Below are 72,089 nucleotides of genomic sequence, written 5' to 3'. Positions count from 1 at the left end.
ATTGTGGTGTCACAATTGTAACCCAACCCCATTTCTAAGAATCAGAGTCTAACTTCAAGGAAGACCAGGGCTAGTAGTTAGCTTTAATACTAATTTGATAATCATTTTCACATCTGTACTGACAGTAGTCTTTATTTGGAGTAGTTATTTCTCTGGTAACATTAATTGTTCTACTAGAGGAATAAAGGTAGAAAAAGTATTGGCAGACAAAGGGAAGTCTCAACAAAGGGAAAATGGGAAAGATAAGAAGCAGAGAGGAAAAGAAGGGGAAAAGGGAAAAAAAAAGAAAGAATATAATTGTAAACTGCTTGGCACATAGTAGATCCTCAATAAAGATGGGTTCTTTTTCCTCTTCTAATCTCTTTATTTTTTTTATTTTTTATTATAAATTTTATTTTTATATTCCCATACAATTGCGACCCCCTTATTTTGACCCCAGTCCCTCCCCTCCCCGCAACCCACCCCCCATAGAGTGTCTCTGGTTCATAGTTGTTTGTTGATTTTGATTTTTACTTTCTTATAGTTATTCTTTTTCCTGGTCCCTTATTTAAGTTTTCTAGATTCCTGCTATGAGTGAGACCACCCGGTATTTTTCTTTTTCTTTCTGGCTTATTTCACTGAGCATGATCCCTTGTTCTGTTCATAACAGGAAGAGGCCAATTATTTAAAACTAATAGAAAAACTTAAATGCAACTTAAGTAAGTGCACTAAAATTGAGCACAACTTTCCTGATCGTTTTATTAAAACTAAGAACTTGAGGTTTCATGTCCTGATGCATCCTAATTCTGACAGCTCTTCCATGTGCAACGTGTATGTTATTATTATTTTATTCTGGAGTTTCCTGCTATTTTCTGACATTAATTCATCATGTCTGCTGTGCTTACTGCTTTTATTTCAAAGCTGGTTAGCCAGCAAAGCTGTAGGAACACAATATATTATTATTTTACTGCATGTTCATTTCACAGCAGATGGGGTAGGAAATATGTTGCATGACAGATGGTTGTTAAGGAAGTTTGGTGGTCAATCACAACCTGTGTGGGCTTTTTGTTTACAAGTCAGATCATGCTCTGGAAGGTTACATTTAGGAAATTGCTAGAATGGCTTACCTCATTTTCAACTACTAAAACTTCCAGGTAAGTGACTTTTCAGTTTCACAATTATAATGAATAATTTATGTTTCTGGTGCCTTGGAAATTATGTATCAAGAATAAAATGCTTCATTAATTGATCTATTCATTCAAAGAGGTTTTCACTGAGTATAAAATGTTGTTCTTAATGCTCAAGGATAATTTATCCTAGTGGAACCAAATGAAGGTAGAAGCAGGTCTCCCCAATCTGTGTCATCTGTAGATCAGGATCTGTAGATCATGTTTCCTGACACTCAGTCTCAGAGGGCTTCACCTTTCTCCTGTCACATACCAGTGTACTCATGACAGTCCCATAATACACTCCCCCCATGGGACTGAAATGCTGATTCACTTCTTTGCCTGCCTTCCTCTTAGTTTGCAAGCTTTCTAAAAGGAAGATCATCTAAGTCACTTCTCAATACACACTGTTACCCACAAGTCACCAAAGTTAGTAGGATGAATAAAGAAAACATCATGACAAAATCTTACAATTTGCATTTTAATTCAACACAAATGAAAATATGCACTAAAAGATGTCTGAAGAAACTATTATGATGTTAAGGAAGCTATGGAAAGCTTCAAGGAAAAAACAGAGAATCTTATGCACATAAAGGTCTTAGTTCTCTAATTAGCTTCAATGCATCTGCTAACATGCAATGTCAAAAGAGGAGGTGACTTTGAGATCATTAATTACATCTTCAGTCACTGAAATTATACTATATTGCAACTCCTAAGAGAGGAATCTTGAAAAGTTATCATTTGCTAAAGCAATACCTATGTAAAAGATCTCTGCTTGAGTAGGCTAATGCTTTCTCTTTACTCTTTAGGATGCACTGTTCTGGAATGGATGGATTCACACTAGCTGACAGGCTGGTAGCTCTGCCTGCAAATGTCACTGTGAGATAGACTTGATCAGGTGAGGCTTCACAGTGACTGACAGATGAATTAGGAATGATGAAATGGTAGGTTACTTTGTTTTATAACAAAAAAAATTTAACCTGGTAAAATACTCATGCAAATTTAGCATTTTGCAGACATTAAATTTTGATATTGGAAACGTATTTAAAATGATATCAAAATCCAGTGTTTTTCTTGTTCTTTAAAATAGTATATATTTTATTCTATATTTCTAATGCAATATTACAAAAAAAACAGATTTTGGGAAACTGTATTGTGCAATATGATTGCACAAATAGATTTCTGACAGCTTGATAAGCAAGCAATAAAGCACTAAGGCAAACTAAAATGAACTTTTGCCTCCCTTTCTTCTCTCCATCATGTTGTTACTTTACTTAAAATCAACTCTAAGATGAACTTTGTATTTTTACCTGAAAAACATGAAGTAACCCTTCTGAAGAAGGTTCTTATGGCTTTATACTCTAAGATGGTCTCCACCCAAAGCAGACCTACTATTTCATTCACTTATTTACTTTTTCCTCTTTATTTCCTGTCTCTCATCCTTTAATTCAATGGGCACTTTTGACATTCTGTGCACAGCACCATGCTTTGTTGTGGAAAAGACAAAATAAAGATGGACCTTTATGGGTCAATTTCACCTGATAAGTCAATTGGTATATATCCTGTTGCTCTAGAATCGGTTATTAGAAACAAAGGATTAAGACAAAAAGGTATGAATTGTTTGTTATGGTAAAGAGAAAACCAAACAATTGATGGCAAATGCTATTTAAAGACATTTTGAAAAGTTTTTAGATAAGCTCAGCTACTTCATCTCAGCCACTGCCCATCTTGTATCCTATTCATTATTTGAAGATTAGGAGAGCTGGAGAGAGGATATGAGCATTTAGTTTTGAGCTATTGGATGCCTGAAGCTACTAGAGTGTTCCCCTGTCTTTCCAGCAAGGAAAGAAAAGGTATTTTCTTGCAGCAAGATGAGGGACAAGCTCCAGGACATTCATTTATAAAGGCTGACTCTGACTTCATGAAGAGTGACTGTCATCTTATTCCCTGATGTGATATCTGTTTATGCAGCAGACTTGCTGATTTGCCTTCTAAACCTATGTGAACCACAGAAGAGGAAACTGGAAAACAGTTGGCAGGACAGAGATGAGGTATGATCCTTTGTTTTAGCAAAGAGCTTCCAATATGAGAAGCGGCACTGAGTGGGATCGCACAGCTTGAGGCATGCAGCTAGTGTCCCACCCAGGAGGAAGGGCAGAGGAACCTCATCACCGAGAGGTTGTGAAGTATTCTGCAAGAGTACAGGGGGTTGTAAGTGTCAAGCCAGTCTACGGCCATACCACCCTGACTGTACCTGACCTCAGAAGCTAAGCAGGGATGGTCCTGGTTAGTACTTGGATGGGAGAAGTGTCAAGACAGAACCTTCCAGGTCAGAGAACGGTGAAGAGGAAAAGGCTTCTCTCATGTTTCACTAATGAGCTCAAATATATGCCCCATCAGACAGCTAACATTTGGACAACTGCCACAAAGAGGGTCTCTCTGGTTGAGTGGGTTTATCCAGAAACACACATTAACCTCTAAGAGATAATTTAAATGAGCAATTATCTAACTTAGGCCCTGCTGTTCCAATTCCAGATCCCCAGCTCCAGAAAAGAGAGAACCAGAAGTGAAAATGAAGGGGAAGTAAAAACATACCCTAACTCTCTCCATTCCAAAGTGTAAGGCAGGAAGGATACTGAATGAACAGATCATGCCCCTTGCCAGAGACCTCTCAGTCTCCAACATGTCCTGAGGTCCACTACAGAAAGGAGGAAGAAGAGATTGGGATCTATATTACAATAGAATAGATCTTTTTTATAATACCAAGCCACTCAAAAAAAAATTCTTTTTTTTTTTTTTACTTTCAACCAATAATCCAGTCAGATGTATTCCAAAAAATACAACAATGGCATAAGGTACTTGCTAATCCCTATAGGTGACAACATTTTAAATTCTTGTGAATTTCTTTCTTATACAAAAGCAAAGTTTTATTGCATCTTACATAAAATCCAATGCCTATTCTTTCTTAAACAAAAGTTGTATTTGATATGACACCCCTTACACTGAATCTTCCTTTTTCCTAGCAAGTTATTATGCAGATCTTTTTATATCAGAGAACAAAGTTAACCAGCCTATTAACACCTCACTTAAGAATTCTCCAGGGAGATCCAGATGGAGACCTGGGGCTCTGCTTTGCTTGCTGGGTCAGCACCACTCTACCTTGTTTGTTTGTTTTTTTTAATTTGTTTATTTTTTTTTACACTTTTTCATATTTTTTATTTTTTTAAATAATAAATTTTATTTTTATATTCCCCATACAATTGCAGCCCCCCCATTCTGACCCCAATCCCTCCCCTCCCGCCCCCCTAAAAGTGTCTCTGGTTCATAGTTTTTTGTTGATTTTGATTTTCACTTTCTTATAGTTATTCATTTTCCTGGTCCCTTATTTTAATTTGTTTATTTTTTTTTAAATTTTTTTTTTGTGGGACCCTCACCAGCGGCCGGGGAACAAACTGGTGCTGCAGAGGCTGCGGGCAGCCTCGCAGCCCAGCGCTCAACTGCTGCGCCACCAGGGGAGGCCCTCTACCTTGTTTTAAAAGGGAATTGTAGAAAAAAAATACACATGTTACTGTTAAATGGTTAACTAGTTCATTTTTAAATTTGCTCAACTGACCATGATTATGAGACAGAGGAGTTTTGTATATATGAAGCTTAGCAGAAAGTTTGACAATGAGCATAGAGATTTCAGTGAAAAGACACTGTAAATAATAGTATGATAGAAATTTTATTTTTTTCCTTCAACTTATCAACTGTAATCATGCATTGGCAAGTCAAAAATAATGGCTGAGAGATACCAGGGTTTTTAGTAACTTACAGGTATTAAAAATTTCAGGCATGGTTAAGAGATCGTATATCATGCCATGTAATATTATACAAACATAAGTAGATTGGTGACAGAAGTTATTGGGTCAAATACATAAAGCACAAATGAACCAATCCATTAGGAGAGGTTAATAAATCCACACTTGTCCCAGAAATCGGGAGCTCAAACCTACCCTTCTCACCACACACACAAAATGAAAATATCAAAGACAAAAGCAACACAATGCCCCCCATTTCTTTGCATACTACTATTTCCTATTTGACTGGGTTTTATGCTTGAAATAGCTTCAAGGCATTTTTTTGGTCCTACCAACTTATAGTATTGTATCACTTTTTCATTGTCAGATCAAGGTACACTTTTATTCAGTTCTGCTTTCTAATTTTCACATTGCTGTTGTCTATCTTTTGGTATAAGATGAAGCAATAAGGGTTTATGTAGAAGCTGCAGTAAGTTATCCAGATCTAACCAAGGTCACTGATTAAGGTGGCTGCACTAAACAGATTTTAAGCGTAAATCAAAGAGTATTATATTGGGTAAAGATGCCATCGAGGACTTTCACAGCTATAGAGGAAAAATCAATGCCTAGCTTCAGAGGACTGGCTGACTCTCTTAGGGGCTAATGTAGCTGGTGACTTGAAATGAAATCAATGTTCATTTACTTTTTCAAAGACCCTAGCTCTCATAAGAGTTATGCTAAAGATACTGTGATGGTGCTCTATAATTGGAACAACAAAGCCTGAATGATAAAAAAAAGTTACATTAAAAATAAAGACTTCTCTCAAAATATCACTGTTCATTGACAATGCATCTGGTCATCCAAGAGCCCTGCGGGATATATGCTAGGAGATTAATGATGTTTTCATGCCTGGTAACACATCATCCACTCTGCAGCCCATGGACAAGGAGTCATTTCACTGCTAATGTCTTTAAAAAAAATACATATTATAATGCTACAGCTGTTATATGATTCCTCTGACTGATCTGGGCAAAGTCAATTGAAAAATCTTCTGGAATGCTATTAATAACATTTGTGATTCATGGGAGGAAGTCAGAATACCAACATTCAGAGGAATTTGGAAGATGTTGATTCTTATGCCTCTAAATGATTTTGAAGTGTTCAAGAGTCAATGGAGGAAATAACTGCAGATGTGGTCAAAAGAGCAAGACAAGTAGAATTAAAAGTAGAAGCTTGATGATGTGACTGAATGTTGCAAACTCACTATTAAACATTAATTCATAAGTAAACATTCCTTTACTTATGAATTAGTAAAGGAAGAAGTTTCTTCAGATGGAATCTACTCTGGGTAAAGAGGCTCTGAACATTGTTGAAATGACAACAATGTTTAGAAAATTACATAAACTTAGTTGATATAGCAGCAATAGGATTTAAGAGGATCAATATCAATTTTGAAAGAAGTTCTATTGTGGGTAAAATGCTATCAAATAGCATCATATACTATACAGGACTCTTGTAAAAGAGTTAGTAAATATAGCAATCTTCATTGTTGTCTTATTAAGAAATTGGCACAGTTACCCCAACTTCAGCAACCACTGTTGTGATCAATCAACAGCAAAAAGATTATGAAGGTTTAAATGATGGTTTGCATTGTTTAGCTATACAATATTCTTAAAGTGTACAGACTGAATAAAAAAAGAAAGTACATACTTTTTTTTTTACTATATGCTATGTGTGGTATAAATATAACTTTTCTATGCACTGGAAAAACAAAATATTTGTGTAACTCATTTATTGCAATAGTCACTTTATTGTAATGGTGTAGACCCAAACCCCCATTCCTCCAAGGTGTACCTGTCCCTGTTTGTGCACAATTTCTGAGATCCTGAGGATCCATTGATGAAAGAAATAGGGAGCTTTGATGGTATCCGAGTAATGACTTCCAGTTGGTTAACATCAAAAAATGCTTTTCACCAAATTGGAGAATCTCATAAACTGATTATATCTCTGCAGAGGCATTTAACATTGATATTCCATCAGGCCATTTCCTTGCTTTTCCTTGGCATAATGGCCTAACCAAACTGAAACTAATACCCAGAATTTCTCTCTAAGAACTCAGGAGGTCAGAGATTTTTGCCAATCAGTGACTATTCACAAAGTGGATCAATTTTATGATCAGATTTGTCACCAAAATCAAAACTGTTCTTCCCCCCAAAGAACAAAGACATTGGACCTCTCCCTGCCTATGATTTTTATCCCAGAATTTTTTAACCATGTACCTTTAAATAAGTAACCACAGATGAAACAAAAGCAAAGCCACATAACTTTTTCATTCTTTGTAGAATTCACAATAAAGACTTGTTTAATTAAGCACATACCATTTCAGTAATTCCAATAACCTAATTGAATTTACCAGCATTTTTAATTGATTGACAAGTCAAAAATGATGAATTTCAGCTTCAGTAAATCTTGTTCATGTAACTCCTGAAAGAGCCATACAAAGAGAAGATTGAAAAGCATGTAACACAAAATTTCCCTTCTTTTCCTTCCTTCTTCCCATTACCGCTCATACTGCAAAATCCTTTTAGAAAAAAAAAAATAAGAACTTACAGTTGTGGAGGTGCAAAGCCAACTGCACTGTGTTTAAAGAGAGAGAGTGTGCGTGTTGTCCCCCACATACTATGGTGCCAGAGAAGGATAGTGCTCATAAATCTCACGCTGGTCTGAGGAAGCAAGACTCTGATTCCTGATAGATGTGTAATGAAGCTCTCATGAGCCACTTTCGGGAGGCAGGTGGTTGCTTATATAGAATTATGTTACACAGCACTTGGTCACACTTTCAACAAGCTTATTGAGCACCATCTGTATGCCAGTCACTTTGTCCTGGATGATTCAGAACATAGATTTCCTAAGAGCTGCCTCCTGAAATGATCTTATGTGTAGACAAGGCAATGGGTATTAACATAGCATGCTTTAGAAGATGCTACCGTGACACCACGGCCCCAAATTGTCACTTTTTGTGGCCCAGTGTGGCTTGATTCATGCCTCCTTTTTGTCTCATATTCATGTATTAGAAGCCTCCCTTTATATTTTTCCCCCACCACCACCTCATATACTCCTTTGGCTCTATCTACCTTCTCCCTCCTTCTTCGCCTCAGAAGCCTTACTTAATTTATGAAATCCCACTTATTTGTAATTGTTTCATCACTTCATCCACTATGGTTTCTTGTTTTATGTATGTGAAAATGCCCCTTTGTCCATTTAAAATTGCACATTTATCTTTATGACTTGCTTTAATTCATAGAAGTCCCTTGAGCTCCTTCATTTTGCTGTAATAATATTTCATCTTTCCTTATTGCTGAATAGTATCCCATTGTGTGAATGCATCACATCTTCTTTATCCAATCCTCTATAAGTGGGAACTTAAGTTGCTTCCAAGCCATTGCAAATAATCCTGCAACAAGCATTGTGAAGCATATAATTTTTTGAGTAGATGTTTCATGTTCTTCAGAGAAATCCTCTTCTTTGCTAAGCATCCCCAAACAGGAAATTTACAATTAACCCCTCAACAACAATTCCACTACTAACACTAAGAACCTCAGCCATAGCTGTGTATCTGCATTATTAACCCAATAGTCTTTCAGCATTTTTCTTTTTGAAAAAAACTTAACAAAAGAAACTCCAACAGATACAAGTAGGAAAGAATTTAGCAGATTAGATAATTTTTCACCAAGACCCTTTGATTCATACCTATCTTTTAGCAGTATCAGAAACAAGGAAGTTCATTTTAGGACATAGCTACCATAAGAAAATTTGGCTGGTTCAGAGTGAGTTTAAGAAGAAGCAACTATAAGAAGTGATACTTAAGTGCCAGCAATAGGTGACAGAGAGGAGCAGGAATTCACAAAATTCAAGGATTCCCTCAGCCAACAAATATCTATTTAGCACAAATCTATGCCAAGGTTAATAATGAAGGCTAGGGATACATAAATGAGATGCCAGATATAGTCCCTAATCTCATGAGTGAGAGACCTAATGAGAGAGACTAAGAAATGTATAAATAACAAAATGAATATTGTGATTATTCTGTGTAAGAAACAAAATACATGCAATTATACAAAAATACATTAGCAGTTATACAACCAAACTGATACTGAACGTAGGAGTTCTTTACCAGTTCCCATAAGTGAGTGGATTAATACAATAAGAAGTTAACACCTTGGAACAAAGAGGAGATAAAGGAAATGAAGATAAAAGGAAATGAGAAGGGAAGGAAGGAAAACTATCCAACCATACTGGGTGCCATTTAAAAGTATCCTTTGATTCAAGGGGATAGTATGGGTTAGAGCTCCCAAGGAAATTGAAATATTCAGATATCTGAGGATCCACTAGGATGCATCTGTGAAAGTTGGTCTAACATCTGAATGAAGGTTGACAATGAAAATTTAAAGAATTTCATGATAGGGCAAATCAAGAAGTAATAAACTCTTGAATTGATTTTAGTGTACAGTGAGTTCAATTAGACTCTTCTGAATATCTGTGCAGTTTGATGACTCAAGTACTGAAAAATGAATAAAGTTGTGCCAGTCATTACATTCAAAGCTCTTCCCATATCTGCTTATATGGCAGTTTATGCAATACAAAATAATCCCAAATTAATGGTTAGTTGTCCAGAGTGGAAAGAAACTGTTGCAATTAAATATATACTAGGTTATATACATGGAAAATAGTAAGACAATGTTGAAAGAAACAAATAAGTTACAAAGAAATGGAAAGAAATTCCATGTTCAGGGATCAAAATAATCAATATGCTGAAAATGGCCATCCTACCTAAAGTAATACACAGATTCAACACAGTTCCTACTAAGATCCCAATGACATCCTTCACAAAAATAGAAAAAATGATCTTAAAATTTGTATGGAACCACAAAAGATCTCAAATAGTTGAAACAATACTAAGAAAAAAGAAAAAAGAAAAGGGTGCAACATACTCCCTGACTTCAAGGTATACAACAAAGCTACAATAATCAAAATAGTATGGTATTAGAATAAAAACAGGCACAGAGATCAGAGGGATAGAATAGAATCCAGAAATAAAACCACACGTGTATGGACAACTTGTTTATGACAAAGGAGCCAAGAGTATATAATGGAGAAAGGGAAGCCTCTTCAGTAAAGGGTGCTGGGAAAACTAGACAGCCACATACAAAAGAATGAAACTTATCTTATGCCACATACTAAAATTATCTTATGCCACATACTAAAATCAGTTCATGATTAAAGACTTGAATGTAAGATCTGAAACCATAAAATATACAGAAGAAAATATAGATAGAAAATATTTAACATCAACTTTAGTGATATCGTTGTGATTTGTCTCCAACAGAGAAACATGAAATTATAAAAAATTGGGGCTACATCAAACTAAAAAGTTCCTGCAATGTAAAAGAAACCACTGTTAAACTGAAAAGCAGCCTATTGAATGTTAGAAATTTGCAAGTCATATGTCAGACAAGCGGTTAATATCTAAAATATATAAAAAATTCATAGAACTCAAACAAACAAAAAATGCAACCCAATTGAAAAACAGGCAAAGATTCTAAACAGGCATTTCAGCAAAGAAGATATACAGATGGTAAAAAAAATATATATAGAACAAAAAGTTCTGCATAGCTAATAATTAGGGAAATACAAATCAAAACTACACTGTTCACTTCATAATGACTATTATCAAAAAGTTAAGAAATAATAAATGTTGGCAAAGTTGTACAGGAAAAGGCAACTCTGCATTTTTAGTGGGAATATAATATGGCAGCCACTATATAAAACAGTATGGTGTTTTCTCAAAAAGGTAAAAATAGAACTACCAGTAATTCTATTTCTGGGTATTTACCCAAAGAGTATGAAAATATTAAAGATACATTCACACATATGTTCATTAAAACACTATTTCTTATAGCCATGATTTAGAAACCCAACTACAACAACAGATGGATTAAAAGGAGTGATGTATATGCACAAAGGAATACTACTCAGCCATAAAAGATAAAATCTTGCTATTTGCAAACAACATGGATGAACTTTAAGAAGATTATGTTAAATGCATTAAGTCAGAAGGAGAAAGGCAAATACTATAGGGTTCCACTCATTTGTGGACTATAAAGAAAAAAAAGAAAAAATCCAACAAAACAAAAACAAACCCTTAGACACTGACAACAGAATAGTCATTACCGGATCTCCCCGGTGGCGCAGCAGTTGAGCGCTGGGTTGCGAAGCTGCCCGCAGCCTCTGCAGCGCTGGTTCGATTCCCAGCTGCTCCCGGGCCACCGGAGGAGGGTCCCACATGGAGCGCAGACCTCTCCTGCCGCCCGCTGCTCCCCTCAGCAGTGAACTTGGGTCCTTCTGCCTGCTCTGCTCCCCGCTCTGGCTCTGGTGAATTCTCTCACCCTCCCGCGCTTCTGACTGTACTCAGTGCTTGTATAAATAAATAAACAAATAAATCTTAAAAAAAAAAAAAAAAAGAATGGTCATTACCACAGGGGAAGCAGGTTAGAGGGACTAGGTAGAGGGAACAAACTGGTTGGTGCTACATGGTGAATGAACATCTGATGGTGGGCACAGTATGACATATATAGTTGCCGAGGTGAGAAACTATGCCCATGAAAATTAATGAGCATTGTGAATTAAGTTACCTTAATAAAAAGAAAAAAAAAACCCTAAGTTTAAAAGGTAGCATTTTCACATTTTGATGTTGCAAACTATAGGGAATAGGGGATATTATCTATTCCTTTGTCCCCTCTCCATCCCTCCACTTTCTGTCAAAGAGAGGATTATGTTAGAACAGAGTCAGGCCTGCTGTCCTGCAGAATGAAAGAGCCCAATAGTGTAACAACAAACTCCTTCAGAAGTAACCAAGTCACATTAATTATCAGAAAGTCCAACATTATGACCTCAAATATGGATGTAGGGTCTGAAGGAAAGGAAATGATTTCTAATGTACCTCAAACTTAAAAAAATAAAATACAGGAAACCCTGATTCTGATATTTTCAACCAAATTCCTAATTGTACATAAAACTGAGGCCCCTGACCTTTAGCAGCACCTCCATGAGAAACCTGAGGGATATTAACAGACTGCAATTACATGATTGCATATGTATTTTCTTGCACTTACTTTTTGTAGATTAAATAAGCAAGCAAATGAAAATAATTTACTCAAGACTGAGTTGTCCTTCTGCCAGGCATCCAAACAAGGTTAGTATTTTAGACTAACCTCACTCACCCTATATAGGGACTACAAAAAGCCTACTTTAGAAAAAAGGACTACTTTAAAGCCTACTCCCCTGGATTTTTTCCAGGAAGCCATGCATTATAATTTCCCAGGGTATCTTTAAATGGTATGTTGTCCCCAAAGCAGAACCACTGTGGAAAAGTCCAAATACTACTAAAAGAAAGATGATGTTGTCACTAAAAAAAGAACAGTGAGATCCACTAAGGATGGAAGAAGCCAGCCAAGATATTTAATATTTGATTTTATTGAAATTAAAGGAAGAAATTAACTGTAATCTAAAACTTCAGGCAGATCTAGCTCCATGGTTTTATTGCCTAAGATATCAATTCTTGAGGCTTAAATAATCTCATTTTTGCATAATACCATGGTAGAAGGAACATGAGCTGTGTGATTTGGAAGGTCCCTATTCAACTTTTAATAATTGTGACTTATTCACTTATTTTCTCATTCATTCACAGATATTTATTAAAGTCTACATAGATCTGCTAGAGAAACAGATCCAACCAAGACAAACATAGCTTCTTCCTTAATAGAACTTACTGTGTAGCTGGGAAAAAAGAGGTTTTTAAATAATACACAAATGTTGATGGAAGCATCTGATTTAACCTGAGGGTCAAAAAAATCTTCCTTTCAAGAAACTTCATCTGATATTAGAATTATGAGGAATTAATTAGGCACTTCTTAGGAGTATGTGAGAGTTTCAGAGAGAGAGAAAACTGCAGAAGAGCCTGGGCATTTTTCTTTTTTTAACATAAAATTTGTTTGTAGTGAAGGGCAGGTAACAATATGTTTATCTTATTTTACCGTTTGCTGTATTTTTTTAATTTTATTTTTATATATTTTTCATCACTCTTCATTTTTGCACAATGCATGCTTTCTCCTCTAAGGTGTAGTCCCCATAAAATTCCCACCACCAATTCACCTGTACACCATCACGACAGAGCCTGGACAGTTGCTCTGACTGGCATATATCACAAAATTCAGTAATACTCTTTTAGGAGTACATGGAAAAAAATTCTTTTGCACATTAATGGTATAAATTGTCAAAACACCTCTAAAGAGCTATTTGGAAAAGTCAAAGAAAATTACCAAACTAAACACATAACTTTTGATCCATTAATTCGGCAGGTATGTCTGTATCCTGTTCACATACCTAAATGAGAAGTATCACAAATGTTTTCATAATACTTTGAAATAATAACCTAAGAAGATTTGAAATCATTTAATATTGATCAATAAAGGGCTGCATCAGCAAAATTAAATAGATGCATATGAAGGAATGCCATAATATAAGCATCATGTAGTTGCAAAAAGTAATTATGGTATGAGATGATACACAGATACATAGATACACACATAGATTACACACACACACACACACACACACTTAGCTATAGATGTTTCTCTTTAGGAGACAGAGCTGGACTTCTGCCCAGAACTCCTGAGCTGGTGAGCATATTGTACAGCTTCAGTGAGTGCTGGCTGCTAACCAACTACAGCTGCACCCTCCCGGAAGATTTACCTCCAGCCAAAGAGAATTTCTATCTCAACTGGATCGCCTGGAGGACTACACACCTTCCAGAGGTCAAAGGGTCGGTGGTTTGTAACCAACATCTGACTTATTCCAGGGGTAAATAGCCAGCCCCTGTTCGTCAGAGTGGGATAATCTGTACTGTGATCACTATCAGAGCTTCTTGTGGGAACAGACTACAGCTTTACTTCAAGGGAACCCACACTGGTGTCCATCTTCTCTTGTCCTACCCCTTCCCACCTCAGAGTATTCATTAACTCACTAGGAAAAAAAAATCCACCTCAGGATTTTCTTTCAAGAAATCTGACCTAAGAAGCCCATTTTTGCTTTCATGATCTCCCAAGCTACAAAATATATGAAACTATATTTCATGGGAAAATCAGAAGACAGTGAGAAAGAGGGAAAAATGACTTTACCTTTGGACAGCTGTATGGAAAAGATCCATCTGCTTTATCAAAATGTTTCAGAAACAATTCAACTTATTCTGCAAGCTGAGGAATCTATCTTAAAACTTACATGCCCAAATTAACTAGTCCCTAGTGACTCAAAACTATGACCAATTTTTCTGTGGCAGCCTGATACCTACCCTGGGGGAAAGGTATTCCCAGAGCTTCTCAGAGCCCAGAACTGTTGTTCTACTGGCTGCCTAACAGAGCACACAACTGGGATAGATGGGAAAACAATTCCTAACAACAGCAGACAGGATGTCTGAGGAGACATCCATTGACTATATTCCAAAACAAATGGTTACAGATACAATGTACACTTCTTTCCATCAATTCTCTTCTGATTCCATTCCATTAAGATAAGAAGTCACTTTCCACTCATACTCATAGGCCTGCAAGTTGCATTTCTGGAAGGTTACATTTTAAACTTTACATGAACATTCATCATATATTCTTATAGATTATATATCGCTACCCATTGGGAACCTATAACTGAAGAGATCATTTCAACAGCGCAAAGAGACCTTTAATTTGCATTCATCCAATGGAATTGAGCAATACATACATATTTCATATTTCAGGTGCAAATTTGAAAATTACAATACACATCTGAGGGTACTTGATGACCTGTTCATTTATCTGTCTTTGAAAAACCTATTTTGTGAAAGTCCAGAAATATCCTCTCATAACCAGTTAATGTTGTGGGTCTTTAAACAATGGTGATTGATTCTGTTTGGTCTGGCAAACACAAATTATTTCATAATCATTTTAGTCTGCCAACCATGCTTACATTGACTTGTTTGTGTTCTAGAGAAGAAAATGCAGTGACTGTCATAAAAAATGGAAAGGGTTAGAAGCAAATGAAAGATTTCTCTGTGCTGAGGAAAAATGCAGCTACTTTAATTTTCTACATGAAATGGGTTTCATTTGATATCAAAGTAAAGTGAATTTGAAAATAGAAAAGGGCACTTCAGTTTTTGAGTAAACCAGTCCTTCAGACATCCATTAAGAGTTTTTGATTCACAGTCTTGGTTCATAAAAAAAAAAAAGGCACACATTAAATGAGATGACAGCTGCTACCTTTTCCATTCAAAAAACTCTGCTACTTATAATAACATCACAAAATTCAGAAATAAATTTCACACACACACCCCAAACTCTCTCGCACACAAGCACTGTATTCTCATACACTCCTTAAACCTAATAAATGATACAGATATAATTATTAGAAGAAGGTTGAAAAAAGAAAAAAGCTAGAATAGAAGGAAGAAAGGAAAAAAAGAATGTAAAAAAATTAATGTCTGTGTTCGTGTACTGACCCAATGTCATCCTGTATCACATAAGGGAATTTGATATAGTGAAAAATTAGGTCCCCTAATTGTGCCACTAATCACCGCTAAGATACTTTGAAAGTTAGTAGCTTTCCTAAGTATCCATTTCCTTAAGTGAAAATGAGCAGGCAAGGCAACTTTTTCTCCCAAGTCCTCCTAAGCATTGACCTCCTACGATTCTGGAGCAGTTTCTGCAACAACAGTCATCTGATAAATGTCCCCATAATACCAATAGGGAAGCTTGATAAAAGTCAACAGGGACAAAGTTTCCAGGGAACTATTCAGAGTTGAAAAGTAAGAGTCATTGACACATTCCTACAAAGAAGAGAAAGGTGTCAAGTCAGCAATTTGGAAATACCCTTTTGGGTAAAATAAGAAACAATTACACTCCATCAGACATTTCTAAGCAGTTCACCTTGACAGTCTTTGCCAGTTCAGCTCTGCCTCTCAAGCATACACTTCCCACGTTAGATCTAATTGCTCTTCCCTTTGGATATTCTAAGTTCCTCTGACATGGCTGTAAAGTTTAATTGCAAAGTATCACCTATGTTCACAAAGTTTGTTTTCTTTGAATGACTCATCCTTCACTTAGAAAGAAGGATAACATGGTCAACTGTACAATATTCTTATTAATAATGATTTTACACTAAAACAAAACAAGACAAAAATAATAACACATTCCAACCAAATCTGAATGGGTTCTTATTTCCAGTATTTCTCTCTTTAGCCCTGGAAATTTCTGTATTACTTTCAGCATCATTACTGCTAATAAGATGAAGACAGTAAACAACATTCAGATTTCATTAAAGCCTGTGTATACTTTCAAATTAATTCAATATTTGTGGAACACTTCATATGTGTATGGAAACCACCAAAATTCTGAAATAGATATGGAAGAAAAAGAAATTAATGCATATGGTTTAAAATTTAAAAAAAATATGATTGTATTTTACGTCTCAAAAGTGAGACATATTCATGATCTCATTTGATCCTTCTGGCAACCCTCTCTGGTAAGCAGTACAAGGGTTCCCTTCTTTTATAGGCACAGAAAAACCTGGATGATTAAGAATTTTTCAAGTTATTACTAGTTTGTGAAAGAATCAGCATTAAAACACAAAGCTTCTTCCTAAAAACAAAAGTTCTACACATCAGATTAAATCCTTACACTACCAACCTTGAGTTCAAGGAGACAAGAATTTTTTAAAAAGATACTATTAATGAGAAGAGAATGCCATCTGTGGCAGATAAAACACCTGATTCAATGACTCAACAAATATTCATTGAGAATATATGTGTCATACCCAATGCTAATCAGTTGCAATTAAAGTAATAAGATTTAGTCTCTATCTCGAGTCTCACATGCAGTTTGCATTATGAGAGTCAGAATAAACCACACATCAGAAAACAGTACAGGAATTTCATAGTAGTATTTCAAAAATGAAGTTTTACATTCATAGTCTTTAAGGAAATAACATACTACAGGTGTCCTCTGATTACTACAAAAGTGGGTGTAAGGTATGAAACATCGTTTCAGGCAAATAGCAGATAACAGGAAATGATGTGATCCCTGAGACAAGAAAAACAAATGAGGTGAACCAGGAGGTACATTCACAATGAAGGATGCAGAAAGGAGGCAGACACTAGCGGTTCTACTGAGTTATGAAAACAAATGTCAGCGTTCATGAAGGGGGATCCCGTTGATAATTGTGAAACAGAACACTGATAAATAGACACATGCATAGGATAAGAATGCCAAAAAATATAGGGATCTCCACCAGGTTTATTTAGAACCAAGCTGGACAAACCTGATATAAAATTTCACAGGTCGGAGGATAGACCAATATCTAGATAGTCGTACACTAAATAATTCTCAGAGACCTACAGATACAATACAATTTATATCAAAATTCCAATGGGCAATTTTGCAAAAATTGAAAAGCCAAACTTCAAATTCACATGGAATTATAAGATGACCCCGAATAGCCAAAACAAAGAACACAGTTATAGGACTCACAGCTCAATTTCAAACTTATCTCAAAGCAATAGTAATCAAAATAGTATTGGTAGTGTCTCAAAGGTAGACATGTAGCCCAATGGAATAGAAATTATAGTTCAGACTGATTTTTGATTAGGGTGTCTTGTTCACTCAATGGGAAAAGAACAGACTCTATAACAAATGTTTCTGAGACAAGAGGATTTTCATATTCAACAGAATGTGAATATGAACTCCCTCACATCATAAAAATGAACTTAAAATAGTGAACCAATAAGAGCTAAAACCATAAAATTCTTCAAAGAAAGCATAGGAGTAAATCTTCATGACCTTGGATTTGGTAATTGATGCTTAAATATGACACTAAATGAACGAACAACAACAGAAAAATATATATACATTTGATTTCATCAAATTTAAAAACTTTTGCATATCAAAGTATACCATCAAGAAAGTAAAAAGACAAATCATATAACAGGAGAAAATATTATGTTCCAATTTTCCTCTAAAATTCTTGGGCATATTTATAATGCGTGATTTATATAGTCTTTGCTAATTTCATCATCTCTGTCACTTCAGGGTTTGTTTCCATTGATCAATTTTTTTTTCCTGATTCTGAGTCACATTTTTCAATGTGCATATTCAATTTATTGAATTTTGTTGAATTTTGATTGAATTTTGAATGTTGTGAATACTATAAACCTCATTTTGTTGTATTCGTTCATACAATGAATGCCAAATTTCATTTTGGAAAACAATTAAGTTACTTGTTAATCAGTTCAATTATTTCATATATTGCTTTTAAGTTTTCTTACCTATGACATAGACATCACTCTGTGGTTTGTTTAACCCCACTAATAAGATGTGACACTTTAGGGGACCTACTGAATATCTTGGGTCTTTGTTGAGATCTCTGTACTCTGGTTAGTAATAATTGCTTTGTTTGTTTTTTAGAGTAAAGAATTTAATAGGAACATTCTGATATTTGAGAAGAATGAACTTTTAATCTTACTGATTACAGTTTTCTAATCTGTATTTTACTTATCTCCATTCTAATGTTTTATTATGTTCTTTCTTTTGCTATAGCTAAGTCTACTTTGCTCTTCTTTCACTAGTTCCTGAAGGCAGAAAGTAGGTTATTGATTTGAGAGTATACTCATTTAGATTCAGAGAAGAATTCTGATTTATGTCATTTTTACTTTCATTCATTAATTTAGCTTTCATTCAATTATAATTCCTAAATATAGCTAGATTTGATACATTAAATGTTGTGGGTTGTTTTTTTTTTTTCCATAAACCCTCAAATACACCAAGGAGGTATAGATAAGATGGCTCTACTGTCATTTTATGTCGTATCTATCCTAATTTTCATAACCTAATATAAGAAAAAATTTTAAAGAATAGAATCAGAAATTCAAAAACTAAGGACAAAAATTGATACAAAAAATAGGAACATATCGGGCCTCCCCGGTGGCACAGCAGTTGAGTGCTGGACTGCGAAGCTGCCCACAGCCTCTGCAAAGCCAGTTCAATCCCCGGCCACTGAGCGAGGGTCCCACATGGCATGCAGACCTCTCCTGTAGAGCCTGCTGCTCCCCTCAGCAGTGTACTTCATCAGTCTGCCTGTTCTGCTCCCCGCTCTGGCTGTGGTGAATTCTCTCACCCTCCCACACTTCTGACTGTACCCAGTGCTTGTATAAATAAATAAATAAATCTTTTAAAAAAAGGAACATATTTAATGAGATTTCTTAAACTTTAAAGAGGAAATTAGAAAAAGATGAGCTACAGTCATGAATTGGTGAGTGCATTCTTCTCTGTCTCAATCAGAAAAGATCATCATAAACAGCTTATATCGCCATAGGATGCATAATAACCTACATTTAGTTTTCCCTTATAGCTAAGTTAGCTATCCTGCCTATAACATAGCCCAAAGAGATCTGAACATCACACATCACATTAATCTGTTACATCATTAACACTGATCAGCACTTTCTAAGACACATGAACTCCCAAGGGTGGGAGATAAACTATACAAAGATTCAGAGGTCTACTGATGGAACTCTTGGAGTTCTGGAGGCAATAGAGTCCATGTGTAATACTCATGCACTCCATATATCAGATGATGCAAAATCTTCTAGCATTGATTGGGGTCCACAGAAGAAAAGGCCTCTGGAGATGGTCCAAATTAACAGGTAAGCAGCCTGTGGCATGGGTCGAACAGTATAGGTCATATTGTGTTGGGATATACCAATAGAGGAAAAGAAGTTGAAGTGTGTGTAAAGTCCCAGTGGGACAATCACTTCATGTTGGTGTTCTGAAATAAACCATAGTATCTCTAGAAAAGAGTTACTTAATATTGTTTGGAAAATAATTCTTGGCATATTATTAGACCCTCAGAGGCACAGAACTCCACACCATGGCTTAGATAGTACTATTTCTTGAGGATGTCAACTATCCACTCAATGGTTTAAGTAGCACTGAATCCTCTTCACTCTGGACAGACAGCAGCAATTTTATTCTCATGGATGTAGATACCCATTCTGGGTACAGTTTTTATCTTTCCAACCACACAGTATCAGCACCACCAGTTGTGGAGTGTTACACCTACCAGCATAGAACCACACAATAATATCACAACAGCTCAGGGAACCCCTTGAAGTACAGGAACATAACTATGGAGTCCCCTGGTCATATTACATATACATTCCTAAAAGGTCAGCCAACTTGCTAAGGCATAGGTGAAAGACTGTATGTTTGGGGATAATACAAACATGGTCCTCCTCCAGGATGTACTGGTTTGAATATCTCGATATAGTACTGTGTCCTCAAGAGGAAGAGTGCTTGAGGACCAAAAACTAAAAAACAAACAAACAACAAAAAAAACAAAACCAGGAATAGGACTCACACTGCCCACCTTCAATCTCAATAATCTGCTGAGAAGGGGCATACTCACAGTAGGGGCAAAGCAAGGATATCACTGAATTATAAGCTGGGCACCAGGGCACGCATTAGAATCCCTTGTATCTAGGGACAACTAGAAGAAGAAGAATTCACATAGCAAAAATAAGTGACCTTGGATTATTAGGAAGGAGAGTTGCTGATATACTATAAAGGCAGGGAGGAAATTAAATAAAACCCAAGTGATTTATTCAGACATCCCTCAGGACTGTTTTGGTCATTTTTTACTGTAAATGAACAAGTATAACATCCTTGGACTGATATAGGGGCTCCTAAGCCCTTGTCTATTGAATATGGGGGTTCCACACCCCTCTTATAAGGCTTTAAGTACCAATATCAGACAAAAGTTAGTAGAGGTGATCACCAAGGATGAAAACAATCTAGAATAAATCTTGGAGAAAGGAGACAGTGAATATTTATTGCAGCCCTGAAACCCTCTTACATGTTTTGTTTCCCAAAAGGGATATAAGTTCACTTGTCTAAAGAAGCTGTTTCCTGAATATATATGAAGAAGTACATCTGAGTTGTGCAAGGACTGGAATGAGGCAAACAAAAAGATGTGCCTCCCAGATCCTCCTTCAAGAAAAGATGGGTTGCCAGTGGCAGGAAGTGCAGTCTGGAGCCTCCAGATCTTAGTTCCTTTAGTGTCTGCAAATGCAGGGATCTATGTCACCGCAGGCAAGGCCACATCTGAGGCAAGGCACATACTGAGCAAGGTGGGAGAATAAGGGGGCATTTTTGCTTTTCACAGGAAATCTCTGATAGGCAAAATAAACTCTAACTCATCTCTTCTAAGAATTAAACCTGTGATGTTGGCTATTTCCAAAGGCCAGAAACAACCTGTTAGCAATGCCTTCCATCTAGCACCTATGCTCATGGAACAAACCTGAAGATGATCTCATTGGTTGGTCAGAACCTATTGGAATTTTACAGAGTGTGGCCTTTTATGTGAGGGAAAATATTATGAATTCAATTAATGGCATTATGTGGCACATGTAAGTTTAATAAGTTGATTATAATAGAGTAATTTTTATTTTTATAATTAAGGGTGGAAATTTTATAATTGATACAGCCTCATATAATATCCTCTCCTAGTTACTCAATTCTATATTAATTGTTTTCTTCTTAGTTCCCTTGTCATATATGTCTTGTGTAGAAATGAGAAACAGTGTCCTTCCCATACATAAGGAGACTTTAAGCAGAACATTCTGCTGTCAATGGATTAAAGGCCCTTCCCCTGGAAAGTGTGTGTGGAGACAATAATTCATGCCAATGATTTCAGACACAGCACTGAACTGGATCTAAGGAGTTCTAAGTCTTGTTTTGACTCTACATGATCTCAAATTAATTTAATCTCTCTGACCCTCAGTAGCATATATATAAAGAAAATATTATCTGCCCTGTGTCACCATATTATTATTATAAAATTAAAAAAGTTCTCATGAGGAAGTACATTAAAATATTAATGATGATACATTATAGAGTATTGTATTACCTCAGACACAGCCTTGAAAAATGTCTGAAATATTAAATCCATTCTTTATATTTAACTAAAATATATTTTGAGTTCATTTCATCCTAAGCAATAAAAGTGTTGACATAACTAGAAATTGAAAAAAATTAAAGACAAATGATAATACAAGACAAAATAGTGTAGAAAATGTTATGGAAATTAGCTCATGTTCATACTAAAATGCTTAGGATTATTTAATTAAGGAAAAGTAGAAGAATAATTAAATAATCAAAAAATTGTTGAAAATAAGACAGTATCTAAGAAATCACTACTTAATTAACCCAAAGGTAGCTTGAATTATTCTCTCACATCATAATGGAAAAGGAAATAAATAAATCAACAAACCCTGAAAAGACAGATGAATCATTAGCTATAAATTGCATAGTATTACTCCAAACAAATTATATTCAACAAACTTTATGGCTCTGCAGCTATCATTTCCAAAATAATGAAGAAAATGCATCATAAACTGTACATTGAGATCTTAGCTAAATTATTTGATTGCCATGGCTCATAAAATTTTACTGGAAAAAAATTAGTAAAATTAGTTTTATATGAGCAGAAGAATGTGACTTGAAACTTGGAAGAAAACAAGGACACAGAGGAGGCTGATTGGCTGTGTCCTGTAGCACATCTCAGTTGCTGATCTAGAAAGTGGCGGTGTAAACTCTCTTGGGCCTTTGTAATAGATGAGATTTATGTGCACACATACGCCCAGCACCTGTCTCAGGTCTACTAATGGAGAAACTCAGTAGTGATACTGAGAACTTTATTTTTAAAAGCTGCCTCAGGTCATAAGAATATGCAGTCATGTTTATGGATCACTGACATGGCTATTTTTATTGTAAAGGACATAGCCTAAACCAAACCAAAAGCCAAAATACAGAGTTGCATTTAAAATGTTTATACAAATGTTTTATCTGGAAGAAAGAGGTAGTTGAGTTGTCTGAGCACAAAAGCCATACTGTATTGCCAAACCAAATCCATGAACACTGGGCCCAGCTCCACTCTCCATTCCCTAAGAAATACACTCCTGGGGGCCTTCCAGAAGTGCCCCTCCCTAGTGGCACAAGGGGTTAAGATGCAACTTATAAAGCTGTCTGCAGCCACTGCAGCACGAGTTTGACCCCTGGCCAGGGAGCTGCCCACATGGTGCAGCAGACCTCTCCTGTCTCGCCCACTGCTCCCCTCAGCAGTGTATCTCAGTCAATCTGCCTGTTATGCTCCCCACTCTGTCTCTGGTGAATCCTCTCACACACCCCAACACCTCTGGCCTGTACCCCAGTTCTTGTATGCATAAATAAATAAATCTTAAAAAAAATTAAAGAAATACACTCCTGGCATTCACACCAGCTTGTGAGACCCTGGTTGTGTCAGTTCTGTTATGAGACTGCATCCTCCTTACTCATTAAATCATAACTACCATTCCAGTACAATAATTCTCAAAAATTGTCCTAGGAGAAAGAATAAGTGTTACACGAATAAAATTGTTTGATGAGGGCCCCCTCTGGTGGCGCAGAGGTTGAGCGCTGGGCTGCAAAGCTGCCCACAGCCTCTGAAGAGCCTCTTCGATCCCCGGCCACCTGCAAGGGTCCCACATGGTGTGCAGACCTGCCGCCCGCTGCTCCCCTCAGCAGTGAATTTCGTGGGTCTGCCTGTTCTGTTCCCCTCTCTGGCTCTGATGAATCCTCTCACCCTCCCACGCTTCTGACTGTATCTAGTGCTTGTATAAATAAAAAGAAAAGAAAAGAAAGCACAAACATGCTATTTAAAAAAAAAACCTGTTTGATGATTAAATAAATATGAGAAACTTGGTTAACTGAGTTAAATTGTTTTCTTTACACATAACTTTTCAGACCCTGTCACATATAAATGTGAGCTATATAGTTCCAAATATAAACTATAGGATGCTGTGTTTCCATTTATGGGCACGGTATACTTCTCAATTTCACAAAATATCTCTTGGATCTACTGTTCTGTAGAACACATCTTTGTTATCACTGTGATATAAGCACTTAAACTCCTGTTCTAGTAGTGAAGAACTCAGACAGGAAATCAAAAGACCTGACACATGTACTAGTCGTATTTCATTTTTTTCTGACTCCCTATCATCCAAACCTTCTTTTTTTTTTTTTTTTTTGTGGGACCCTTGCCGGTGGCTGGGGATCGAACGGGAGCTGCAGAGGCTGCGGGCAGCCTCTCAATTAACAAAAGTCCTACAATTGCTTATTTACTCTCTAGGTAATCCTTTCTTCCATTCCTGGCAGTTCTATACTCAGCCGTACAAATACTTCAACCAAGGGCTTTTGAATCATAAGTCACATATTCACAATCACTAAGGTAAGAATAAGGTAAGAATTGATTCAGGACAATGAGCCCCATTATCTAACAGCAGCAGTGTTTGCAGCAGGGGGTGCAAGTAGATTCCTGCATTAAGCATTCTGTACATCGTCTCATAGTGACCCTCCACTGTGTAGTCTTTGCTATGATGCAACTATTTGGTCTTCATTTGTACCAGGATACATATAAGAATCTGTTATTATTTGAAGAAAACAGACATTTTTGTCCCAATTCTACCCATAACTTATAATCTCATCACTTGTAAATTAGTTCTTTATGTATTTTTTTCTACCAGTATATTTAAATTACTTTATCTGTTACTCAGAGATGTTAAAAGGCAAAATAGTATTAGAAGATAAATGCTGAAAGACTTTGGAAAAATGTAACAAACAATGTTATCTATTATTTGAGATTATTTGAGTGTTCTGTTCTTACTAATTATCCTGTATTGAGGCAAAAACCTTATACTTTTGCTGCCATTTCAGGAGGATTATGTATGTTGTACAGATAAGCATCCAGGAAACTGCTGAGTAGAAAAATGCCTTAAGTCAAAGAAGACAATCTCAGAACTGGAAGGGGTAATGGAAGTCATATTCAGGGCTTAAGAAATATTTACTAATAACCCAATCTCTACCACAGACCTATGGATGTGTGGTTAAACATGACTGCATATGTCTCAAGATAAGAAACTTGATACTGTCTAAGGAAACCAATTCTGAGTGCTGAAAAGTTATTCCTTATTAAGGCATATTCAACCTATGAAAGATTTTCCCTAAAGAGAATCATGGAATGATTAAAAAAAAAGAATCACTTATCAATTACTCACTGTATGTCCACCCTGGAATTAGGCATTTTATAGAGTTAAATTCTAATCATCACAAAATTCTGCAAGATAAGTACAAAGTGCCCTCCTTTGTCATGTAAGGTAACTGATATTCAGATTTAAGTGACTTCTCTAAGGCTATGCACTTAGTCCTTAGCAAAATCTAGCTTTTGCTTCTAGTTTGCCAAGAATACTAAAAAACCTAAAAGAAATCATAGAAGAAAAAGAGGTTTGTTCAGTGAAAAATGTTTTAAAATATAGACTATTCTTATAGTCATTGGAAATGCCTATGTGGTGGACCAATGTCCAATTTCATAAAGGCCCGCACAGTTCTTGGCATGACAGAGATAGTCAGTAACAGTTCATTTGAGCCTTTCAAATACAGAAGAGTGTACTATTAAATATATTCAGTAATGCTGAGCCATCATACCTTCACTCCAGCAAAGAAATTCATAAACCTATAAAGCAGTATTTCCATAGGAACTAAACGTGTTAACTACCTCTGAAAATGAGGAAGAAATGTGCTTTCTGGGTCATTCTGATGCTAGTGATTTCAGTTGTCGGTATTTACAAGGATATGTATTATTTTTTGTATCTTTTTGAAATGATTTAAGAGTCACTCTAGGAAAATTCCCAATTGACCCAGAAGGACATTCAATTATAAAAGATCATCATGCTTTCTAAGGTTTTGTTAGCAGACAGAATGAGGGGCACCCCAGGAGCTCCAAACCTTGCACATTGTAAATGTATTCAGCTATCTGTCACTCAATAGAAAATGACTTTAATAGAATCAGTATGCAAGAGAGAAAAGAATACTTTCCAACTAGACATCCAAAGTAACCCACCCCCTCATGGGTAAATGCCCAGTCAAGTAGGGTTGGCCCAAAATAGGGCCACTGAGGCCCAAACTTTGCCACAAGTCAAAGCACCTTCTGGTGGGGAACCACAGGAAAATAAAATGCCTCAGGCAAATCTGGGACAAAAGGAGCAAAATCAAAGTATAAATCACATTAACAGCTGACATTGTCAGTTTCCGGACCTCTCTTAGCCACGTATCTCTTCCAGTGTCTCTACAAGTCTCAACTCCATGTGTCTCCTCATGTCCCCTAACTCCCTGGAGCAAATTCAAAGTTGAGAAGCAAGCATGCTATCCTTCACATGTCTCTCTGCCCCATTAGTCTCTCCCTGTGCCTCCTCTCCAAATCTTCTCTAGCTTTTCCTCACTGCTGAGTTACACCCTTTGTTAGGTGGGGCAGGGAACATGGAACCTCCTCTTTTTATGGAGATTACTGTCTGTAAAACAATATGCCTAGTCAAGGTTAAGAAAAGTTATTTTGAGGGCCCCCTTGGTGGTGCAAGACCTTAAGCCCAGCACTATGAAGCTGTCCACAGCCTCTGCTGCACCAGTTCTATCACCGGCCAGCCAGGGAACAACCCACATGGTCCAGTAAACCTCTCCTGTCTCGCCCACTGCTCCCCTCAGCAGAACAGTCAGTCTGCCTATTCTGCTCCTCACTCTGTCTTTGGTGAATCCTCTCACCCCTCCCCCCACACCTCTGGCCTGTACCCCATGTAGGGTAAGGTAAAAAGTATCAGGCTTTTCTGCCCTCCCACATTAAGATAGATGAGGGAAACCTGTGGTCCTGAATGCATGCCTGATGGCGGGCACCTGGAGTGGGTACAACTGTGCTGAGAAACTGAGTTTATAAGGGCGGCTTCATGGGGATGCCAGCAGAAGCTGAGAGAAGAAGAGAGAACACGAGAGAAGGCCGGAGAGCCCAGATAGAATGAAGACTTTCTGGGGCTGGGAGGCCTGCCAGCCTCTGCCTGTCAGCCTCTGCCTGCCATGTGCCTGGTAAATCTAAATAAAAAACCTACAAAAGCCACTGAAGACTGACTCCTCCTTTACCCAGTCTGCTGGATCAGAAAACCTGCACTGTGCCCAGTCCTGCCTCTACACCCCAGTTCTTGTATGCATAAATAAATAAATCTTAAAAAAAAATAGTTATCCTGAGACATGAAAATGTGTTAAGACAGAAGTAAAGCTAAGACTTAAGTGAAAACAAAGTCTAAATGTATAATAGCTAAAAAAAATCATACGTTTGTTCATAAATTCTCATTTTTACTTTTTATGTATTAACTTCCTATTGCTGCTGTAACAAGTTGTGTACCTTGGTGGCTAATGAAAATACAAATTTGTTCTCTTCCAATTCTGGAAGTCAGAAACTTATCACAAGAGCTCCCAATGCCTCCAGAAAAAGGCTATTTTCCCTTTCTTTAAGAGTAGGAAGAAATCCATCCTGACAGCACATAATTATCATGGGTCCCTTTAAAACGGAATTCATATGTGCATCAGCCAGTTACCATACATTAAGCCAGAATGACTGGAGATGGACTTAGGTAGCTAGACTTTGTAAATTCCCCAGGTGATTGCAATATGCAGTCACTTTAAGAAACTACTGAATTAGATTCCAGGTAATGAAGTCACTAAAGAGACAAAAGGAATAGGAAGCAGGGGTTCTTCAGACTGGTGAAAAGGTAAAGAAATTAAAGTCAATCATCTGAAATGAGAAAGATCCAGGATTCAAAGGCAAGCTATGGAAATTGCCCACCTTTTTCACTGTGCACAACACTTTCTAGAACAGAGATATTTACATGATCACTTAATAGTCTTATTTCCTAGTGGGTAATTGTGCTGGGCTGACTATGGCCCCCAGAGATTCCTATGGCTTAGTACCCAGATCCAATAAATATATTCCCTCACACAACAAAAGGAATTTTGCATACATGTTTTCAATCAACTGCCTTGCTATGTGGAGATTAACCTCATTATAGCCACAGGCGAGGTAATTCTCATGTCAGTTTCATCTTCACATGACTCCTGCCCCATTACTCCTGTTACAAGGGACACTGGGAACCCAGAAGACAAAGCAAGCATCAAGGACTGAAAATTTGCTATGACTTGAATTATAAATGACAATTATCAGGTAGGAAAGGACCAGAAGTGATTAAGGAAAACTTAAAGGAGAAGAGAGATTAGACTAGGTAGGTGATGCAAGAGGTAAAAAAGAGAAATAAGAACAGCACCCTTAGACAGTGAAAAGACTGGGTAAAGCAGAAGGGCAGGGTAAATATACCTGGAACAAAGGATGCATCAGTTGAAGGGAAATTTGGAATAAGATTTAGCATGTAATTTTTAAAATCTTGATTATAAGGCTTAATAAGCTTTTCTTTTAATAGAGATGTTTCAGATAATAAAGAAGGAAAAATTATATATCCCCACAAACTCAATTCCAAATGGTTCCCTGCCTAACCCAACTGTCCCATGGAGAAACAAATGAATTTATTCTTTCTCAAGAAGAGAAGTCTGGATTCATGTCCAGGTATGCATCCCCATGGGTAACAGTGAGCAACTTCAAACCACGTTCTCCATGTAATATCCAGACTTCTGCCACTTCAGTCTGAACCAGGTCCATGTATGTCTTATAATGATTTAGCCATCATCTGGAGCCTGTAACTTATGAAGAAGAAAGAATACCTTAAGTACCTAAGTCTTGGCTTCAATGGGTCTGTGAGGAAACAGTGTATAGACAATTTCAATGCAGTCTAGAAATTTCTGGGATGGATTTCCATACCTACGTGTCAAATGTTAGTTCTCTCCTCTACATTTATATTGAAGACATATCTTACTTTTTTCTAGCACCTACATTCAGACTGACAATCATATGTTCAATATTCACTGAATGCACAGACCAAAAATAAAGTTTTAATGAGACTGTTAAATCTAGTGCAGCCTATTCTTGTAGCCAGACACCCTCCATTTTGTAACAAAATCTAAAAATTAGGACAGAACAAAATTAAACTTTAACCACTGTTTATTCTCTCTTCCTCCTAGCCTCTCCTTGTGATTACTCTTAAACTCACAAATAAGGCATTCCCAGAAACATGGGAAATTGAATGTGTTACAGCTTTAACAAAAATTCTCTGTGTTTCTTTGAGATTGATGGTAACATCAAAAAACAAACATCTGCTGATTACTGCCAGAAGATGGCCCCTGAAGGTGCTAAACACCTGGAAACAAGGCACCTTAGCTGTCTCACACCTCCTCAGACTTGGAAATTTGAAACCCCCACTTCCTCACATCCACAAGCCTCACTTTCCTTCCCTCCTCTTAGATAGCACTCCAGCCATTCCAGGAGCTGGCTTTTAGGACATGAATTCTGCCAACTGATGACATTCTCCTGGTTCAGAGCTTGACTTTCTGGGCAGCAAGCAACAGACCTGGTTTGGTAGTTTACCTCCTACAGAGAACTACTCCATTACTAAATGGCCTCATTGATGAGTGAGATTTTTTTATTCTATGTTGTAATAATGATTGGATTCTAATTACTAATGCAGAAAAGCAAATTTAAATATATAAAAATGTTTCTTATTAGGGTCTCCCTGGTGGCACAGGTGCTGCGCTGTGAAGCTGTCCTCAGCTTCTGCAGTATGGGTTCGATCCCGGCCAGCCGTGAGATACCCACATGGTGTGGCAGACCTCTCCTGTCTCTCCCACTGCTCCCCTCAGCAATGTATTTCAGTCAGTCTCCCTGTTCTGTTCCCCGCTTTGTCTCTGGTGAATCCTCTCACCCTCCCGCATATCTGGCCTGTACTCTGGTTCTTGCATAAATAAATAAATCTTTAGCAAAAAGTTTCGTATTAAAAGGTGATATAAAAAAAAACTGATTCTCTTTGTGCCTTTTATCCATAAATCCAATGTGTTATCTCCTTATTCTCTTAAAACAAGCTCTGGGGACTTTCTTCAATCTAATCTCCTGAGATACTTGTAGAAATGCAGATTTCTGGATCCCATAGTTGAATTGCTAAATCAGATTCCCTGGGGAGTTAGGTTTTATATTTTATAAACACAAGTGATTATATTGTGATAGTGTAAATATCACTATAAAACTGTGTAATATCACTATAAAATAGTGTAAATATCACTATAAAACTTATCTTGAATTCATTCTAAATTGAGAGATGGCATCTCTTCTGTAAAGAACTAGAGATTATATAGTAAATAGAAGTGAGGGTCCTGTATATTTTGTCTGTTGTTGTGTTTTTATTTGAAGTCTTAGAAATGACTAATTGGCCAGGTAATGAAGCTAAATTTATTAAATTGTAAATAAGTGGTAGGACTATGCAAGAAATTTACCATTCATATTTTCTCACAAGAACCCTATAGTATTACCTCTCTTTTACATATGAGAAAACTGGAATTCATATAGTTTGAGTGCCTGCCACTCATACCATACATTTAATAACTGGAATACTTATTCAAACTAGTTCCAATCTTATACATTCTATTGAATTAGATTGTCTTCTGAGATCTATGTTGAATAATAAAAAAAGAAAGGAAGGGAGGGAGAGAAGAAAAAAAGAAAGGAAAATCTAACAATTTTATGTAACCATTGTTAAGAATTTGAGTTTAGGGTGATTTTAACTTTATAGCAACTAAACATTCTTCCCTGTACTTACACCTCATCTCTAGAGCACGATTTTACAAGACTAGACAAATGTCTAGTCTATATTTGGAAATTCTTGTCAATTAGGATGAAGCCTTCCTGGAACAGTAGGTTAAGAAAGACATAAAGAGCCTCTCTAACTGTGGACTAAATGGTCTACGAATTTTCTAAACAATTACCTTAACAATCAGTGTATTGGACTCACACACTGAATTTCAATGTGACAGGTTAAATTTTTCCTTTCAGTTTGTTTTTCAGGAAGAATAAGAATAAAGAAGAGTTACCCAAGATGCAGGATGTGTGAAAAATCTGTTTCTGTGACAAAGCAGATTAAATGTAAAAGCATATACTCTTTTCTGCAAAGTTTTACATAAATCAAGAGAGAAGAAATGTATCCAGGGGAGAAAATTACACTTAAAAACAGATCACGTTCCATGGACTTGAGAAGGATAATCATAGTGACATTTCTCAATGCCATTGTTTATAGACTTGTTTTCCTTGTTGGTTGATGGCACTCATCATAGTTTTATCCGTCCTAAAGAGACAAATGTTTGTCCTTCATTTACATGGTAACTCCACATGGAACATTCACCCAGAAATCACAGCACTTATCAGCCATTTCTGCAACTCCATTCACCAACCTCTTATATTCAGGTCTGAAACAGCCAAAATTTGCTGCTATCAATCAATGCTTTCTGTGTAAGAGACCACACACCATAGCTCCATGATGTGGAGTTTCTTTTCCAATCATTCTTTTATTAAGGATAAGAAAAGTGCATACAGTAATTGAATGAAAAAATGATTGATTTTTCTTCAATCCCAAAAAATTTCTGGAATTTATACATCCACATTAAGAATTCACAATAGGGAAACAAGCAATATTTTCAAATTCACAAACATTATGAAAAGTCTTTTGGAATTGGATTCCCAGCTACTTCCAAACCCCTCAAGAAAATTATTTATTTTATGGCCATATTATTTGGACCCAAATTTATTTATCTACCTAGCACCACTTCTGAAAGTATAAAAAGGATGAAAATGTGCTATCACTGTAGCTATTCAGAAGAAACTCAAGATGATTCCAAAATCAAGGGTCCCCAAAGATGCTGTGAACAACTTGTCATAAGCACAGAACTGGAAAACTTCACTTTAGAAAATAACAGCGCTCTGTTGGAAACTATATTTCTCTTAATCCCTGCTTACAAAAAATGAAAGCCCACTTTGGCTTATAACAGTAGAAAGATCTAGACTAGCTAGAGTAGTGGTCAAATGAAATACAGAAGAAGGCATTTGAGACAATGGAAATGGCAACAGGAATTGAAACTGATGACACTGGCAATGATAATGGCATCATCGTTAACTGGAAATGGTACTGAAATGAATTAAGTTCACTAACATGGTGAGAACCAAATAAATTAGGTCAGTTTTGTTTTATACAATCAAAAAATAGCAAGAATAAAAATAGTTATACAAATCCAGATAGATGACTGACTTGAGGCTGGGGGTCTCAAAGTGCACTTTGTGTGGACTGCAGGATATCTGTTCAGCAGGACATACATGGGTTTTGTTTTCCAGTCAAACTGGGTCTTGCCTGGGCCACTCATGGACTCTGAGTCACTGAACTTCTATGAAATTTAACATACTCACTACATGAATAAAATAAAGCCTCTCAAGTAAGATTGTTGAGAAGACTGAAAGAGATAATGCAGTAGGTTAATAAGATAAGGGATTGTGGCTGAAACTGCTCACTTACTAAATGCCCAAATGGGTTATTTCACCCAGTAGGCAGGAGAGTATGGCCTCAGACCAAATGTAACAGGAAACTGCACTGATTTCCAATCTTGGTCTATCAATGCTGAATGTGGGAGGAAATGTTTGAAATTATGGGGAAATTGTCTAAGATTATAAATAGAGAAAGCACAGATGTGCTTCATCATAGGCCAGTATGCCAAATCTATAACTCTCCAGCCCAACCTGCCCCTGCAGATAACAAAATCCCATGCGTGCTTAAGTCCCTCATTAATGAACTATATGTTTTGGGGCAAATTCCTTCTGAGCCTAATTTTTTTTTTAAAAAATGAAGAGATTGGACTAGATAATCCCTTAGATGCCTTTTATATTCTTTTGGGAGGACTTCATAACAGGAAGGTGAAAGAAGGTGTAAAGCTTGCATAGGACCCAGAGAGATTAAGAACGATTACTAAGAAGAGAAGCAAATTCACAATCCCAGCTAAATTTTCCTGAATGGCTGAGCTTTTGAGTATTGACTCACTGAGAGATGGTCTCTGGGTGTCAAAATCCCCAAAGTCTGGTTACAGTTGGAAATATTGACAGTGGTCACATATCTCCCTAATGCATATTTTACTATGTCACAGTACTTTGCTGCAAGTCAGTCTCTTCCAAATATAAGCCAACTGGCTATCTTCAGAGACCCTGTTGTACCTTCTTGTCTCAACTAGCAACCAGCAAATGGATGTTAAATGTACAATCCACCCAATCTCAGTTTCCTCCAGTGTCTCATGGACTTTATGATCAGCATATTCCTTAATCACTCTCAAGCAACTTCATTAACTCTCTCACACCTTCCAGAAACCTCTCATCACCTTTCCTTACCAAATTAATTTTCCTGTCTGTGCCCTGGACTCCATGATTGTCCCGAAATGTGTTTCATTTGTTTCTAACTGGAAGGCACACATTTTCCTGTAACTTTTGCCACCTCTTAATATCAGCTTATTTCTCTCCTTCATCGCCTTCCTCTTTCTCTATGCACCTTCCTCCACTTTAATTTCTCTCCTGCGAAAACTCACTGATTAACTGATGAGGCTTCAGGTTTCATTGGCTGTGTATAACTTGTTCGTTCCACAGCTGCCTGGCATAGAATTACTCTCGATCAGAGCAGTTGTGCACCCAACGAGCCACAGACAGTAGAAGACTTCAGCAGGCAGCCAACAGCTCGTGCACGCTGTCAAGTTAATACTGTGCAAACAGTGCCCCGAGAGCCAAGTACTTCCTAGTGGTGTCCTGGTTTGGACATTGCATGCCACATCTTTGCCTTTTCATTGATCCTGCAGGGCACTAGAAGAGCCTGTAGTAGAATTACCTAGCCCTGCATAAAGTTGCTCTATTAACCTTCCTATCATTTCTAAACGGTGTCCTCGAAAAACTCAGTGGTCTTTTAAGACATTCACAAACCAGTGCCTAGAGTCAGAAGACAGAGCATAGAGGAGTCTGATGGGACCTGGGAAATCTTCTAGTCCTGACATCTGGTTTGTCAGAAGGCCCAAAGAGGGTGCTTACTGAGCTAAGAGCATTTTCTGAGCCAATACTCAGTGGACACATGGAGAATTAAACCAAACAGAAGTTTACTACTTGATCTGAGACAAGTCAGCCAGCTGTTGATTTTATACGGGTTCAGGCTTACATGAAGTTGTGAGCCCACAACAAGAAAAGCAGGTCAGCATGTACACATGGAAATAGAAGGAACAGATCCAAGGACATAAGGAGGAGAGATTCCACAGGATGTGGGTTAGTATTTCAACTGGAAAGGCTGCTCTAGGTTTCCATCATTCGAATTCAGCAGATGTAACTTATTAACCATGTTTCTAGATTTACTTATTTTTCAGTACCTTTAAATCTATAGATTTACTTATTTTTTAGTACCTTTGACCTACCTTGTAATTAAATTGGTTTCTGAAAAATCTATTATTAGTGTACTTCTGTCAGCTTCTACTTATGTAGCTCCTGTAGTTTTTGCGTTGTGAAGGCAAATGTAGTATTTTATGGTGCATAGTATTCATAACTGTCATACAGAAATTTGGTCTTCAGCACTATCAACGTGTTCCTTATCTCATAATGCTTTTTGGCCTGAATTTTACATTGCCTGATATCAAAATTGAAACTTCTATTTTCTTATTGTTTCCATTACCTGATACACATTTGCCCATGCCTGTATTTTTCTCACCTGCCTGACTGATTTTGCTTATAGCATAGAGCTCAGTTTTTCTTTGCAAGTCAATGTGAAAACTTTTTTCATTAATAGGTACATCACACAATCTATATGCATTAATATCACTCAAATGATTTCCAACCCAGATGTTATTAAATTATATTTACCATATCAGGCTATATTAATTATGTTTATTTATATGCTATTTTTTTAATTTCTCCTGGTGCGTAGGAAGATTTTGTGTGTGTTGTAGCTCTAATGCTTACTTTAACATATTACCTTTTATGATACTATTAATCCATTGACATAGAATTTTACTATTTGACTTGTCAGCTTTAAGTGATTTCCTTTGATTATCACTTATAATTGATACTAAAAGATGATTCCATTTTCTCTCCCCTCTCTCCTGATTTCTTAGTTGAATTATTTCCTCCTCTTCTGAAGATACATTTATATTCTCTTCTATTTATGTAGCCACTTTTGAATTAATTTTATGTTTATAATTAAGTACATTTAGTGCTTACCAACATTCCTTTCACTCAAGTTTCCGTAGTTATCTGCTGGTGTGATGACATTTGCCCTATGGTATGTTCTCAGCTATAACTCTGGAATATAGTTCTTACTGTGTTCCTGAGGGTTTATTTTTTTTTTTTTATTTTTTATTTTTTTTTTTTTTGTTCCTGAGGGTTTAGTACTGATTTTTCTATAGCCTTGATACTAGAAGGACAACTGAATCCCTCAGGAATGGAGCATTGAGTGTGGATCATTAGAACCTGACTGGAACAAAATAGGTAACTGGCAGATAGAAATAGAATTAAAAACAAATTATGTCATAGGTAAGTTTTATTAAAGGTAAGTTCTGAGAACCAGATCCTGGAAAATACAAGTTTGAACACTGGACATTTTCAGTTTTGTATCTTACTATGATCACAATGTATGCTGTCAGGCATCCAGGCACTTAAATATACCCTTGTCATTTGGAACCATAGTGCAACACTCATGCTTTGTCCCTGCAAAGGTTGTAAATACATAGGTGTTCTTAGTCAATTTATAGTTTATCTTCCAGATTAAAGAAGATTGATTTTTCTGTTTAGCAAATTTTCTCCCTTAAGGAAAAGAGATAAAAGAGAATGGAACGTAGCTATGACAAGGAGGGTCTCACCCCACATTGCTTAGATCTTCATTTCTCAAGAAAGACTAAGATGGTACTCAGCTTCCAGCAACCATACTTCACAGGCTATTTCAAGGAAACTTGTATTGCTCAAAAGGAACAAGAAATTTGAGAGCAAGTATTGAGGAATAAAGAAGGAAATCAAGAAAAAGAGCAGAGCACACAAGTATCTGACTTTTCTATCAATTCCAAATTGAAGAGAAATCTAAGGAAAAATAACTATAAAGGAAACGTCTGCCTTACTCAGAAGACTTAAAGTAAAGCCACAAAAACTAGAGGAAGATAGCTTAGTAGAGGTCATTCAGTCAATTACAGACTCCAAAATGACTAATGCAGGACTAAAGCCCTTGGCACTATTTGGCGTACAATCCCCCTCCGTGAAAGGCAAAGGAGAGCACAGCATATTTTTCATCGCTGAGGCACCCGTGCCATGTTGGGACTTCATGTGAATTTTATTTCTTACTACTTGGGACAACCTTATAAACGGGATACTATCATTGCACTTTGTTATAGATGAAGAAACTGGGGTATCCAAAGCTTAATTAACTTTCCAAAGTCGCATAGCTAGCAAACGTTGGCAAAGCTGCAACATAAATTCAGATCTGGAGAACATGAAAAGCCCTTACTTTACATCTGAGTTTCTTTTTCACGTTTATCTTTCTTTTTCACTGCCTCTTGTTTCCAATGAGACCAACATTGGACCTTAAGAAATGAGAATGAGGGCCTCCCCTGGTGGTGCAGTGGTTGAGCGTTGGGCTGCAAAGCTGCCCGCAGCCTCTGCAGCGCCAATTCGATCCCCGGCCGCAGGCGAGGGTCCCACATGGCGCGCAGACCTCACCTGCTGCCCGCTGCTCCCCTCAGTAGTGTATTTCGTCAGTCTGCCTGTTCTGTTCCCCGCTCTTATTCTGGTGAATTCTCTCACCCTCTCCTGCTTCTGACTGTACCCAGTGCTTGTATAAATAAATAAATAAATCTTAAAAAAAAAAAAAAAGAAATGAAAATGAGAACACATTTTTCCTGTGTCTAAATTGGATTTCTTTATTCTAACAGATGGAATTAACAATGTAACCATTATACATAGGCATTCTGTGTACAGTTTATATACATCTAAAGTACATATATTCATATATATATATACACACACACACACACACACACATAACACACATATATGCAGAGCCTGCACATAGATATGCACGGTCAAGAAAGGTCCTGCTCTAGAGGAAAGAGAGGAGACTGCCTCCTGGTAAGGCTGAGAGTGCCCATCATGACAAAGCCAGAGTATGACTGGCCAAGATCGCAAGATGATAATGAACCAGCACAACTCAACTTATTGAATCTTACAGATTTTAGTGTTTCCATAAGTTTCCACATTAAGTAGGAGACCATTTTTCCAGGATAAATATTACAGAGAAAATAGCAGTCTGGCATAGGACTTGAGATTGGAGGCTCTGGAACCAGGTGCACCATTTAAAACTGATGTGACTTTGAACAAGTTATTTTGCCTCTCTCTTCCTTACTTTCCACATCTGCAAATTGGGGAAAGCCCTAATACCTAATTGAAGAGTTTTTGAAGATTAAGTCAGATGATGAGTTAATACCAGTAGTCAAAGCAGCACCTGGCACATAGTAAACATCGATTGATTGAAGAGAGGTAAGCATGCCTAGAATCCTCATGGTGACAATTCCTGGGTAGACTTTGCAGAACCCCTTAAGAGTTCACAAAGCACAATCATAAAGTACTGTTTTCAACACTCTCACTTATAGAAGTAACTGAGGTTAAGGGGATAAAAGTTACTTAGCTAGAGGTCACATTGCTTATTACTGCAATATGAATGCAGCTCTCCTTCACATTAAGAATTCTCCTTCAGCAGCCCTCCTGCCTACCTGTGGCTATGCAGGTGTCTCTCTTTTGTTTTCACTTTTTCCTAATACACCTGTCCTTTTAAAATGTAAAAATAAAAACAAAACAACAAAAAAGGAATTCTCCTTCACATTTCATTTCTTTATCTCTATTTGATTATTATTTCTTTCAGATTACATTTTCTAAGGAAACGTGGCATATACATGTATATACTTTATATATATATATATATACATAAACCATATGCAGAATGCCTAGAATGGTTAAATTGTTAATTCCATCTGTTAGGATAAAGAAATCCAATTTAACAAAGGAAAAGCATTTATATAATGCAGCTCTCGCTTATGGTAAATTCACTAAGCAAACTAAGAATAGAGAAGAAATTCTCTCACCTAACAGGTTAAAGGATCAAAACCTTTTAATAGATACTATACATAATAGTGAAACTTCAAAATATTCTGATTAAAATAAATAATCAAATATAGCCTTTATTCCCCTAGTGATGCAGTATTATATCACCATTCCTGGTGAATACCATTAGTCAGAGAGGGAAAGGAAAGTATAATTTAAAAAATAACAAAACTACTGTGAAAGGGCTACCCCAAAGGGAAACAGGGTGGCCTGGATGTGAGTCCCCACCCATGTGCCTAAAAACTCAGTACAAGACTCCAGGGCAAGCACACAGGGAAAGACTGATAAAAGGTTTATTTACCCAGGAAATGAGAAGAGAGGGGGACCAAAAAAAAAAAAAAAAAAAGAGAGAGAGAGAGAGAGAGAGAGAGAGAAAGAGAGACTAATCGGTCAATATGTCTTATCGGTAATGCTGTCTGAGCTAGAACCCCGGGGGGCTCCATGAAGGCAGGCAAAACTAGCCCCGTGGGCCCACTTGTGTTCAGTTTTATACCAAGCACGGCTGCTTCATTCCACCCTTAATTCCCAGCAATCCCCCTTCAAGAGGTCAAGAACCACGGCAGTATGGGAGTGTGGTTCTCCCATACTGTGCCTGAAAGCTTTTTGTCGTGGAGGTGGGGATGTAATGCATAAAACATCAATGGGTGTGATGGAAAATAAAACAGAACATTTAGGAAGGAAGCATCACAAGACCAGAAACTGACTCACACAAGGCCAGAAGGAGGAGTTAGGGGTAGAAATGATTAACATAGCCATTAAATAAGCTGTAGACAAAAGGAAGGTATCCGGAGGCGGAGGCGCAGGCTGAGGTGCAGACCAGGTGGGGATATGGAGCTGAGGGCCTTTGTAAAAGAATCACCAGTCTTTGTTTAATAGGATGGTCCCCAGGAAAAAGGGACATTTCAAGTTTCCTGCCCCACCCAAAGGAGAGTGGAGCTGAGCAGGGAGAAGAAGCTGCAGGAGACTGAGAAGGAAGGAAGGAGGATGGAGCCAGGAGACCTGGAGGAGGCACATGGAGCAGAGAGACATGTGAAGAAACTGCGCTTGCCTTTTGGTCGTGGACTGGGTGACACAGATGTGGGTGAGACCCATGGGGAGGTGACAGTGGCAGCTATTATCTTGATTTTGATTTTGCTCTTTTCCTTCCAGACTTGTCTGTGTTTCTGATCCTTTTCTGCGGGTCCCCATTGAAAGGTGCTTTGGACCTGTGGCAGCTTTCGGGCCTTGCTCTGGGCCAATATCCCTTTTGGGTGGACTATTGCCCACGAGGGGACGGTTAACTTTGGGTGCTTGATTTAGAATCTATATTCTTTGTCTTTCCTGTTGTAGGGTAAGTAAAAGTATCAGGCTTTTCTGCCCTCCCGCCATTAGGATTGATGATGGATCCCTGTGATCCTGAATGCATGCCTGATGGCGGACACCTGGAGTAGGGTGTGGGCATGCGTAGACGGGATACACCTGGGGCCAAGAGACTGGGCATATAAGGCCAGGGTGGCAGAGGATGGTGTGGTGTGGAGCGTTGTGGTGTGGAGTAAAGAGCAGTATGGTGGTGTGCGGCTGAGTGCAGCAACGTGCAGAGGAGTGTGGCAGCAAACAGCAGAGAACATGAAAACACCAGTTCTGCTTGAACCGGTGATGAACTTATCCAGTATGAGATGGTTGCATTACACTGACTGATTCCAGTAGCATGATAAAAAGGATTATATACTATGACTACTGGAATTCATTGCAGAAACACAAAGTTCGGTTAACATACTAATTTTGATCAATAGTCTACAACTTGTCAGTAAAATAAAGGACTTCTCCTTTTTGCCCATCTGCTGGGTTCATAGAACCTGCCCTGTGTCTTCCTGCTGCTACCTTGGTGTCAGTCAGCAAGATAATCTGATGCAGACTTAATGGATGGTCTAAACCATGAGCTAAGCATGTATCATTTTGTAGCCAATCTGGCAAATGCTTTTTTCCCAATAGATAGAGCTCCAGAGAGTCAGGACCAATTTGCTTTTACCTGGGAAGGCTGGCAATGGACTTTTGCTGTGCTCCCACAGGGATACCTGCATAGTCCTACTCTGTACCAAGGGCTGGTGGCAGCAGATCTGGCCCGGTGGGAGAGGTCATCTTCAGTGCATTTGTGTCATTACATAGATGACATTTTATTGACTAGTGGCTCTCACAGCTTTGGAAAAGGCAGTACCTCTCCTATTGACACACCTGAAAACATATGGCTGGGCAATCAACGAGAGCAAACCGCAGGGGCCTGGACTGTCTGTTAACTTCTTAGGGGTTGTTTGGTTGGGTAAGAAAGGTTATCCCTGATGCTGTAATAGATAAAGTACAAGCTTACCCCATTCCAACCACAGTGAAGCAGTTGCAAGCCTTTCTGGGCCTGCTGGGTTACTGGAGGCCATTTATACCTCACATGCCCCAGCTCTGACAACCCTTGTATGTGTTGATAGGTAAGGGGGTATAAAGGCAGGACAGGACACAGTGCAGGTTTTCTGATCCCATGCAGACTGGGTAAAGGAGGAGTCAGAGTCCTCAGTGGTTTTGCAGGTTTTTTATTGGGGTTCACCAGGCATATGGCAGGCAAGGGTGCTGGGGGCCGGGAGGCTGGCAGTCCTCCCAGCCCCCAGCAAATCCTCACTATCTGGGCTCTCCGGCCTTCTCTCGGCTTCTGCTCAGCTTCTATCTCGACTTCTCTTTGGCTTCTCCTGCTTCTTTCTCAGCTTCTGCTGGCGTTCCCGTGACACCGCCCTTAAAAGCCCAGTCTCAGCCCAGGTGAATCCCATCTACATAGGCCCAAACCCTACTCCAGGTGCCCGCCATCAGGCATGCATTCAGGACCTCAGGAATCCATCATCTATCCTGATGGCGAGAGGGCAAAAAAGCCTGACATTTTTTCCTTACCCTACAGTCCACCCCCTCAGGGTTTTCTGCCATATAGTCTTCACATACACAGTTTTCTTAGCAAACAAACACTGCAGCCATGGCCCACAAAAGCAAATACATCACAGTATACAAAATACAACAGAACCCAAATAAGTCCAGGCAGGGCCCCAAACTAGCGCAAAAGACAATTATTGGTACCAGCAGATGAGCCACCAAATCTGCTGCCGAAGGCACTGCTCATACGAGGGAGGGGAATCACTCACGGCATCTACTGTAACAAACCAGGAGCCGTCAGGCTTCCTGGCCTTCACTGGCTGTAGTTTCAGCTACAAGCCACACACAGCATCCACCCCCAGGATGCACTCGCTCTGGGATTGGCGATTCTATTCTGTTGGGGGTAATCACCAACCCTCAGGGTTTCTGTCTGCAGTCGCTCCAACACTCGGCCTTCACAGCCACCAATGCGACTTGCAGACCCCTGCACTCAGGCCAACCCACTGCACAAGCACATGGGTTGGGGATCCAAACTCTACATGCGGCTTGGGCTCCACCCCAAGCCACGCTCCCCTCCCATCCCCCAAGGACGGGTTGCTCAGCTCCTCACCCTCACTCAAGAATGAGCAGGGCATCACCCACAGGTGATTTTACGAGACTCACTGGTCTTCAGCATACTCAGGCTGCTTAACAGCCACTCAGGGCTTCTCAACTTAGCATCAGCACCAGCTTTTGCCTTCTCAGTTGGCTTTTCTCCTCTGCCTGGCTGCTGGGCATACACAGGCTGCTTTTGGCCATCAAGGCCCACTGGCCACCCCCACATTCTCAAAAATAAACATAACCTGCCAAGGTCCTCCACCTTCTGGCGGGATTGTCAGTCCAAGTTCATGGTCCAAGTCCATCAGTCCAAGTCCATTAGGCCAAGTTCATTGGCCTCTCCCTGCATCAGCACCGGCAAGCTTCGAATCGTGGTCCTCTCTTCGCTGACGATTCTGCTGCCTCAGGGGTCATTGGCTGGTCCTTTCCGGGGTCATTGGCTGGTCCTCTGGGGCGTCTCCTCCTCCAGGCATGGTCTTATTCCGTAGCTCCCGGACCTTGTCCACCAGTCCCTCCAGGTCTTCGGAGGGCTCCATACCCGTCTGCATGGATCATCTTGCTGACTTACGCCAATTGTAGAGGCAGGACAGGACACAGGGCAGGTTTTCTGATCCCATGCAGACTGGGTAAAGGAGGAGTCAGAGTCCTCAGTGGTTTTGCAGGTTTTTTATTGGGGTTCACCAGACATATGCAGGCAGGGGGGCTGGGAGGCTGGCAGTCCTCCCAGCCCCCAGCAAATCCTCACTATCTGGGCTCTCCAGCCTTCTCTCAGCTTCTTCTTGGCTTCTCTCTCGACTTCTCTTCGGCTTCTCCTGCTTCTTTCTCAGCTTCTGCTGGCATCCCTGTGACGCCGCCCTTAAAAACCCAGTCTCAGCCCAGGTGAATCCCATCTACCTAGGCCCACACCCTACTCCAGGTGTCCGCCATCAGGCATGCATTCAGGACCACAAGGATCCATCATCTATCCTGATGGCGGGAGGGCAGAAAAGCCTGACATTTTTCTTTACCCTACAGGGGGCCAGATGGGATTGGTCAGTTGCGGCAAACACAGCATTTGCCACAGCCAAATGGACTATAAAGACTGATGAGGTCTTCCAGGTTTTTGACCCAGCCCGACCCTGTGAGCTAGATTGCATGTTACTCAGGAAGGGTTTGGGTGGGGACTCTGGCAGAAATCAGAGAGGCTATGACAGCCTATTGGGTTCTGGTCCCAACTCTGGAAGGGGGCTGAGATTAGGTACTCCTTAATTGAAAAACAGCTAGCTGCGGTATATGCAGCCTTACTAGCTACTGAAAATATAACTGCCACAGCCCCTGTTTTAGTGAGAACCACCTACCCAATAGCCGGATGGGTACGGGACTGGACAACAAAGCCCCATAGTGGTACTTTTCAAACATCCACTGTGGCGAAGTGGGGGGCATACCTAGAACAGCGCTGCACCCTGTCAACTAGCCCCTTAAAGGTGGAGTTGGAGGTTCTTGGTCCAGTGATGTATGTCAGTATGGAACCAACTTCAGAAGCCTGTGTAGAAGCTGAATCTGAAGTTGGTCCCTACAAGAAGGTACGAGCACCAATTCCAGCCTGTTATACAGACGACTCCAGCCGAGGCCTCCTAGGACTTACTCCTCCCTTCACCTGTCTGCTCGATCATAGAGATCCTGCTCCTGAGCCTTTCCTGCTGCTACACCTATATTGTTTCCTAATTGAATTAAAGTTCCTTGCCATTAAGGTCTCATATGTTTGGTGTTGATGCGGCGGATGGCAGAACCTATTTAGAGCAGGCAGGTTTGCGGGGTCTAGAATGCCCCTCTCCCTGCCCTGTAACACTTCCAAATTGACCTAGTCAAACCAAATATAGAAAAATCCTTAGGTGCTGTTGGGCAACCATCCCAGGCCGGGCAAGTTCACCGTGGGTTCTAGCAGTTTCAAAGAGAATCTTGGAGCCCTTGGCATCATCCCCACAGGCTTTTTAATAGTATGCAGGGGAAACAAGCCAGCAGGGAGACAGCAACTTGGGCCTCTGTGAATCTTTATATGCTCTGGCCTTTCTCTGGTGCACTCTGTACTCTCCTGGTCTCTTCCCCTCTCACCCATTGCTCGTCCTCTGGTAGCCGTTCTGTCGTTTGTGGAGTAATGCCGCCCTTGTAGACTTGACCTCTAGCCACAGGTGAGCACGCCTGCACATGTGCACACTCTCATGCTCAGGTGTCCATAGTCAGGCATGCGTGCCCCACCCCACGCACCTTCTACATTAAAAGGATCAAGGCTGCAGGTGATAGCCACAGAGGCCAGCAGCATATAAGCCTGACCAACTCCATTTACTGTACAGGAACCAAGCCTGGGACTAATTAATTTAACAGCAGTTAATAACCCCACAAAGGAATGAACCCCTCTCAAACACCATTGGCTTGTCAGAAAAGTCATGACGATTGAAAAACGTGTGCCATGAGGTCAAGAATCATCTTCTTTGAAGAAGACTGGATCAGTGCAATCTGCACTGGCAGGAAGGCAGCTCTCCTGCCTGCCTGTGACTGTGAAGACCTCTCAGCAATCCTGTTCCTTTCAGGCACAGCTCTTTCTGCCCACTTGAGTCTGTTTAAGTGTCTTTTACTCTTCTCTCCATTTTATAATAAACTGTATTTTTGAATATAACTAACCATCTTTGCCTCCTGGGGTAACTCGCCACATGCTGCTGAAAGGGAAGTTCTGCTCAAACTTTTCTCAGAGGTAACCCAAGAACCCCACCTTCTGAACCCAAAACCTCTCCAAACTGCCATCAGGTGGAGTTCATTCCAGACATACTCTTTCCCCAACAGTATCAATATTTACAAGTTTGTTATTACTGCTGTAAACATATTCCAAGAAATATACAAATAAACTACTGAGAATAATAATAAATAGCAAGATGGCTGGGTTCAAACACCAACTATATCCCTACACACCAATCCTACTGAAATATAATCAATTATATACAATTGACAATAACCAAATATTGCAAATACAATATTAAACAAAACCCTAAGTAGCAGAAGGGTATGTAATATTTTATCATTTTTAAAACTTTTAAAACATGTTTTTTTGGGGGGTGGGGGATTTAAATATAAGAAAAGGGCCTCACTGGTGATACAACCTATGAAGCTATTTGCAGCCTGTGCAGCAAGAGTTCGATCCCTGGCCACGAAGCTAACCACATGGTGCAGCAGACCTCTCCTGTCTCGCCCGCTGCTCCCCTCAGCAGTGTACTTCGGTCCTTCTGCTTGTTCTGTTCCCCACTCTGTCTCTGGTGAATCCTCTCACCCCCTCCCATACCCCTGGCCTACACTCCAGTTCTTATGTGCATTATTGCATGCATAAATAAATCTTTAAAAAATAAATATAAGAAAAACAAAAAATTGATGAATTTGATAGCAACAAATCAGTCTAGAGTACCTATGGGAAAGGAAGGTGGGAAGAATGTAGTAGGAGGCAGAGGGGTGCAACTATTTCTACAAAATGTTCTTTGAAAAAAATTAAGCATAGTAATAAAATGCTAAGACTTGATAAACCGCTAAAACAGTATTTCATTTTCTCTGCACTTCTCACGTATGTATAATATTTCTAAATGTTCTTCCTGCCAAAAAAAGCAATACAATAGAGCTATAAGGGAAAAATGTGTCTTTAACAAAATTTTCAATGGTGTTCAACTCTCAAACAGATGGGCATTTTGCACACTTCTGCTAGAGTGAGGGATCTCTGTCTAGCTCTGTCCAGGCAATAACAATCTGCAGCTTTAGAAACTGGTGTAAATGTACAGAGGCGCCCACCTTTGCCACGATTCATCTTCCAAAGGTGCTGGCGAAATCCACAGGCCAGCACACCTGCCAGGGCGAGATCAGTTGTGCATCTGAAGTCTCTTTTCCCCTTTAGCCAGGGATGTTGCTTCTCTTTTTGTCCCCAGAGGAAAACAAAAGATCAATAGATACATTGCTGGAAGGAGACAAATGACTTCATTGCTTAGATAATAAATGACTTCCACTAAATGTTCTTTACTTCTCTAGTTTTGCATTGTTGTCATTCCTCCTGTCCCCAGAACTTGTCTGTGTCATTAAACATTGTGAGTTTTTGAATATTTGGAGAAGATGGAATGCATGTCTTTTATCCCCTGTTGTTTAATAGAAATACTGCAGACAAATCCATTTTGTGTTCACGGTGATATATCACAGAGACACAGTTACCATCCCTCCGTCTTTCTTGTATGACCTCTTATACTCAATGTCTCTGCCCTCCAGGTGTAAGGCAGGCCAAACAAGGCCCCTTGAGATGGGCAAGGATGTAATAGAAGACATTCTCAAGGGAGCTCAGAAAGCACCTCCTGGGTGAAGCAAGTTAGATAAGCAGATTCATCAGAGGTGCACTCCTGAGAAACCTGAAGCTGAAATGCAAAATTTCAAGTTCCTAAGGGCAACAGCCACTTCACAGTGATAAGGAGAGCTCATGGGCCTCCCTGGTGCTGCAGTGCCGCAGGTCTCAGCACTACCAAGTTATCTCCAGCCACAGCAGCATGAGTTTGATCCCTGGCTGGCCACCCACATGGGGCAGCAGACCTCCCCTGTCTTACCCGCTGCTCCCTTCAGCAGTGTATTTCAGTAGATCCCCCTGTTCTGTTCCCCACTCTGTCTTTGGTGAATCCTCTCACCCACTCCCATACCCCTGGCCTACACTCCAGTTCTTATGTGCATAAATAAATAAATCTTTAAAAAAAAATTTAACAAAGAGAGAGCTCAGTTGATGTACTGCTCTTGTGAGCACACATGGTGACAGTTGACCAACTTGACTCACAACGTTCTTCATATCAGTGCAACTCTGAAATAGTTAAGGTAGGAAAAAAAATCTTTGTCTTACTGGGGGACCTCACCACTTGACTCATATACCCAGGGACCACAGATGTGATGGGAAGGCTTCTCTTTAAGGCTTGGCTGTTGCTATCATTACTGTTCCTTCTGCTGCTTGTGAGGGCTGTTCCCAGGTATTTTCCATTAGCTGTTAGGTCCTGATGCTCTGGGCTTACTCGGAGTCAGTTTTGCCCAATGACTACGCACAAGGCTACCCAGAGGTTCATGCTGCTCGTCACACCCTTATGCACCATGCAGCCATCCCTTTTCCTGTTTTCTAAAGCCCAGGCCCAGGAAATGTCCCCACTCCTTCTAGTACTGAGCCGCCTCCAACCCCAATTAGCTTGTCTTTCTCGTTGTGGTCTCCACTGCCTACATCAAGTAGGGAATGATAAAGAGGGAAGATCGGCAGCGGGAAGGCAGTCACTCCAGTGTTTGCCCTGAAGCACACAGGTATAGGGAGTGGTTAGAAATGGGATGCTTGCTTTAAATCGATGCTTTCTAAATTGTGCTCCCTGGAACAATAGTGATTCTGGACTCTCATCTGCTTCAGAGGTCAAGGCATGGCCAAGTTGATGCGGGGATCCAAGGTCCCCTCTGCTCTTGCTTGCCAGGTTCTCCCATTGAACCAGAGTAGTTTTGCTTCATTTGCATAATTTATGTAAATTTTATTTGATGAGTGGAGTACATTTCTTTAATCTCCCATTGCTTAATAGATGGAACAGATCTGCAGACAAATCCAGATTAATTGACCTGCATGTGTCCCACATGTCAGAAGGAACTGTGTGATACTTAAATCCTTTAGAACTATAACATCTGTAAATCTGTGCAGGGTTTTTAACTCCTATCCTTTCACAAACTTCCAAATTCCCATGCCAGTCCTGACTGTCGGCATGTCATTTCAACCCTAGCATTGTCTGTTTATAGATACTTCCAAATATATTTTAACAGAAATGCAGCATCACTGAAGATTATTCACTATCACTTTTTTTTTAGAGTGAAAGCTTTTTTTTTAATTTTTTTTTAATTTATTTTTTATAGAGGCATGTTTTATTTGTTTCTTTGGTTGGTTGGTTGGTTATACATGCACTGGGTATAGTCAGAAGCGCGGGAGGGTGAGAGAATTCACCAGAGTCAGAGCGGGGAGCAGAGCAGGCAGAAGGACCGAAGCACACTGCTGAGGGGAGCAGCGGGCCGCAGGAGAGGTCTGCGGGCCATGTGGGACCCTCCTGTGGTGGCCGGGGAGCAGCCGGGGATCGAACCGGCATCGCAGAGGCCGCGGGCAGCTTCACAACCCAGCGCTAAACCGCTGCGCCACCAGGGAGGCCCTAGAGTGAAAGATTTTTAATGGAATTAATGGCATAGAGAAAGAAGAGAAGAAAGGCTATTAACGAAACTCTGAAAATTACCCATCCTTTTTTGGGCAAATGCCCACGACACACTTGGCCCAAAGCAGGGCCAATATAGCTTCTGACAAGTCTAAGATAACTTCTGGCAAGGAACCACAAAAAGGGGCTAGGCAGGCCCAGAGAGCTGGGACATGCAGCGAGAAAATATAAACACATACTCCATGGTGAGGTCAAGATAACAGCTGCCAGTGTCTCTGCCAAGGACAGCCCTCCCCTTGTCTCTCACCCACCTGTCTCTTCCAAACAATATGCCTTTTTAAAGTAGTGAACTGAAGTAAGAAAAGTAAAGTATGGCCCTACCTTCTTTTGCAATGCAACCGAAAACCAAACTATTGGAAGAAAATGTAGAAGCATAAGGAGCTGTGACATCAGGTTGGACTCCAAACATCCACTGTATCAAGTGAAAGCATGATAGCAATCAATTGCTAAAGACCCATGCAGCCAAACCATAACTAATCATCTTTTTCTGTTAAATTGGATCTGCTTTTTTAGGTATCTTGGTGTCTATTTGTTACAGGGCAGGGAGAGGGGCAGCCCAGACCTGGCAAACCTGCCTGCTCTAAATAGGTTCTGCCGTCCGCCACATCAACACAAAACATATGAGACTTTAATGAAAAGGAACTTTGATACAATTAGTAAACAATACAGGAAAGGCAAAGATTATAGTTTGTAAATTAAGCACCCAAAGTTACCTGTCCCCTCGTGGGTAAAAGTCCACCCAAGCAGGGTTGGCCCAGAGCAAGGCCCCAAAGTGCCACAAGTCCAAAGCACCTTCCAGTGGGAACCCACAGAAAAGGATCAGAAATAACCAGACAAGTCTGGGAGGAAAAGAACAAAATCAAGATAAAACCTGCCATTGTTACCTCCCCACCGGTCTCTCACCCACATCTGTATAACCCAGTCCATGACCAAAAGGCAAGCACAGTTTCTTCACACGTCTCTTTGCTCTGTGTGCCTCCTCCAGGTCTCCTTCTGGCTCTCCATCCTGCTTCCTTTTTCCTCCATCTCTTCTCCAGCTTCTTTTCTTCTCTTTAGCTCCGCCCTCCTTTGGGTGGGGCAGGGAACCTGGAACTTCCTCTTTTCCTGGGGACCCCCCTGTTACATATTTTCTAGGAAACCTTATGAAAAAGAAAATATCAACACACCAGTCAAGTGTCTGACTTATGTAGCCTTCCCCAGTTTCCACAAACATATTCTATAAGACAGAGTGAACCTACTTTCTGAGAGTTCTCATTCTGTCTTTGGTGATGGATGTCCAGAGACAGAAATTGATTTTTACATATATACAGTAAGTCGTAGTTTATAGATTGCTCATTAGAAAGTAGTTTGGGGAGCTTCAAAAAGAGTAGTATTTCTAAAGTTTAGACCATGCCAGGAGGTCAGTCATCACAATTTACAACCATCCATGTGCCCACAGAGAAGGCTCTATAGAGACTAAGAAGAGCTCTGGAAATGGAGGCCTAGGAATGCCAGATAGTACAGATCTGGACTTCAGAAAGCAAGAATGTTCTTTTTTATGTTGTGCTGTTAGCGTTATCTGGTTTATAAGGCTATTTGGTATATGCCTCTGGAAAGAGATCAGCTCTGTGGTCTGTGGATCCAAATCAGACATGCCCCATGTACTGGGTAATGAGGGAAGACCAGTCAATTTGGAATTGCTCTGAACTGCTGCCTCAAGGCCATTTCCTTTTCCTGAATTTAAAGGACATAATGACTTGGTGGGATCCAACAAATATGACAGTGGTTACTGAAGTTGTTTCAGAGATGTTGGGTTCAGAGAGTGGGGTCCCTGGGTTCACTCTGGGGAAAGTTTCACCAGAGCTCCCCTGTGAGTGGCACAGGTGAGTTTCCCATGACACAGAGACAATAGTCAGAGCCAAAGGGACGGGTTTACTTATGAAAAGGGAGGGGAGGAAAAGGACACTTGCTTAGACACAAGCGGGCAGAAAGAACTGCCCTGAAAGGGACAGGCTTGCTAAAAGAGAGGCCTGCATGGTCATAGGTGGGCAGCCTTGGAAAGAGAGCTGCCTCTGCTGATGGAGGTCAGTGAAGAGACCCCCTCAGGGTCACAGGTCAAGGCAGGCAGGAGGGCTGCTGCCTTGGAGAGGGAAAGGTTGGTGAAAAGTAGCACCTGCACAGTCACAGGTGGGCAGAAGAACTGCTGCCCCTGGACAGTGCAGAAATTGCCCTGATAAAGTCTTCTTTTCTTTCGGAGGGGCTCATTCCTTTGTAGCATTGTTAAGTGCTGTTAAATTATTTCTAGGGTTGACACCTAGGGATTCTTTCTCTATTTGCTTTGACTAGGTCAAGTGTGAAGGACCCGTGATTCTTTTATAATTGCCCTCAATCTATGTAGCTTGTATAACAACTGTGGTAATTATTTTTACCCCTATCTCAGCTTCTGGCCCTGTGATGCTTCCTTTCTAACTTTTCTATTCTTATCCTCCACCAGGATATGTGAGCATCTTAAGATCTGTCAAAATAGGATCTCACACCCCTCCCTGAAGGAAATCATGCTCAAGTTCATTTAATTGCAACCAGTGAGTATTTCAAAACATCACAAGAAAAACATTAGTTGAAATATGTGTATTGCTTTTGTTTTTTGTTTCACTGTCCTACTCCTTATAAATTACATTGCTAAACCGTATTTATATTTGTATTGAGTCTGGAAGAGGCATTTGCCTTTTTATCATTTATCCTAAGAGAAACTTGGTAACACTGGCTTCACCAAATTGTGGTTTCTATTTCTGATGTGACAAACAACTGAGAGGTGAGAGACTGTAAGTCACCAGGAACTTGTGATCTTCTTTCTTTTCTGCAATCTGTAGTATGTCTCTAATTCTATAGTAACAAAATGGCTAATTTGCATATGTGTTCCAGGAAAGAAGTTGGGGATGAATGCAAAAGCTGAAATATGTGTGACAGTCAGTCATCCTCTTTTTCTCAGGAAAATAATAATTGACCTGGGCCTCCCCGGTGGCGCAGAGGTTGAGCGCTGGGTTGCGAAGCTGCCCGCGGCCTCTGCAGCGCAGGTTCAATCCCCAGCTGCTCCCCGGCCACCACAGGAGGGTCCCACATGGCGCGCAGACCTCTCCTGCCGCCCGCTGCTCCTCTCAGCAGTGTACTTCGGTCCTTCTGCCTGCTCTGCTCCCCGCTCTGGCTCTGGTGAATTCTCTCACCCTCCCGCGCTTCTGACTGTACCCAGTGCATGTATAAACAAAACAAACAAACAAATAAATAAATAAATAAAGCATGCCTCTATAAAAAAAAATTTTTTTAAATAAATAAATAATAATTGACCTGAAATCTCCACTCAATCATTTTATTTTAGATGTAGAAACATCCCAAGAAGTAAGGGAGTCTGAACAGGTAAATCTTCATTTATAGTGGACACACCACCATCCCCAAAATATCAGGGAATTTTTCTTAAGAAATGTGAGTTTCGATGTTGCATAAGGAAGCAGTGTCAGTCTACCATTCAAGTTAAAAACCCTCCTTCCTAAAAAAGTCAAGTCCAAAGTTTCATCAGGTTTCTTAATTCTGGGTCAAAGCCCAGATCAGATCTCTGGATCTACTCCACCTAGATAGGATGAGATGCCTCATGGTTTCCCAACTTTAAGACTAAAAGACAAGCTATCTGCTTCTAGCATACCTACTATACATAGGTCGGAAAGAACCCAGATATGATAGCAAGTGATCTCATTTGGGAAAAGGAAATAACAGAAATCCAAAATGCAATTTAGACAGGAATAGTGAGGACTCTAGGTGCTTAGTCAACTTGGCAGGACTCCATTCTGCTGTCTGGGCAAGACTTCTTTATTCACTGAGTTATCACTGTCCTGGTTCTGATCTCTAAGCAGGGACTTCTAGTCTGTTAAACTCCAAGACAATATAAAAAATGAGAATTCTCTGAAATAGAAAAAATGCCCTGTTAAAAGTTTCAGGACTCATGTGACTTTTTTTGTGTTGAATTTAAAGATCCAGGAATAGTCACGAGTTGAATAGTCTCAAGAGCTTTATTATTGACTGGTAAGTAGAAAAGATGGGAAAACTCAAGTTTTTCTCCCCCAGGATGGAGTTTATGCAATATTTAAGAGACTGGGGAACAAAGAAAGTATAAAAGAATGTAAGTTGTTCAAGTCTGTTAAGTTGCTGCCTTTTGCTGCATCATGGTGTAATAAATTGGGTCCAGAACTGCAACAAAACTGAACACCCCTCACTTCTGAATGTTGTCTGTCTAACCATGAGCCAGGCATTTTCATTCCATTCTTTGGCTATTTTTCAGTCCTGGTAGTGAGAGCTTATCTTTAGGACAGTGAATGCTCTTCTGGATCTGCACTCTGAAACACAGCCTGTAAACCTATGAAAAAAAATTGGTTTTTGCTCATTTAAAATGAGAATGAGTATTTCTCTTCCATTGCTACACCCTTGCAAGCCACTCTGTTGTTCCTGAAGAGAAGCAGAAACAGGACAGGACTACCAGGATCACCATGGTTTCACTATCTAAAATTTAGTATACTAACTTTTTGCTCTGTGCAGGTAAAAATTTTCCTAAACCCTCTCCTTTAATGTGAAGACTCATATCTTTTGTCAATTGAATTGTGAACTCTGGACATTACCCTAGTTCTTGATTTAGTGACCAGCAGTTACCCTGAGGCATTGCAAAATAGGGTCCATTCAGAAAGCAACTTCTTTGCTTGACAGATTACATTTGGGCAGAAAAATACTTAATAGAAAGTGTTTGAGAAAAGCTGGAGGCAGCAATGCAATCTTCTGCCAAGGCTACTACTCATCACTGTACTTTTAATGACCTATGTTTGATGTACGAAAGTAAATTTTTTCAGTGTTGTGGGGGTTCATATTATGGAGATCTCATTGAATTTATATTGCAAGTCACTGGCAGAAAGTACCTCTCTTAGCAAAGCTTTATTTTCTTCACATATATTTGCAGACTGTCTATCTCTAGCCTGAATTCATATAGCTCTTAAAGTATTTGGCTAAAATGGGAAATTTTAGCTTATGCCAATAAATTCAATTTTTCCCTCAAAATCCATCATGGCAGTATCTTTGTTCAACATGGGGTCCACATCCCAACTTAACCAAAGATTTTTCTAGCATATATTGTAGAAAAATCTTGCAATAGCTGGATGTTCACACCCATAGCTTACCTCATTCATTCAGCCAATTGTGTATCCAATGTTCTATTAGCATTAGGTTGTCCCATATCTCAGCTAACATCAAATTCTATATTAATTAAAATTGCATACAGCTACATAAAACAGACGCTCAGCAATGGTGATTTAGTCCAATTGTCTCTCATGGGACAAGAGATCAAAATGGTGCATTTATGATACCATCAGAGAATTAAAACTCATTGGACAGCTCAGCCATTTTTGGTAACCTTTTAGCCGATCAAAAGTTGGCTGTCTTACTAAACTTAGTCACAAGAAGTTTAAGGAGGCATTTTTAACTTGTCTCATTGTCACCTCTTGTCACAGCTTTTGATTCCCAAGCTGGCTTAACACACTTGGTGAAGTGGATGAAAGAGTTATTTTGTGGACTGTGGTTAAGTCCCGTGGAGGATTTTGAGTTCAAGTGAAGTGTGGTGGGAAGAGATTATCTGATCTCCTTTAGGACATACTCAGGGGCGGGGAAGGGGGTTAGGGGGAGGGAAATGTGGAATCATGATGACATCCAGTTTATTCCATTAGAATTTTGCTGAAGTCAGCTGTTATCAGAGTAATACACTATAACACAACCCCATCTCACAAACAGCCTTCATTTGGTCTCTTCCTATATATATGGATGATCTGGGACTTTGGTGATCTAGGTTAGGCTCAGACAGTCTTGTCTGATCTACATGTGCACTACATGCCTGTAATTGTCCTTGGATTAGTAAACTATCCAATATCTGTTCTTCCCCCAAAATAAGCAGAAACTCCAAAGGGCACATACTCATCCATGCAAGCGCATTTCAAGCCTCTATCAGTTAGTGTCTACTAAAGTCGTATTGACTAAAATAATCAAAAAACTAAGACTAAACTCATTCCATTTACTTAGATAGAAACTAAAGACACATAGCAAAAGGTGTAATCACAACAAAGGATAAAGAACTGAGGCTAATAATCAAATCTACTAATCATAGTACTCATGTCCCATTTAAAACAGAAGGGGAAATTTTTAAAGCATCTGTAATAGAACCATGTAAAAACAAAAAAAAAAGTATAATTTTACTCACAAAGACAAAAATATTTCTTTGTAAGACTGTGTAATATATTTCTTCACTTTTTGCCAGGGAAGAAGGGAGTAACAACTGGTTGATTTTATGTGCTTCCTACAGAAAGGAAAATTATTTTAGGGCTTATATCCAGGAACTACAGACTGATAAAAATACTTAATGAAGGACCTCTAGTTATTTATAAATTTGTATTTCAAAAATTGTGGTTTATATTTTTGAAAGTTAAATTTGGGGATAATACCAAGTATATGTCATTGATTGTTAATGCTAAAAGTATTCTGTGAACCCATCCATTCCAAAATCAAACCAATTCTAATAGTTATTTTTTCTATTCCTTAGAACAGTCAGTCTATACTTCCAGTGGTTCATAAAAAGGCAGTTTATTCCATCACACCTGACTTTAGTTGGCAAATTTAATTTAGTTTTTTCCCGCTTTTTCCATAATTCTAGAAACCTATGTAAAAATTGTCAATTCTATTTCAAAATGGTACTCATGTCTTAAGAAATTTCATAACAAATTAGATAGCTTAAAATATTATCAATGTATTACATCACAGTTGTGGAGGATAAAGTCAGCAATCTAGGGCCTCCCTGGTGGCGCAAGGGGTTAAGCACAGCACTATGAAGCTGTCTGCAGCCTCTGCAGCAGGAGTTCGATCCCCGCCCAGGGAGGTGACCCCATGCCGCAGCAGGCCTCTCCTGACTCGCCCACTGCTCCCCTCAGCAGTGTATTTCAGTCAGTCTGCCTGCTCTGTTCCCCACTCTGTCTCTGGTGAATCCTCTCACACATACACCCCCATACCTCTGGCCTGTATCTCAGTTCTTGTATGCATAAATAAATCTAAAAAAAAAAGTCAGAAATCTAGATATTGGCAGGACCATGTTCTCTCTGAAGGTTCTAAGAAAGAATCCTTCCTTGCCTCTTAACTTCTAGTGGCTCCTGGCAATCCTTGGGTTATAGTTGTGTCACTCCAATCTGTGCCTCAGTCTTTACATGACCTTATTTCCCACATGTTCTCCTGCCTGTCTTCTCCTCTTCTTATAAGACCACCAGTGATTAGATTTAGAGTCTAACTTAGTCCCGCATGCTCTTACCTTTACTAGTTACATCTGCAAAGACTCCATTTACAAATAAAGTTACCTTCTGAGCTTCTAGGTATACATGATATATTTTTTTTTGGCGATGACATTATTCAACCCTTAAAAAAAACATTTCAAATATTTACAGAAAGATAGTATGCCCCCAGCTTGGTGTTCCCTTGTAGTCTAATACCCTGAGTATCTCCAAATCTGAAATTATATTGTTCTCAGACCTTCACCATCTAGAATAACTTCCTTCAGTTATATTAAAAAGCATGCATAAATTCTGACATTATAAACTGTAAATATGTAATTTTGCATATTTTGAGCATAACTACTAAAAATATTTGAAAGGGATATTGATAAGTTCTCATCCCCAAGAAACAGTTATGTGATTTTTGTCCAACTAATAAATTAGCCTAGTGTGCAAAATACCTGCCCCTTGGATTCTGTACTTGGTGATCCAAGATGGGAAAGATATTACATCAGAAATCATCTGCACTGTCCTGATGCTGACTTTTATACTCCATTGGGTGCTTTTTAGATTGTATTTTACTACCTATGTCAAAGACCAATACTGGTCAAGACTTATTACCCACCAATGAGCTGTAAAGAGACTGCTGAAAATGGCATTGGAGGCTACTGAAAATATAGATCACACTCTGTGAGGGCAAAACCGCCCCTGGCCCAGGACTTTATTAGCATTAGAGTTTCATTACTGTTCTTTCAGCTCTGCTTCAGAGCTGCATTGCAACCCAGGCTTTGGAAGATCAAGGACTGCAAAAGGATGAGAATATGGAGAATATAACTGATCCTACCCTAAAACTTCAGGGCAGGAACCACATCTTAATTAACTCAATTGAAATGTAAAACAGGGTATAGGATCTTTTTCCAAACTCTATAGGAGAATTCATCTACTGAATTTCTACCATATATTAAACTGGGTATTGCCCCTGAGTTGGCAGTCTAATGGGGACTGGAAAAAAAAATTATGAGAAGGTAAATAAGAAGCAGAATAAATGCAATTTAGTAGATGAATGTTCAATCCTGGATCTGATACTTACTAATTAAATGTGATATTGGTCAATTCACTAATCTCTGTAAGCCTCAAATTTTTCAACTGGAAAATGAGAATAATAATATATCTACGTAATGTATTGTATTGTTTCAAGGACTAAGTGAACAAATACATGCAATTAATTTAGCAGACTGTCTGGCACTTAATAAGTATTAGTTGTTTTTACTATGACATTGCAAAACAAAGCAAAAACAATTTTGAAAAGGAAGAACAAAGCTGGGTGACAATCACTATGTTATTGCAATATTTACTATGATGTTGCATTAACCAAAATAGTATCATATTGGCAAAGGACATATATGAAGAACAATGGCATAGAATAGAGAGGGCATATAATCCAGATATATACACTCACTTATAAGAGCAAATGATCTTTCACATTTGATCTTGGAGCAAATAATAGTCATGTCAATGAATGGTACTGGACGAATAAACCTATAAGCAAAAAAACAAAAAACAAAACAGAAAAAAACCAAACTCACCAAGTATCTTACGCTATATAGAAAAATTAACTTGAAATGTATCACAGATATAAATATAAATTTTAAAACCATAAAAACAAAAAGGAGATCATAGAAGAAAAAATTTTGTGATCATAAGTTACATAAAGATTTCTTAAGAAAGGGTGTACAAATCATTTTTAAAATTTATTAATCAGAGTTTTTGCAGACTGTTAAAAATGAAATTATGAGCCACAAACTTGGAGAAAATATTCACCATTTATCTAATAAAGAATTTGTATCCTGAACATGTAAAGAAATCCAACAACTCGATAACAGTAAGAAAAGTTATAATTTCTTTTAAATGGGCAAATTATATGAACATATACTTTTACCAAAAAGATATATGGATGGCAAAAAGGCAAATGTAAAAATAGCAACACAATATGTCATTAAAGAAATGCATATTCAAGTCACAATGAGATGCCACTACATATCCATCAGAATTCCTAAAATTCCTGGGGCCTCCCTAGTGGTGCAAGGGGTTAAGCACAGCACTCTGAAGCTATCCGCAGCCACTGCAGCATGAGTTCGATCCCCAGTCTGCCAGGGTGCTACCCACATGGCACAGCAGACCTCTCTTGAATTGCCTACTGCTCCCCTCAGCAGTGTATTTCAGTCAATCCACCTGTTTTGTTCCCCACTCAGTCTCTGGTAAATCCTCTCACACACACACCCAAACCTCTGGCCTGTGACCGAGTTCTTGAATACATAAATAAATAAATCTAAAATTCCTAAGTCTAAAACTACAAAGTGATAGTGAGAATACCGAGCAACTCTAACATTCAGATAGATACTACTGGTAGAAATGTAAAATGGTATCGCTACTGGTGGGGGGGGTGTGGAATTTGGCAAAAATCCACAAAATTAAATATACCTTTACCACATAGTCTAGTATTCCATTCTTAGGCATTTCCCAAGAGAAACAAAAATATCTGTCTACACAAAAACTTGTACATGAATGATTGTTGTTGCTTTATTCATAATCTCCCCAAACTGGAAACAACCTAACAGTCCATCAACTTGTGAATGGTTATAGAATTGTGGTATATTCATGTAGACAATTAATGCCTAGCAATAAAACATAATAAACTACTAATCATCTAATCATGCAACAAGATGGAAAATTTCAAAAGCATTGTGCTAAATGAAAGAAGGCAGACACAGAATACTATATACTATATGATTTCATTTTAAGACATTCTAGAAAAGGAAAATCTATAGTTGTATGAAAGAGAATGACTGCAAAAGGACATGGGAGGTATATGAGGTGTAATGGAAGGATTGCATATACTGATTATGATGTTGGGTACCTAACTACCTACATTTGTCAAACCTCATCAACTCCACACTTAACAAAGAGTAAATTTTAAAGTATATAAAGTATACTTTAATAAAAAGTTCATTACAGCATTACAAAAGACACTTAAAAGCAATGTTTGAATTAATCATCAAAGAAAACTAAAGATCGCATAATGATCAGAAAAGAATATTAAAATACATCTTGTCCAATGACCTCATTTTAAAGAGAACAGGGAGTTAGAAAGTAGAACTAACTACTGATTGGTTATATGCAAATTGACCTTGATTGTCTAGGAGGGCTTTTCAATCTAATACTGGTGCTATAGAAGTTCAGTGCCAACCCCCATGAATTAAATAAAGTGTACAGCCTTCCAAACACTCCTCCATGAAATGATGAGTGTATCTTATATAGTGACTGGAAAAAAAAAAGTAGAGAAAACCTCTAATTTGGAATTTCTACTGAGTCCCAGGAGACTTCTTCTACATACTGAATTTAAGACACCCTGTCAAGGAGGCAGTCAATAATACAAATCTGGATGGGGGGGGGGACATCAGAATGGATTGACTATATGAAAAATGAAGACATTTCAGAAAGGAACAGGGTATGAATAGGAAAACACAGTTGGTACCAAAGCAATGTGACTTCAAAGAAAAAGGTGTGGATCTTGCTCTCATTCTGAATTAATTGGGACACATTTTTTGGTCAGCTTCCAAATTTTCACATGTAAGAAATCTGAAAACTGTCATTTGATTGTCCTATGAGCAGGAAACCACTTAACAAGTATTTTTTGATTGGAAAAATGAGATAAATTGCTTGAGAACTGGGAGTATTTACTGAATTGCCTCTGAATGGGGCAATGACTACATAAAATGATCATCAAGAGACTGTATTCTAGACCTGGCTCTTTCTTTTTAATGTGTGTAAACTTCTGAGCCTCATCTCAGTTGCCTCAGCAGTGAAAATAAAGAAAAGAAAAGAAAGGAAGAAGAGACAAGAAAAGAGAAAAAGAAAAGTAGAAGAAAAAATTGTGGGTTAAGGTGGTGACACTAGAAACATGAGAGATTCTTAGATAAGGGAGAATTTGGAGTGATGACAATGGGTTGTACCTCTCAATCTAACTACTTTCAATCTTAGTCTTTTTAAGAAGATTAAGGGATAGCCCAGTGAGTTCATGTTTGAATTGTTCTCTAGTTTAGTTCAAATGAGGAAAGAGTCCAAATAGACTACCAAAAATGAATGTGTGTCGAGGTAACTCTCCCATGACTATTGAGGTTAAAAGGCAATGGATGTAGGGAAGGAGGGAAAAAGGTCATTTAACTAAAGATCAATAGGAGAGGATGTTTTGACCTATAAGTACAGTAACCAAGGGGGTAATCTCAAATTGAGCATATAAGGTCAAAGACAACCAAATGTCACATTCATAGTAAAAAAGATCAAAGAAATCAGAGATAAACTCTGTGGAGTCATTGGTATAAAGTTGATGTATGACATAGACAAAATTGGACTGCCCTCTTTCCAAATGATGTCTGTCCTTCTGTCAAAGAAAAAGCAGAATGGACAGCCATAAGGAAATTAAAATTTCAAGATAGTAAAGAATAGTTCTTTCATCTGGCAGGCATAAGCCTTCATCACAGCAGCATCATCGCCATTGCAGCTAAAGGGGAGCATGAGAATCTAAGGCCAGAAGGAATCATGAATATAAGAAAAATAATGTTCCACTAATCCAATGGAAGATCCCACATGACTGTGGAGGCTTATGCAGAGACGACAGATGAAGAATCACCACTAGTTTTTGGTATTAATTTTGTTAACACTTTACAAAGTATGGCAAAGCAACATGAACCTCATTCTAAAATTTAAAAATATATTGCAGGGGCCTCCCTGGTGGCGCAAGGGGTTAAGACGCAACCTCTGAAGCTTTTCGCAGCCTCTGCAGCACAAGTTCCATCCCTGGGCAGGGAGCTACCCACATGGTGTGGCAGACCTCTCCTGTCTCGCCCGCTGCTCCCCTCAGCAGTGTATTTCAGTTAGTCTGCCTGTTCTGTTCTCTGGTGAATCCCACTCTGTCTCTGGTGAAGCCTCACACCTCCCACACCTCCGGTTGTACCCCAGTTCTTCTGTGCATAAATAAATATTAAAAAATTTAAAAATTAAAAACATATTGCAAAAGGAGGCACTGAAAAACTCATATTCCCAAAATTCAAGCCACGCTGGATAATTATCTCTCTAATCTGAATAATAACAATAACAACGACAATAATATACACAAAAATTGATGGAAAATTTCCCTAGGGTAACTAATCATGTGAAATGACCTTTAAGCAAATAGGCTTTCCCATAAAATCCACCAGGATAACATCAATTTAAAACTTAAATCAGAAACTGAAGCACATAATAAACAATGTAAACAAAGGAGTGACATAAGTTTCATGGTGGATTCTACAAAAGAGCATCAAGAAACACAAATCTCCCAGCAGAGATCTGCTAACAGAAGCAACAATGGCAGTTTCTTTGTTACAAAATGTGACAATTGCTGGGGGAATACTGTGCAAATGTCAGATGCTTACAGTTATAAAATACTCTTTTTCATTATTTTCCTGGTTTAATTATAGGCTATTTGTTAACTGTATTTTCCATAGAAATGTATAGTAGTTGATAGATAATCAGTACGTTGTGATTTTGATCAATTTGGATCCATTCTTTGATCTGTCATTACCCAAAGAACAGAAGAAAAGTTTTATTTTGTGCACAGTGTGCTGGCAGACCCAGAAGCCTATATTACCCTCCAAGGTATAAATGCTGCATGAGAGTTAACATTAAACACCTGCCAGTTTTTTTCAATTCTTTGCCATGATACTCTATCTCATTCATATTACCCCAAAACCATTCACCATCTGTCCTAGATTCCTTTGGTTAGGAATAATAAAAGACTAAGTTAGATAAATGCACAAAACCATCAAATAACAATAAATAACAAGTTAGAGAAATTGGGGGTTTCATGGCTTGCTGCCTCTTTATACAGTCTGGCTTTCTCTGCATCCCTGTGCACCTGGGGATGCAGAGAATATGCATCACCCCATATTCCCCAAGTCCACATCACTCAATTTCAACTCAGCATATGATGAACTGAAATCTCTCACCCACATTTCCAAAATCTGAAATTAGAGAATTTGATTTTCCCATTTTGGGCACAGAATCTAACTCTGGACCAAATACTGTGACTAAAGAGAGGTTCACAAAGTACTAAAGGGTGGTTGTGAGAAGCAAGAGGAGATAATTTCTTGGAGTAGATGGTGTGAAAATGAATAAACAGAAATCTCATTTACCCACAGTCAGGAGACTAGGAAGAGTGTCCTCACCACACTCAGAATCCAACCAGAAGCCAAGTCTAGCACCAATGACCTGCAGTGATGCTGCCTTGTGGCCCCAGCCCAGAAAAGAGGTGCCTCCTCCTTACCCAGCACCAGCCCAAGCAATGAGAGATGATGTAACCCAGCCAATGAGAAGCCACTGAGACCTCCAATGCACTTCATGCTTGCAGCAGCCTCTCTCCACTTTGTAAAAAATATTTCTCTCATTTGTTCTGGGAAGTGGACAAGTGGTTTGCTGGGAGATCAAACATTCCAAATTGCTTTTTATTGTTGCTTCCAAATAAGCCCATTTTATTGAGTTTATCTGGTAAAATAACAGGCTGCTTATTTGTTTGAGGTAATGGGTATAGTTCTCAAGAACAAAAGGTCTTTATGTCTTAAGGTTGTAACAAAATATGCTTTAATGTGTCTGTGAATCAAGGGGCAGCCTTGTTACACTGTTTCAGAGTCAGTAGTAGGTGTGGCACCTGAGAGTCTGCATTTCTAGAAAACTCTCTAGGATGTTGATACTGCTAATAGGCCGAGTATGTTGCTGTTCGATCAAAATTGCTTCCTGGAACTATGGTGACCACGTCCGAAAGAAGACATCACATATTGTCCCAAAAATGATGTAATAATGTAAAAAAAATTTTTTAAAAATTAAAAATTTTTGATTGCCTTTCTGTTTACTACTATCCTGGAGCAGCCAAGATAGTGCTACCCTCAGATCCCTCTTCAGAAAACAGAACCTACTATGAGGAGCACAGCTAACTAACAGCGCCCAACCCCACTGGAAGCAGCTTGGGGATTTGTTTTGGTTTGCAAACTGAGACCCCCGACCACTAGGGCAGCTCCAAGGTGGAGAATGAGCACAGCTGCTTAATACTTCCAACCAGTACAGGATCCCTGTGGCAGACAAGGGAGCTTTCCCTGAATATGTGACACCTGAGCTGAGATTCCCCTACGTGAGAGGGAGTTGAGAATAGTTCCTTCAATTCAAGGGAAGTGTTCTCACCCATGCACACTCAGAATCCAACCAGAAGCCAAGTCTTGCAGCATATTCAGAATGGGTAATTCAAAGAGTTTGCTGAAAGGAGTACTTACAGAGGCATAGGCAGGCCCACCCATGAGGGATGGTTGAGCACACAGGGTCAGCTGTGGGAGTCTGGACAGCCAAGTTTGGGGACTATTCCTGCAAGGCAGAGAGAGGCACAGATGAAGGGAAGACTTGCCTGATGGGAGCCATTACAAACCCCACCAGGGATAGTTTGTGGAGGCCAGTATCTCAGGGCACCACACAGCATTGAGACAAATGGAGAGGCCACCTGGAGGGGCATTACAGAACAGCCAGGGCAAGGCAACAACTGGTGTAGAATGAAGATGCACATCTGAAGGACATTCTGTGAACCAAAATTGCCAATTAAAAAAAAAAAAAAACACTGGAAACCACAATGTCTGGGTCAACAAACAGCTTAAGGCAGTATTGGGGTCAGGAGGTATTAGCTGATATTGGAAAAGCAGCTGCGGAAACAGTGCACTTGGTCAAGACATCAGTCCTGGTATTCCTGACTGTGGGGGAGTATAGTGTAATGAACTGTTAAAGAATTTTCACTCCTGGTTAGTAGTGGCTGCCTGAAATGCTTTGTTGAAGATCCTAAAGCACTAACCAAGTGGAGCAGGAGGGGTGCTGTAACTGATTACTGACATGCAATTCATAGGTATGTTTTAGAAAGAAGTAGGTAGATCACATCTTTGGACATATTTAAAGTGCAAGATCTTATAATTTAGTCACCAAACATTTTAAAATTTCTTTTTTTCATTATCATTGACATAGCAATTTTTTTAAAGATGTATTTATTTTTATTTATACAAGAACTGGGGTACAGGACATATGGGCAGGAAGGAGAGAAGATTCACCAGAGACAGAGCAGGGAACAGAACAGGCAGAATGACGAAATACACTACTGAGGGGAGCAGCGGGCAAGACAGGAGAGGTCTGCCACGCCATGTGGGACCCTCGCAGGCCGGCCGGGATCAGACTGGCATTGCAGAGGCTGCAGACAGCTTCACAGCACTGAGCTCAAATGCCTGCACCACCAGAGGAGGCCCAACCTAGCAATTTTTTAATTAAATTGACTGTAGAAATTGTGAGGCTTCTAACAACTTAGCAGGATATGACAATTGTGCCAAAAACATCATTGATTAAGAAGCCTCCTCAAAAATTGCAGAATAAAAAAAATAGAGAAAAGATAAATGTTTGGGAATTTTTTTTCCTCTGTATTTAGTAAGATTTAAATACCATGTTTTGATACCAAATTTCTTCTGAGTTCTTTTTTTTTTCCTATCTTGTTATGGGAAAGAAAAGACTTTATTGAATAACTTGATAATGAACTCTGGAAGCTATAAACGTAGGGAAAACTTCCTATGAGGCTCACATACCCATGATACCCAGCCCGGATACGAGAGAAGATGGCATCCTTATGGTTTGCTTTTTACAAAGAAGATCCTAGGTCAAGACTTGGAGTAAGGAATTAAAATATTAATGGTTTTACTTTGAGTGTGAAAATTGAGAAATTAGTCTTTATTTTAGCCCATTTATTATTGTGAATAATATAATAACTAGTATTTATTGAGCATCTACTGTATACTGATCACTTTGCCAAATATTTTTATGGATTATTTCATTGAATCCTCATACCCAGTGTTATGTGGGTAAATCAAATCTTTAAGTTAATTGCTACATTTAATTTATATAAAATAACCCACAAACAGTTCAGCAGCAGCTGAAAAAAATCCCTGAGTATTGAACAGTAGTCTCTTGTGAATTAGTACAAGCTTATTCCAGCACCATAATACTTAAGACTGTCTAATAGAATACACTGCAATAAACTGCTGTTACAAAGCGAACTAAAGCACAGTGGCTAAAATAAAAGACTGTTTTTTTCTCACATAATAACCTGTGATAGATACGGGTTCTCTGCTTCTTTAGATAACTGTCTGGCCCAGACTGGAGAGTCAGCTCTCCCATCTCCAACTGCATGATTTCAAAACTCTCACAAGATGCCTTGCAGACAGCAAAAGATAGATGGAGGAGGAAGACCATGCACCACCCTTCAGATAATCACAGCTTCCCCTAACCTTGTCACTCATAGCCCTATCTTTGTCACTTGGCAATAGCTAGTTGCAAAAGAAGCTATAGTTTGTAGTATTCACTGCCCAGTCAAAATTTGGGTGAATTGTCCAGGCTGGACTCTGCCAAGAATTGTTCATATCTATCGTCCAATGCACCATGGAATCACCCTGAAGCAGAGAGTTCTGGTGAAGAAATCAGGCCACCATCTGAATCTTAGCCTCACTTAACTATCTCATTTCACAGTGAGTTGTCTCAGTTTTTTTGTCTGTAAAATAGAGACAGTGATTTACCATTCTGGGGTGGTTTTTTTGTTTTTTTTTTTTTTGTTTTTTTAAGAGTTATTTTACTCATACAAGAACCAGGGTACAGGCTAGAGGCGCAGGAGCGTGAGAGGATTCACCAGAGACAGAGCGGGGAACAGAACAGGCAGACTGACAAAATACACTGCTGAGGGGAGCAGCGGGAGAGACAGGACAGGAGAGGTCTGTTTGCCATGTGGATTGCTCTGAGGCTGGCGGGGATCGAACCGGCACTACAGAGGCTGCAGACAGCTTCATAGCGCTGCGCTCAACTGCCTGTGCCACCAGGGAGGCCCCATTCTGGGGTTTTTGTAAGGAATAAAGTTAATAAGGATTGAGGGCATATGACTCAGTGCTCATGGTACATTGTAAACATTTGATTGAAGATAGTTATTACTATTGTTTTGTAGACATGGCATGGGTATGGATGCAAATACAATAATAAAAATGGCAAATAAACATAACAATTTAAGTTTTCTAACTGCCATCTAATTCTAGAAGTTTTCAAAATTTCATGTTGTCTTTTTTACTTCACTATCCCTGTTGTGTCTCAGGCTACACAAAAGAATTTTCAAGGAAAGAATCAATGTTGGAAACTGCAGAGGTCAGAAGAGGTATATTCTTATTTGCAATCCTGAATGCTTTTCAGGGTAAAATTTAAATGACAGTTGAAACCTGTGGAAATGAAATTCTGTAGTATGTGATTTCAACTAAATCCAATGTCAAATAATCCAACCATAAAATTTTATGCCAACCTGTAGTGACAATCTTAATGCTGGAAGAGTAGGGTGGTAAGTAGATTGACACAGCTTTGCAAAAAGATAGTGAAATTCAGTATTTTGCATTACTCTTCATTATTTGGATTTCAGGATTTTCTTCTCTGTATGAGCATACGTCAATGTTAGTTCAACACAAACATCAAAAGTATTTTAAAAATTAGTGGTCAAATACTTGTTTTAATTCAAAAGATGACATTATCTTCTCCAGAGTGAATTCCCCATGTACTAATATTTGAGATCAGTTTCTTATACACTGTTCATTTTCCTGATGTGCAGGTACGCTTGCCTGTCACAGTTCTGAAACTTTTGTCACTCAAAATTCAATTTCACTGGCAAAAAATCACTCTAATTTTTTCTGGTGAATCCTACTATTTTTCCCCTTGGACTCAAATTGCTCTCTGGATTCTACCAAAATTCTGATATTTCTGATAAAGATAAAGAAAAGAAATGGAGAGACACCCAGGCTGTCTCTGAAGCACTGTTCACAAGCTCTCTCCTTACAGGACCAAGAGCAGAGCTAGCAGGATTGCCTGGCACCCTGCCTAAACACAGGTCTCGTCTCTGTGTGTCTGAGTTTTGTTTGTCATATTAGAGTCACCTAACTGACCAGAAGTTGGTGCTGAGAAATGAGGGCGAATATAGGAAGGTGTTTGGCCCCAAGCAGTGTGAGGTACAGGAACTACAGGGAGAATTTAAATCACAGAAGAACAAAAATCACAATTGCAAACAACTCACCAGTTCTTATCTGGGTAGTTGCACAGTCTAAAAGTAAAAGATGGAGCACTGAGATCAAAAACCAAAATTGTAAGTAAATAATGGAGAAGGGTTTCCCCTGGTGGCGCAGGCGGTTGAGCGCAGCACTGTGAAGCTGTCCACAGCCTCTGCAGCGTCAGTTCGATTCCAGCCAGCTGGCGAGGCTCCCACATGGCGCAGCAGACCACTCCTGTCCCGCCCGCTGCTCCCCTCAGCAGTGTATTTCAGTCAGTCTGCCTGTTCTGTCCCCCGCTCTGTCTCTGGTGAATCCTCTCACCCTCCCATGCATCTGGCCTGCACCCCAGTTCTTGTATAAATAAATAAATCTTGAAAAAAAATGGAGAAGTGGAAGGAATGCATCAGGACCCATAACTCAGACCATCAACACAGAGAGAACTCAGATTCCTTTTTATTTAGTGTCAGGTTTGTGGCACAGGGTACTGGTGGCTGCAAGGTCAGGAAGAAGTTTCTTTTTTCTCCAATGACAAAATCCCTTCCTAAGATCTGAGTCTGAGACAGAGGATCATTTTCCTGCTTTGGATCAGTTATCAGATCGGTTTCACACCGTCACCACATTTAGGGATCTCAGTGCCTTTGCTTTTCTGCTGAGCTATCTTCAGTTTCCTCTGCAGCTGCTGCAGTACCACCCTCTTCCTCTTTTCACACCATGGCATGCCTACCCTACACACACTCCTATTCACTCTTAAGTCTGCTTTTCAAGAATCTCATTTAGATACCAGCTAACTCTCTTGCAAAGAAGTCAGAGGAGTATTTGCCCGGAGTGTGTATTTTCCTTAGGGAACATTTACATTCTCAACTGTGTGGCCATGTGGCCACATGCCAATTGTGTTGTCTGTGCTATCTGTGACCAGGTATCTTCTGGAATATAATTTTGATGTCATTTTTCCTTGTATTTTTGATTCATATGACTCTCACCTATCTGTTGTTTTCTTTTGTCAAACATAGCCTTTATAAATATTATTTTTAGCAAGAAAGGAAAACAGAACTTGCACCAACATGCATTCATCCTTTAGCTTCCACAACTGTCAACATTCTGCTGTCCTATTATTGATTGTTGGATGTGTACCCTATTTTGAATGTCTTAGAATTATAAATATGTTGTGAAGAGTGATGCTCAAGTATATTCTGTATTTCAGCCATCCCCTGGGCACAAATAACCCAGAAGCAAAATTTCTGCAAGTGGCTATTCCATCTCTATGCACTCCACCTATCAGTGCATTAAACAAGGGTTTGTCCATTGGTTCTGTTTGCCTTCATGCTTTGTCCACTAAGAGCAAGTTTTACTTTTTGGATTGCTTAAAGGATGAAGAATGTGAGCTCTAAAGCTCAGAGTTAAGATCTGCTTTACACTATGGCCAGTTCTTCGGGAGCCACCCTGTGAAAATCACAGAGGCTGATGCAGTGATGGGAGAGCAACATGAGGCGCACAGATCAGCATCATGGTCAAAGTCATAAATAAGTTTTCTGCGCATTTTAACCAAAGAACAGTTTTGACACAGACATTTTTTCCTTCCTCCCCCAAGCCCTTCTTGACAACACAACAAATGATAATCTGAAATCAAACACGACACTCTACCTGCAGGACTCTATGCTGACAGATGGAGCTGTGTTTAAATAGCTTCATGTTGCCAGTTCCAATAAGGGAAAAATACACAAAAGCCCAAGTCTGATGGGAAAAGGGAAAGTGCTCTGAATTTGAAAGAAACAGGTAAGTGTGCTGGTGATGGGACTGATCCCACCCAGCAGCACACGGGGCAATGCTTCCTCAGAGGTTGGCTGGAATAGTCTTGGCTAGTGGCCAATTCAGCACGGGTGGGTGGTGTAAAGTTCGGGGATGCTATGGGCTTTCTTCTAGCTTAGACAGGACGTAAGGGAAACCTGCCAGATTTTTGATCCGTGTCGAGCTGGTGGGTGTACAACAGCTGCTTTTGTTATCTGAGAATAAGGCATCCTGGGGCTGTGGGAGTGCTCTAGGCTTAATGATGGGGATTTTGTTAAATAAAAGCACATAGATGACATCCTAGTAGAGGATGCGGCCTCTGAAGGTTTTAGACAGAAAAACAACATTTACCTTGAATATGGGGCCTTAGTTCCAGTGGGACAGCAGTCATGTATCAAGTTGAAAGTTCTATAAACTACTTTGTGGGGGAAAAAGATCATTTTATACTCCACCTGATTTGAACTGGTTCCAGCACCATCTGGAGAAAATGTTAAATTTGGTCTCTCTGATCATATATATTGAATCGCCTTGCTTCACTGTTTATGATCTTTTTCACCCTCATCTTTCAGGAATCAACCATAGCTATTCCCTAGCGCCAATGACCTAAAGTTCTGGGCAGACATATCCTGGGTATTTAATTGGATTGGAGCTGGCTTCATTCTAATGTCCTTCATCTGCATTCCAGAGTCATCCTGTGCCACTGTCAGCATCGTTAAAGCATTGACTCCACTAGCATTATTGGTGAATATTTTTGCCAACCTCTGTCAGAATCATAGAGTTTGCAAAGATAAAGACAGTTACACTATTGCTAAATTGAAAGAATTCATAGGCAGTAGAGGTGGTATATTTTAAATCTATTATTATAAAATATTGTGCAGTGATTAGGGAAAATTGTATAGCCACTATGACAGGGTTATAAAGATACAGTGACTCATACCACTTGGGTTTGTTGATGAGCGTTGCACAGGAGGTGCTGGGGAGTCACCAACTGCTCATTAAGAGAAATTAAGTGAACAAATAGCTATTATTTATGGAGCACCCAAAATGTGCCATGTATTACACCTGGCAGTTTAATTTCATTTATTCATATAACTATTATACCATGTAATCATATTGTAAGACTCAATATAGAAATAAGAAAACTAAATAATTTGATCATGAAGGTACAGAACAGGGCCTCCCTTGTCGTACAAGGGGTTAAGCACAGCACTGTGAAGCAATTTGCAGTATGTGCAGTATAAGTTCGATCCCCGGCCGGCCAAGGAGCTAACCAAATGGGACAGCAGACCTCTCCTGCCTGGCCCGCTGCTCCCCTCAGCAGTGAATTTCAGTCAGTCTGCCTGTTCTGTTCCCCACTCTGTCTCTGGTGAATCCTCTCACCCTTCACACCTCTGGCCTGTACCCCAGTCCTTGAATGAATGAATAAATAAATAAATCTTTAAAAAAAAAAGGAGCAGAACAAACATGAATTTAAAGTTTTCTGACTTCAAAGTCCATGTTCTTTCCTCCATACCACACAGCTTTTAGACAAGGAAAGTGACAGAGGTGTGTGCTCAGGCAGAGAAGTAGAAATACTGCCATCAACATTTTTCGCCTGTTCTTCGCTCTTCCAGGCCAGAGGAACTCAGTATCTGACATTTTTCTCCACGTACTAAATAATCTGATTTCAGCACACTAAGTGCATTCCCTTCCTCTACCCCTTCAAAAATCATTTCTTGGAAGATATCCTCCGATGAACCTCAAAAATGAGAATGCTAATGAGAACAAATGAATAGTTAAAAAACAATGACCCTGAAATGTCTAAAGTACCTCCATTTTCCCCAGAGTTTAGATAGCTTTGTTATGTTCCTGGTCAGAATGGCCTGGTGTCAAAGCATGGTTTGTAGATTTTTTTTTTTTTTTGAGAGCTCTCTCTGTTGACCTAAGCTTACACATTGAGCTTAGACATTAACAACCTCTAGCAGCTACACTAAAGATAACACCCCCCTCTCAACTAGCCAGAAGCCAAGAGAATATAAACTCCAGTCCAGTATCAGATTGCCTACCTGAAACTACAGCTTTGATTAGTAATTTTATTTTTTAGGTATTTAATTTTAAATATCAGATGTGATATTTCCACATCTGCATAGAATACATTACTATCACCACCAAAAGTGATCCAGCCACTATCATACAATTGGCCTATTTTACACCCAACCCCCCCCCCCCCCCGCAGCCTCCTTCCCCTCTGGTAACCACCATTCTGTTGTCAGTTGCCTAGACATTGATTAGTTGAAATGAACCTCTCTGTCTATCTTTGAACATTTTGTATGTGACTACATTTGTGTTGAAGAAATTAATTATTGATCAAATTTCACGCCTTTAGAGCATATGTGAATGTACCTTGGCTTGATTGCTATTCAAACCTGATAACTTGAATCAAAGAGTTCTAGCAGATTTTTAAGTGAACCTGGCTTCAGAAATATTTCACAGATTTAGTGGCATTTTTTGTGCACATGTTATGGCCACGTGTGGCCAAATTTTGTGATTATCCTGGACAATGTCTTACCACTTTGCAGTTGACCTTGACACCAAATAGGTAATATGGGTCCTTCCGACAGAATATGGAATGGATAAGTCACATGTGATGGATAAGTCATGTACCCTTTTAGATCCTTTAACTTTTGCAAGTGATTGTCAGTGCAAACCTAGTTCACTATTAAAGCACAGTATTTTGTACATATATAGTGGGAGACTTCAACACTCCACTCTCACCAATGGACAGATCAACAAGACAAAAATAAATAAAGACACTAGAGCCCTAAATAAAGACATAGAAATCATGGACTTAATAGACATCTATAGGACACTGCACCCCCCAAAATATCCAAGTACACATTTTTGTCAAGCGCACACAGAACATTCTCCAGAATCGATCACATACTGGGCCACAAGACAAACATCAACAAATACATGAAGATCACAATCATTCCAACTACCTTCTCTTATTATAAAGGCATCAAACTAGAAATAAATATGAAAAGAAAACAAGGAACCCTCCAACTACATAGAGATTGAAATCCACACTACTGGAAGACCACTGGACTAATGAGGAGATCAAAGAAGAAATGAAAAAATACTTTGAGTTGAACGACAAGGAGGACACCACTTTCCTGAATGTATGAGATGCAGCAAAAGCAGTAATAAGAGGAAAATATATAGCAATGCAGGCTCAGATCAAGGAATAAGAAAGAACTCATAGAAACAACCTAATCTCACATCTCAAAGAGCTAGAAAAAGAACAAAAAAACCCTCAAGCCAGTAGAAGAAAGGAAATAATAAAAATCAAAGCAGAAATAAATGAATTAGAAATTAAAAAATCAATCCAAAAGATCAATGAAGCCAAAAGTTGGTTCTTTGAAAAAATAAACAAAATAGACAACCCTCTAGCCAGGCTCACAAAGAAAGAATGGGAGAAAACACATGTAGGATTATAGGATTATAAATGAAAGAGGAGAAATCACAACAGACTCAGTAGAAATCAAAAGAATAATCAGAGATTACTATGAACACTTATATGCAAACAAATTCAACAACCTAGAAGAGATGGACAAATTCCTACAACAATATAATCATCCAAAGGTGGACAAAAAAGAAGTAGAGCACCTAAAATGACCAATTACAAGCAGCGAAATTGAGGCAGTAATCAAAGCACTCCCCAAAAACAAAAGCCCAAGTCCAGATGGCTTCATAAATGAATTCTACCAAACGTTCAGCAGTGAATTAGTGCCTATCCTACATAAACTCTTTCAAAAAATTGAAAAAGAAGGAATACTACCAAATACATTCTACGAAGCAAACATTACACTAATAGAAAAACCAAAGAAAGACAGCACAAAAAAAGAAAATTACAGGCCAATCTCCCTAATGAACACTGATGTAAAAATCTCCAACAAAATCCTTGCCAACAGAATCTAACAATGCATCAAAGGGATAATACACCATGATCAAGTGGGATTCATCCCAGAGCACAAGGATGGTTCAACAT

This window comes from Talpa europaea (genome assembly GCF_964194135.1).
Source record: "Talpa europaea genome assembly, chromosome: 1".
Classification (NCBI taxonomy): Eukaryota; Metazoa; Chordata; class Mammalia; order Eulipotyphla; family Talpidae; genus Talpa; species Talpa europaea.
Note: the sequence above shows the minus strand (reverse complement) of the source record.